Source organism: Leptosomus discolor, chromosome 15 (genome assembly GCF_034619465.1).
Source record: "Leptosomus discolor isolate bLepDis1 chromosome 15, bLepDis1.hap2, whole genome shotgun sequence".
NCBI classification, from domain to species: Eukaryota; Metazoa; Chordata; class Aves; order Leptosomiformes; family Leptosomidae; genus Leptosomus; species Leptosomus discolor.
Window position 1 is genome coordinate 10,482,928 of NC_141405.1, and position 63,765 is coordinate 10,546,692.

Sequence of the window (63,765 nt, forward strand, 5' to 3'; positions counted from 1 at the left end):
ATTGACCTGGTCCATGATGATGTGGAGAAACAGCTCTTTGTGGTAAGTTTGTCAACACAGATCATGTGTTATTTTTACCTAAACTACTCTGAACAGGTTTTGCAGCCCTGTTCCCTCTCTGGCTCCTTAGTGCCTGTGAGGTGCTAAACTCTTCAAACCCCCAAAACCTGCAGGGCCAGGGGACGACGTTCCCCCACGCAGCAGCGTGCCCACACGGTGTGGGTAAGACTTGCCCTGCCAGAGGCAGGAATAGCTGAAAACCAGCTGTGTGTTTGTGTAGCCTATCAGGGTCCTCTGTCCCTCTTCAAGGAGCTTGTGGGACTCTCCTGCCTTTCAGAGCCCTGCCGGCACAGGATCTATAAGTATCTGTCACATACATGTGATATATCTCTATATATCTGTGTCACATACATATATATTACGCACACATGCACACACACAGATATGGAGAAGGCAGTGTCTGCCCGACAGCTTGTCTGGTTTTCCCAACTATGTTACTTGGTCTAATAAAAGATATTACATCTACCCCCAGCTTTGCTTTGCTCAGAGCAGCATGGCCGCAGTAAGACTGTGTGTGCTTAGGCAATGCATTTTATAGCAGTCCTAAAACCGCGCACTCCTGCCTGCCTTTATATAGGCTGCTTTAAATTATGAATAAAAAGCAAACACGATGAGAGCTGGCACAGAAGATGGGATCCTATCGCAGGGTACAACAAAATACAATCACTGCAAAGGCATCGCGAAACTGCAGCCCCTGGGACTGTGAAGCCACTGCTCTGTTAGAAGATTTTTTCTTATGAGTCAGGCCCTAAAAAAATTAAAAGATTAGTTTAAGGGTCATGAGATTTTAAGAAAATAATTGGAGCTGGTTATCTCCATAATGGCATTTTGGATTTTAAGTGTTTCGGACATATTTAGGCCATGCTTTTCAGCTGGCTCCTGCAGACAGGAGGGCTTAAAAATTATGGTTTTGGAGCACTAATCACCTGCCTCCAGTAGCTGGGGCTTCACAAACGCGATAGATTTGTGCTGAAGTCAAGTGAGCTGAGAGCAGCACATGCCTTCCTCCGGTGGAGCTGGATGTTTCTTAGAAATGGCTTAGAAAGTTACACCAAACTCAAGTCCGTCTCCTCTTGTCCCAGATGGATGGGATTTCTCCTGGGGAAGAAAACATTTGGGGAGCAAAAAGGGCAGATGCTGATTGGGGATGGGGATGTGTAGCGCTGCTGGTCCAGAGAACCTCTATGCCTGTTCATATCAGGTCAGGATCTGTCCCTGTCTCCTATAGTGGAACTAATCATCACTTGACATTGATGTCAAGATGAGAAAACACTTGGCAACCCACCCTGAAAGTGAAGTGGGAGGCCATGGCTGTGGCCACAGCACCCTCCCATCCCCTCCTGGTCGCTGCGCCCAGGCTCAGCTGCACAAGTGAGCGCTCTGGGGTTGGGGGGCACTTTCTCCACTCCCTGCCAGTTTGCTTTGTCCTTGCTGTGTGCACGGTTGGAGAGGCCTGAGGGGATGAGTGTGACCAGGACAACTGAGCATGGATACTGATGGGGTCATGTTTTGCCTTTGCCCAGGAAGCCGACGTCATCAGATCCTGCCAGGAGAGGATGCAGCAGTACCTGGATAAGGCGAAAGCCCAGCTCGCGTAAGGAGGAGCTCCTTCTCTCATGCTGCATTTGCAGCTGCGATGTGAAACCCCGGCAGACCCCCACCTCTGCCCACACCCTACAGCCGTAAAACCTGGGCAGGCTCCATGGGAAGCGGGCAGTGGCGCCCACAGGAGCACGTAGCTGCCCAGGTGGGAGGAAACCATTCCACCCATACATCCCCACCCATGGCTCTTGTTTGTGTGTTGAAGGTCCAACAGGGCAGCCCAGCATGAGCTGGAGAGGGACCTGGCCAACAAGCAGACAGCCTACCGCATCGACGACAAGTGCCACCACCTGAGGAACACCTCCGATGGCATCAGCTACTTCCGAGGGGTGGAGCGGGTTGACGCCACGTGAGTGCACGCTGGGCAGCACGAGAGCACCGAGCTGTCCCTGGGATGCGCGGTGCCTCGCCCTGGCAGGGAACGGGTTGTCCCCAGCCCACTGTAAAGGCATGTGTCTCTGCATGGCACATCCATCCTGCCTGGAAACACCCATCTTGGAGGGGCCGTTTCTCCCTGCTCACCATAAAGGGAGAACAACCCTCTGCTTTCAGCTGGATGCTGAACACGCAGTGGGTGAAAGTGAGTCCCACCTAATTACACATTATATCAGGGTTCAGAGATCAGCCTGAAAATGAACTCAGCCCAACACCTCTGCACAGCTCATTAAGTTTATGCGTATTTTCAAAGATGTGTCAGTGCTTGCATGAGCGCTCTTGGTTGACGTGACGTCTGGGGGGTTCACCCCTGCATGGAGAGGGCCTGGCAGGGAGCCGAAATGACACAGAAGATAAAGAAATAGAGAGCATGGTCCTGGGATACGGTTCAGCTGCTTTTGGGTGCCAGGAATTCAGCTTCGGCTCTGCAGTAGATGAATGGTGACCTAAACCAGCACTCGCAGAGATATGCGCTAAGTGGCAAAGGGCTGAGGGAATATATCTGCTGCTCACAAGGACGCGTGCAGTTTATGGAGGGGCATAGATTGATTCAATCTTTCTAATATTTGAATAATTATTCACAGCTCAGACATATTGCAAATGAATTGCAAAGGATTGATGCTAAAATTCAGAGGGGGGCAAAATGTGCCGAGAACCAGCATGTTTTAAATGGGGCTTATGTGGTATTTAAGTCTTTTGTTGACCTTGTTCTGGCCTACTGCACAGGCGTGAACTTCATCGTGAATGCACAGACAGGGAAATGAATATTATCTAATGCTTGTTCAGTTTAGTATGAAACTGAGATAAGTTATGAGCAAAATTAATTGACTGCAATCTGCGCGTCGACGTGAAGCTGGGAATCACTTGGCACTTAGATGGCTCGAACGTGTAAATATGAGGTCTGACTAAAATCTTCATTTTTCTGGGGGAATCTTTGCTTTGTCTGGGCTTTCATAAGTACCACAGTTGTCTTCATGAACATGTCATCATTTCATAAGCATATCGAACAAATGGTGTCCAGGTGTTTTACCTTCATGTGGTCAAATTAAGAGCGTAGCTTTAACCTGCATTTAATCCACACTGCTCCCATGGCATGCCTGGCCATGGCCAGCTTCAGCAGCATGGGCTTACTGGAGGCCTCTCCTTCCTCCTCCCCAGGATCTCGGTGCCAGAGTCGTGGGCCAAGTTCTCGGACGACAACATTCTCCTCTCCCAGAGCGAACGGGCGGCCTCCGCCAAGCTGCGGGACAACCTCGAGAACCTGCTGGTGGTGACGGCCAACGAGATGTGGCGCCAGTTCAACAGGGTGAACGTCGCCTTTGCCAACCGCATCGCTGAGACAGCTGACGCCAAGAGCAAGATTCAGACCCACCTGGCCAAGGTAGCCTGAACCCCTCCCTTTCGGTGTGACACCGTCACTTCCCAGTGACACCACTCTCCACACAGACCTGGCCCAAGAAGAGGAACGGTTGCTACAAGGAGCTGGTTATAGTATCATTATCTGTTTGAAATTCCAAGTACTGGGGACATTCTCCTTGGAGCAGGACAAGTTGGCACTGTAACTTCCTCTCAAGGGATCCTTTATTTCCCTAGTGCCCAGCAGCAAAGGGATTTCAAGCAGAAGGTGGAAATGCTGTTTGCATCTCCTGGTAGTTACTTCAGAAGTGCTGGCTGCCCTGCAGAAAGTCTTTGCTGGGCCTCTACTGGGGTGCCTGCCGGGGGGTTTGCAGGCTCCCTTCTCCTCCAAGGACATGCTTTCAGGCTCAGTGCTCCAGGTTTGCTGCATGGTCAGCCGTGTGTTTCCCGCATGGCTCTGCCAAGCAGGGGAAGTGGAGATCAGTGATGGGCACCTGGCTCGGACTGCTGGGTCTCATGGAAAGCTTCCTGAAAAGAGCTTGACACGGTATCGATTAACTGAGCAGAGACTGGGCTTGCAGCTCTGCAGGCTGATGTCACGTCTTTAATTGAGGATCCATTAGAAACTTTCCCTCTATGAGTTGCTATTGATGGATGATCAATTCCTGCAAGCAGTAATTTTGGGTAGCTGGTAATTCAATAGATCCATCACTGCTCCAAAATCTCCTCCGATGTGACAGCAACAGCAAAGAGAGGCTTTTCCTTGAAAAGAAATCTGCTGGATCTGTGCCTTGGCATGTGTCAGAGCGACAGGGGTCTGAGCCCAGGGTCTGCTTATTCAACTTGTTTTTTTCTGCAGATGGACAGGAGAAAAGGGAAATGATGTGGTCACTTGAGAATATATCATTTAATTTATGAATGCGTTTTTTCATGCCAGACACTGCAGGAAATCTTCCAGATCGAGATGAACATAGAAGCCATCCGAAAAGCCATTAGGGACAATGGGCTAGTGTTAAAAGTGGCTCAGACCCGGCTGGATGAGCGCACGCGGAGACCCAATGTGGAGCTGTGCCGGGACACTGCCCAGCTCCGGTAAGGCAGGACCCAGGGCTGGGAGGGTCCTTGAGGAGTGACTGGTCGTAGCACTCAGGAGCATCACTGGATGACAAAATTAATCTTTTTTTTTTTTTTTTCCCCAAAGAGTCATTCCATAAGTGCACTGGTATAATCAAGAGCAATGATTAGGTATCCCGGCCTCGGGGTGGTAGAAGAGCTCTGCACCCACGAAGGAGGCTGTACGCCATGGCCGGGTACAGCCTGATACCACCCCGTGAAGGGATGGATTTTTCCCACTTGGGTAAACCTCACCTACTCTCCTGCCTGCTTCCCAGCTGTTGGATGGCTTAGTTTTGCAGTATAAGCCCTTTAATCTCTGACAGGCTTGTGTTGAGAGCACTTAGCTGCTTCCTTTTGGGTCACTGCAAGAAAGGATGCACCATGTGGAGAAGCAGTAAGGGCTGTCCTCACCTCCCCTGAGGACACTGGAAATCCTTTCAAGGACATAGTGAGCCCTTTGGGACTGCACCCCAAGGGGCCGTGGAGGAGCAGGCTGCCCTGAGTGCCCAACAGCACCCCATGTGAGGGGTGAGGCACCCCAAACCTCACCCCTCCTCCTAGGAGCCCTCTGGGAATGACTCCACGTGAAGCTTTTTAGAAGCCATATAAACCCAGCCCTTGCATGCCATTGGGTTTTTCCATCCTCCACTTGTTTCACATTCACTTTTAGCCTCTCCCAGCTCCCCCATTTTGCTGTGTGTGCATCCGTGGGTGTGGGGAGGAACGCTGCACAGGGAGATCCGGGTGGGTGAACCAACAAACCCGCAAAACCAAACAGGAACAGGAAACCACAGCTGCTAATCCCTCTTCTCGGTGGCACAAGCTGCTCCAGGAGATGAGGCTGCACATCGCCGAAGCCTTAGAGCAAACTTAACCATGCCTGCCCACGGAGGTCTGGAGGAGCTCTGCCCTCGCCTTTCCCGTGCATCTGCCAGAAATGAGGGGTTGAGTTACTCCGAGCACACTGAAGGGGGAAATCCTGTCCCCAAGGGGCCCATCACCAACGCCGTGCTAGAAACCACCCCCGTGACGGGACTGTTAATGGGCATTTCTTGCTGTTTTCCAGCCTCGTCAATGAGGTCCATGAAATCAATGAGACGATCCAGAGCCTTCAGCAGCGGCTGAGAGACGCCGAGAACATACTGCAAATGCTGGTGCATGCCAAGTCGATCTTGGAGCATGACCTGGCCACCAAAGCCAACTCGCTGTTCATTGACCAGGAGAAGTGCATGGGGATGCGCAAGACCTTTCCCAACACTGCACGGCTGCTGGGTTACTTTTAGACTGGGCTCAGCTGAACCCACGCTATCTGTTGCAGGAGTATTCCCAGTTTTGCTAGGACGCATTCCCAGTTTTGCTAAGATGCTTTGAAAATACATGATTAGACTTTCACTTCCTCATGAAAGCCCTGAGTAGAAATTAAACGATCACTTTGTGTGTTACATGGTCTACCAGGATTTTTTATTCCTTTGGTTTTTCACTTTCCGTTGCTTTTCCACAGTGTGCCAGAAAGTAGCTGAAAATATCCTGTATGTGACTGAGAGTAAATCCACCCACAGCGATTCATTCCTACCCTTTCAGTCTGTGATTTTAGGAGAAAAACTCTCATGTCCTCCTCGCTTTGAGCCTGTCTGATGCGGAAAAAGCACAAGGGGAAGTAAAGCTAGTTGTCAGAGTAATTAGCTGTTGACATCTTTAATGTATTTTTAATGGTTCAGGAGAAGAAACACAAACTATCCAGTAAAGCATTACAGTATGTTCTGTTCCTAAACAGAAAAACTTGCATTTTAAGCTGATGTCTAGTGATCATTTTCTTGCTTTTGAAAAATTTTAAATGTCATCTAAAATGTCAGTGCTGGGGTCTTAAAACAAAGAAGTGCTTTTGGCTAGCTAATTGAAGAAAATGCTGCGGTTTTAATCTTGGTGAGTATGGATTGGTTCCTAATTTAACCTCTTGCAAGTAGTCTGTTGGTGGAAGCACCAAAGCACTTTGAAGATAAAGGAACAAATCAGTCCTTAAGTCAGCCACCTCGACTGCCATAGTACCTGCTCTCTGGCTGTAAATTTTACCAAGTGTTTGAATTTTCAGAGGATAAGTCTTTAATCAATCTGAAGTTCAGTGTGAAAGTCACTTTGCAAATTGTCCCGTCAGACTCACGTGTCAGACACTCTCGACTCTTTTAACCTAAGCAGAGCTGAGCTCAGCCTAAAGCCTGTAGGCACCAAGAATCCTAAAGGAGCAGAAGTTCAAGTCCCTTCTCTTCCCTCGGGAATCCAGGGCATGGACCTCCTGGCCCAGCGTGGGGACTCTCAGGAGCTGAGAGCATCTTCTCTCGTCTCGTACCCCCAGATGACTCCAGCTCACAGCACAGGTCCAGACAGACCTGCCTGCCCTCCCTGCTCTCCCAGGGGCAGCCCCCGAGAGCTGTAACCTGTGCCAAGGTCCTGCCCTGGCCCCAGCATCTTGGCAGGATCTCTCTTCAGAGCTGCAGCCCTAAACAGGAAGCAATTGTCTATTTTTTTTTTTCTTTCTTTTTTACTAGCACTTTTGTCTCACGGAGACTAAAGATAGGTTTCCTCTACTTTGTGTGTATCTTGGAGCCAGAGTCTGTCGGAGACAGCAGCCACCCTTTCTAAAGAGACGATATAACCGCAAGCAAGAAAAACTGTCCAGCTCATCGCACCTTCCCTTTCTGCACTTATCTCCCTCCCCAAAATAAGCCGATGGCATGCTGAACTCATAGGGACTTCCAGTTTTTGTTGGCACCCTCGCTAGCCTTTGTGCTGCTTTGAGCTGTTACTCTCCCTGTGTTCCTTTACCGAAAGCTTTCATAAATCCTGGTGATTTTGGCTGCTCGGCTGTTTTGAAGCCCCGCTCCAGATGGCTGGTTTTCAGGCAGAGCTGCCTGTTTTCTGTTTTGAGAATTGGGTCCCGTGAATTGTCTCGAGCTGAGCGCTGGGAAACGGAGGCACCCCAGTCCCTTTCTGAAAGACTCATGCTTTTAAGTGACTTGAGCGAAATCCTGGCATCAGCGACAGCTTCACATTCATTTCATTTCCACCTTCATTTTTGAGTCACATAAAAAGATACCTGAGCTCTGTTGTACTATGAGGGCACACCAATATCAGCACCCAAACTCTCCTATTTTCTCCAATTTTGCTTTCAGAGTCCCCCATCTTTCCCCCTAGCCCAACTCCTTTAAGGCTTTCTCCTAATTGACAGTGTTTATGTGGTGTTGCAATTATCCAGCTCTAAATTTTATCTTCCCGTCCTACCCTCTTGATGCTTCTTTACACAAGATAGGCTGTGGGAGCGTAGCTCGCTGAAAACAGGCATGGAATGCTAGAGGGCCTGCACAAGGAAAACTCTGTTGAACAGTTTGTCTAAGCTAACATAGTAGGCCTCAAGGACGCTTCGACCTTGAGGGTCAGAATAGAAGAATTAGAAGCTAACATCCGTATGAGGCGAAACGCATTAGTATTAATAGTAAAGTGATAGGTAGAAGCAGATGACTGATGTATGTATAGCACAATTGGAGTTTATGAAAAACTGCAAGTCATGATGACTTTGGAAAATTATCCTATTTAAGAAAGTGCATCTGCACAATAAAAGGAGTTTTCTGATATAACTCATATTGAGTCTTTTGTGGATTCTCCAACTCCCGTCTCCGCAATTGGCAACGCATTTCTTTCCTCCATTTGAGCCATGACCAGAGGAATTTCAGTTGCAGCTTCTCTAATTTCTTTCACAAATACTTTCCCCTTTCCTGCAGCAGATTTCCCAGACATTAGAGAATTCCCAGGTCCCTTTGGGCTTTGATTCTCTCCATGCCAGTTTTCCGTAAGTTGACAATATTGATGTTACTTCTGGTAGCTGACACTCTAAAATCTCCCTCAAGCAATTTAGTCATCTAACCCTATGTGTGCTTCAGTTTGAGTCTGTTTTTTCCCCCTCTCACAGTGTGTCCTATGCCCATCCCATGGCAGGAGCCAGCCCTGCCACAAAACTCCTGTAAAATGGGTCTCTAGGGAGAGGGTTTGGGGTGAAATTCTAACAGACACATGGCTTGTGGCAGGGTCTCCTGCACAGGGATGGATTTTCCTCCCATGACTGAGCTGCTGGTGAGTAAAGCTGCTCGGTTCAGTCACTGCAGGGTTGGTTTTGGGGTTGTAGCCGAGCAGCCTTTATCTTTGACGTACACCAGGTGCATTAAACCACTGTCCTGCCTTCCTGCTTCTGATGCATGAGATGCTTTTGCTTTCGTATCATTAAATGATTTGCTTTCATAGATCACTTCTATATAGCATCCCCGGCTGCCTCAGCTGCCTTTCTGCACTGATGTGATGTTTCCTTTCTTTAAATGCCTTCAGTCCGAAGAACGACGTGCCCGCTTTTATCGCTCTTTATTGCTGCTTTATTGCTGGCTTTATCAGCCAAGTTGCTAGGAAAGTTAGTTTGTGGAAATTCCTTTGCCTCCCACAGCTATATTCCCACCCTCCTGCATCATTCCAACAGACCCTGCAAAGCTGGGCTTGTAAACTAATTGTTTACTGACTGGAGGAAAGAAAATAAATTAATAAAATCAGGACAGCGTTGCTTCATGCAAGGGAAGCTTCATGTTGGTGCAGGACCCAGTTGAACAGTTGAGGCCAGTCCATCAAGAGGCTATTTAGAAAAGAGGCTTGGGTGCGCTGTTGTCCAAGAAGGGAAAAATCATTGAATGTCCTGCAGAATTCTGATAGGAATTTGGGTGAAATGAATGCTTGCCAAAAACCATGTTAACAGTGTATTGCATAACTAATGCAGATTATTATGCTCGAGGGAAACAGACTTCCCAAAACGGCATCAGCAGTCAGAAAAAAAACCAAAACAAACTCATTGCGATTATTAAAAAAAAAAAAAAAAAAAGGAGAGAGAGAAAACTGGCAAAATTCTGAGGAAAATTTTGGCAGTATAGGACCATAGAAATGGCTGTGCTGGCTCAGATCAAAGTCCAGAAAGCTCCAGATTCAGCCTCTGACAGAGCCAACAGGAGACGCTTAGATAAAAGCACCAGAGCAAGGCAAGCACCCTGTGATACTTTCCCAGTCTACTTTCCCAGCTTCCAGCAATTAGTATCTCAAGGACTTCCTGAGCTGACAGGGCTGTCTTTGAATTTAATATCCCCCGATGGATTTGTTTCACAGGGTCTTGTTCCAGTTGTTCTTCGAGCCCGTGCAGACTTGCAGCATCCACTGTGTCCCTCAGTGGGGAGCTGCAGGGGATGGAGTATCATCACCCTCGGGGCATCGGCAGCTGCTTTTGGCACCCTGGAGGAGATTAAAAAAGGGCTCAGGCCTTGGACCGCTGAAGCCAAAAGTGTAAAACTCAATAGCTCGGACAAAAATGTGGCTCAAAGCTGTTTTAGATCTGTGTCCTCTGTAGGTTCAACACAGGAGATCACAGCGGGTTGGCTCCTCTTATATGCTGTCAGCATGCAGGAGATGAGCGCGAATCACAATTTCTGAAAGTATCTGAATATGTTCTGACACAGTCATGTCCCCGCCAGGAAGCTTGGTTGGGATTTTTTTGGTTTTGGAGTCAGTGGGTGAATGTTGGTTTCGTTGAAGCCAGTGGGCTTTTCTCCAGTGCTTTCAGTCTGACTCTATCAGTGACGACAACTGGCTTAGAGTCGAAAGTAAAAAGTTGGATGAAGTCGGGTTTTGGGCATGAACGCAGACAGGACTAAAATATTTTAGAAATTTTTCTTGGTTTGGTGGAAAAGAAATGGCAGGAAAAGTAAGTCAATGTCTCCAAGATGTATTAGACCTCTTGTTTTAGAAGTTTGCTGAAGTTAAATGTCTCCCCTTCTGTTTTTCTTCTGCTTGAAATGGCTTTTCAGATAGCCATTCCACCAGTTTTATCAGAAAAGGTCCAAGACCACTCTTTCAGTGCATTTTGATCCAAACGGCGTTTTACGCTGGAGAAAAGGCCCATTCCTCTCACAGCCCTGCTGCGTGGTAGCCGTGAGGCTCAGTAACCTGCAGCGGCACCCCTTCCTGGGGCATGCGTCTGCCTCCTCCCCGGCCGCCTGGCTGAGACCCAGCCGCGCTCGGTGCACATCCCTCCGTGTGCTGGGGAAAGGGCAAGAGCCTGGCAGCCCTCTGAGCCCTGCTCTCGCTGCCAGCTGGGGGCCAGCTCTCAAAGTGGAGAGCATTCCCCCAGCCCTTCAGCTGGAAATACTTATTTAGTAGTTATTTTCTCTCTGGGTGTGTGTATTTTTATATATTTTTATTTGTTTGTTTGTTTGTTTGGAGGAGCATTATAGGTTCTCCATAAAATGTGAGTCAAACCATATATTGCTCTCCTTACTTCCCTAGTTGCACAGTTGTCTGAAACGAGGATCTTTTTCCCCGTTGTTCTGTCCCCAGCCCCACGTGAGCTGCGGGCTCGCTGATGGCAACGCAGGTTTCTGCCCCTTCCCCTTTGCATTTCAAATCCTCCGTTGCTAGTGGTCTGAATCAACAGGGTAGGGAAGAGGACGGAAATCCCTAAAATTGTGATGACAGAGCAAAGTCTTGGGGTTAAACAAGTTCATCCCCAAGAAAATCTTGTCTTTTTGTGTAGTTTGAAAATGCTTTTTTGAAGAGTGGTTTCATTCACCCGGCCCGGGGAAGGGGATGGTGTAGTGTATGCTGGACCGATGGTGGCAGAGCCCGTGATGGGCTGGTTCAGGTGATGCCGCAGACACAGGTAAATGAGGCTTAGACCCTTCTCAGCAAAGTCATCAAAGTCCACCACTGCCTTATCAGACTAGCATCTGAGCTAAAGCGATATAAACCCCACTTTCCCTCCTGAATTATCATTATTTTATTCTAGAAATTCAAGCTGAAGCATTGTAAGAGTTTTAAGTTATCCCACGGAATAGATTCAAAGTGAGAAATCCACATTTTTTTACCCAGTGTTTACACAACCTGTCAATCTTACAGTATTCTCAGCACAGCCTGTGGCAAATCTTGTTTGTACACAAAATATTTTTCAAATTTATCGTGGCGCCTGCTTTTATTTAGGCGGTGATGACCACTGCCAGCCACACTCGTATGGAGGCTGAGCTGGGGCAGCTGGGCAGCTTTCGAGCCCCTTGATGGGGAGCACTGTGCAATTCCCTGGCCTGTGCCGGGTCGGGCGGCAGTGACGTCTCTCCAGCAAAACCCCAAGGGCTCTGCTGTGGCCATCCTCACTTTCTCCTCTCCTGGCCCGGACAGTCGCCATCCGGCACCTCCTGCTTTCCCTGCAGTGCTCTCACGTGAGCTCCCTGGAGCAGCACGGCCCCCTGTCCCGAGAGCTGCCATGAGAGCACGTGCTCAGCAGATGTTTTTCCAAGGCCCTGCTCTGTTAAGTTGATGCACCTTTCCAAGAAAAGAAGTGTCTGAGGAGCACGGGAGTGATGTGCTCTTCTCCCTGGGTTTCCTCCACAGTTTCTAATCCACAACTCTCAGCCAAAATAGGCTTTGTTACCCGCAGGCTACTCTTTTCCCTGATTTGAGTTTCAGATATTTCTCTGGTGCTTAAAAAGCTGCTTTTGGCACCCTTTTCAGAACTGGAGCCGAGGTGGTTTTGCTCTCCCACCTTCACGGAGGAGCTCGGGTGCAGTTATGTGACCCCCACGCCTCCCGCCTGCCTTTCACCACTGTGCATCTCCCCGCTCTGCTTTTGGGGAACGGGTCAGGTAATTTGTCCAGAGACACAGCAGCCCAGATCACAGACCTACAAACCCGAATCAGAAGATCGCCTCTAACGGCAGGCTAGATCGCAGCCCTTGGGGACAAGACCCTTCTCGCTCTGTGTTTGCACAGCCCAGAGCGTGACGCCATCAGCACTACCAGGGTCCTCCCGTTTCAGTGCCTGTTCTCAGGCTAAAGCCTGAAATAACTGGGGAAGGACCCTCTCCAGGAAACATCCCTGATGTCGCTGCGTGACTGGTGTGTGATGCCCTGATGCTGCATGAGGCTGTGTCATGGTGGAGCTCCTGGGGACACTGTGCATCTTCTCACCTGGGGTGCCAGCGCCTGGTGCACCCACCCGCCCCAGTGGAGCCTCTGCTGGGCCACGGGCTGGCCCAGGAACACCAGTGCAGGCACTGGGTTGCCCATGAGGGCACTACTTTGCCCATCAGGAGCACTGGGTGGCACACGGTTGCCCATGGGTGGCACTAGGATGCCCAACGGCTGTACTGCGTTGCCCGTTGATGGCACCGGGGGTTGTCCAGGGACAGGATCAGGTTGTCCAGCAAAGGCAGTAGGTTGCATAGAGTCTGCACTAAGTTGCCCAGGAGTGGCACTGGGTTGCCCACTGAGGGCAGTGAGTTCATAGGATCATAGAATCACAGAATGGTTTGGGTTGGAAGGGACCTCAAAGATCATCTTGTTCCAACCCCCCTGCCATGGGCAGGGACACCTCCCACCAGACCAGGTTGCTCAAGGCTCCATCCAGCCTGGCCTTGAGCACTGCCAGGGATGGAGGATCATAGAATATCTCAAGTTAGAAGGGACCCATAAGGATCAGCGAGTCCAACTCCCTGCTCCTTGCAGGACTACCTAAAACTAAACCCCATGACTGAGAGCATTGTCCAGCTGCTCAACACTTGCCCAACAGCTGCACCTGCTTGCCCAGGGGCTGCACAAAGCTGCCCAGCGAGAGCGGTAGGTTGCCCAGGGCAGGAACTAGGGTGCCATACGAGGGTATTTTCTTGCCCAGGGCTGGCCCTGGGTTGCCCATCGAGAGCGCTGTGTTGCCCGAGGGCTGCATCAGGTTGCCATGGCAGCTGCAGGGAGTCGGCCCGGGCAACACCCGGTCACCCGCTTCTTATGTCACTGACGGCACCGGGGACGCTGCAGTGCCTGGCAGAGCTGCCACCGAGCCTGGCAGCACAGCAGTGAGCAGCAGCCCCCGGGGCACCCTCAAGCCTCCGCAGTGCACCCCGCATCCAAGCAGCTAAGGGTGAGCAAGGGGAGGACTAAAAAAGCAGAGATATTTCTCCTGATCTTCTGCATTATCTCTTATGTCGCCTAAGTGTACCCCAGCTAGGTGGTTGGGGGCTCCCGTGGTGTGTCTGTGTTCAGGGGTGGCAGAAAGTAGCACCCTGGGATGACTTATCCCAAGAGGGTGCAGGGACATTTATTTCAGCTGGAAATGCAGGGGAAAGTAACCCTGGTCCATTCCCAAGTTCTTAAATATGTGTCTGTCAGTGGCTGAAAGGGAATAATTTATTTGCAGGGGTAGGAGCCAGGGAAGCAGTCTCCCACTCTCGGAATGCTGTTTCTCACGTATAAATAAGTGGCACGGAGTTAAGGAAAGTGCAGTCGCCTGTCCCTAGCAGGGACAAAAGGGCTGAAGTGACTGGTTTGTGGGAACCGACACACACAGTGGTTTTTGTTGGACCTGAGCACAGACGTTTCATCCTCAGCTCTGCCAAACTGGCTCGGAGGGTTGTGTTTGTGAAAGTTTTTCTGCTAAATTTGAGGGTGTGAGTTTCCCGCTGCCTATCCCACAGCCTCTTCAGCCAGGCTGGATCCTGGGGCGAGACTCGGTGCCCACAGCTATGCTGCTCTCAAGTCAGGTACTGGGGCAGCCCATGCCAGCATGGCCAAAATTGCTCAAGGCTTGCAAATACTGTCCTCAAAGTTCAGTGATTTCCCAGCTGCGGGCTGTACACTTTTGCCCTCTGACTCATCCCTATTTTTCTCCGATTTGCCCGAACTGAAGGTCCTGTTATTCTCCTGTATTCGCCGTTCTCTAATTTAATAGCTGCATTCTGAGACATTGTTCATCTGAATGCACCAAACTGCTACAGGCACAGGTGACGCAAGAAGTCTCTTAGGTCACCTGTCCCCATAGCTAGATGTTGGAAAACGTGCAGTTTAATGAGTCAATGGGTCAATGGGCTGCGAGCGTCCGGCATGAAGGAGGGTTACCCTCGGTGTACAGCAACAGCAGCTCCCAGGCAGAGCCTGCCTGTCTCCGTGTGCCTCCCATCCATCGCCTTTTAAGCCTTTAGGAAGGAAAGTAGGAAACTGTGACTCCTTCGTCCTGCCCTTGTGTAGAGAGAGGCATTCTTTGTTGCAGAGGTGACTAAAATGAAAGAAACTCTCTTTCCCAAGGGTTTAATGATTTTAAAAATAAGGCAGTCTCTCTCAGCTCGCCTACACATGCAAAGTGATTAGGGTAGCCCAGGAGGAGCAATTAAACCTCTAGCCACGTGATCGCTTCTGTCGATGCTTTGTTCTAGAATAAAAGTGAGTTTATTTCATGCAAACATCCCATTTTTAAAGGAATAAAGTTGATTTCATGCTGTGACAAATAGGATTTAGCACATGCTTCAGGTCAAACTCCCCTCCCACCCAGGGATCTTGTTGTAGCACACCAGCGTCCCAATCTTTCACTGCGGCTCCGAGCCAGGCTGGGAGCAGTGGGGATGGGATGGTGTTAGGGGAAGGACACATCCCTGCAACACAGCACCTGGCTACAACAGCTATAGGGACTTATTCTGCCCGTGGGTGACACCTGTAACCATACAGAAACTTCACACCGAGCACAGCATACCCTCCTGAGTGTTTGTCCTTAGATGAGGTGTGTCAGGTACATTCGGTGGCCCCTCTGCATTATATTTCTGATAAAATTGACTGATAACCTTAATCTGAAAAAAGCAATGGCACCCACATGCCTTACACAGTTATTGGTAGCAAAATCTTCCTGTGTGACTCTTCCCCTTAGGGTTACTGCAAGGCTGGTGTTTACGAGCTGCTCTGAAAAGACTTTGTGGGATATCTCCTTTCCAAGTGCATTTGTTTTACAGCAGGTGAGCCAGAGATGTTTTTCTTCCTTTGCAAGTCCAGAGATGGCTGTTCTTTTTAGGTTGAAATGGGGGGTGGGGTGGGTGCAGGGGTGGGGTGAAATTTGGATATAGTCCAAATTTAAGCAAAGCTCAGCTCACCTGCGGACACCTCACTCAAGCTTTTACTGCAAGTGAAAATAGAGATGATGAGGATGGATTCCCTCACCCACAAACCGCGCTGGGTTGGTAGCAGCTGTGCATCCAAAGCTATCACGGCTGGTAATGGAACTTTTAAAGAGGAAATTACAGCAGGAATACTATAAGATCAGCAAAAACGCTGGCCAAAAGAAACAAATGAACATCAGAGAATCAGCAACTACAGTTTCATTGGACGGACAGACAAAATGAAGGCACAGTATCTGTCATTCTCCTTAGTAGCCATGATTTGTTTCTCTCTACATTCCAAGACCTGATGAGAGATACTGACAACAAAGTAAAATCCTTATATATAAAAATGCTTGGGATGCTGTCAGAAGGGATTTGCTTTCAAGAGTTTTAGGCCTGTCCAGGCGATGTGTGGGTGCTGTGTGCATCGCTCTTCGTATTTTAAGTTGCGTGTGTCGCTGTAAGAAGTAGCGCAAGTGCAGGAGCTTACTGAGTGAGGTTGTCTTCTTCTGTCTCCTTTGTGCAGGACACATACCTGAATAGCGGCGTTCAAGAATGGAGCTGGTTGGATCTCCCTTAACTGCAACATATGCCCATCCAAGATCAACACCTACCAAGTTTCTGCCTGCCATCAGCACCATGGCTTCAAGCTATAAGAACCGTTTTCCTTACTACCCCTTGCCTCAGAGCTTCAGCCTCCCCCGGATGCCCAGAGCCTACTACAAAGCAGCTGCCATCAACCCAACTTTGGCTCCCTTTTCCAAAAGCTCCCAGGGGTTACCCCCAAGCAAGATGCTTCCTTTTGTTTCCAACAGAACAACCCTCTTCAGCCGGTACACCTCTGACGACTGGTACATGTCCAATCTGACCAACTACAAAGAGTCGGAGACTACCCGGCGCAATGCCGAGTGTCTGAGAGTCGATACCTCCCGTCTGATTCACGATAAATATCAGCAGACAAAGAAGACCCAAGTAGAAAGCACCAAAAACCTGGGAGATCGTGTCCAAGAGATAGAATTTTGGAAGTCAGAGCTCTGCCATGAGCTGGATGAGATGATCGGGGAAACGAACGCACTCACAGACTTGAAGAAAAGACTGGAGAGAGCCTTGGCTGAGACAGAGGCCCCTCTCCAGGTAAGCACCCTGTCCGGTGGGCTGCAAGCTGTAGCCTACTGCTGAAACATCTGCAGCCATTCAGACGCCCAATTAAGTTTCATTGCAGCTCCGTAACGTCTAGAAAGTTTTTATTAAGAGACCATTAGTTAAGTTAGTAATAAACAAATGCCTTGCCATCTGCTGCCTCCCCTATCAGTACGTACTGAGCACACCAGAACAGTATTTGCTTAACCAAATATTTTTATAAGTGGTACATCCAAAATCCTGGTTTGGGAGACAAAAGCCCATGCCCTCCTACGAGGCTCTGGCGAGGTCAGCCTCAAGCCTGACACAGGTCCCTGCCTTCAGCTGTGGCTGCGCCAGGGACACGTGTGCTCCCCCACGTTGATTTAATGCTGATGTTGCAGCTCGGCTGCTCGTTGTCAGCTAAACCAGCTGCCCTGGGCACTTTTTTTCCCGTGCTGTCGTCTCTGTGCCCACCTACAATTTCATTTCTTACATTACTTGACATGGGGACCATCCCTGTAGGGATTTGCAACCAGCAGTGATGGCATGTCCCCAACAGGTCACTCAGGAGTGCTTGCTTCACCGGGAGAAGAGGATGGGCATTGACCTGGTCCATGATGATGTGGAGAAACAGCTCTTTGTGGTAAGTTTGTCAACACAGATCATGTGTTATTTTTACCTAAACTACTCTGAACAGGTTTTGCAGCCCTGTTCCCTCTCTGGCTCCTTAGTGCCTGTGAGGTGCTAAACTCTTCAAACCCCCAAAACCTGCAGGGCCAGGGGACGACGTTCCCCCACGCAGCAGCGTGCCCACACGGTGTGGGTAAGACTTGCCCTGCCAGAGGCAGGAATAGCTGAAAACCAGCTGTGTGTTTGTGTAGCCTATCAGGGTCCTCTGTCCCTCTTCAAGGAGCTTGTGGGACTCTCCTGCCTTTCAGAGCCCTGCCGGCACAGGATCTATAAGTATCTGTCACATACATGTGATATATCTCTATATATCTGTGTCACATACATATATATTACGCACACATGCACACACACAGATATGGAGAAGGCAGTGTCTGCCCGACAGCTTGTCTGGTTTTCCCAACTATGTTACTTGGTCTAATAAAAGATATTACATCTACCCCCAGCTTTGCTTTGCTCAGAGCAGCGTGGCCGCAGTAAGACTGTGTGTGCTTAGGCAATGCATTTTATAGCAGTCCTAAAACCGCGCACTCCTGCCTGCCTTTATATAGGCTGCTTTAAATTATGAATAAAAAGCAAACACGATGAGAGCTGGCACAGAAGATGGGATCCTATCGCAGGGTACAACAAAATACAATCACTGCAAAGGCATCGCGAAACTGGGAAGGAAACTGCAGCCCCTGGGACTGTGAAGCCACTGCTCTGTTAGAAGATTTTTTCTTATGAGTCAGGCCCTAAAAAAATTGAAAGATTAGTTTAAGGGTCATGAGATTTTAAGAAAATAATTGGAGCTGGTTATCTCCATAATGGCATTTTGGATTTTAAGTGTTTCGGACATATTTAGGCCATGCTTTTCAGCTGGCTCCTGCAGACAGGAGGGCTTAAAAATTATGGTTTTGGAGCACTAATCACCTGCCTCCAGTAGCTGGGGCTTCACAAACGCGATAGATTTGTGCTGAAGTCAAGTGAGCTGAGAGCAGCACATGCCTTCCTCCGGTGGAGCTGGATGTTTCTTAGAAATGGCTTAGAAAGTTACACCAAACTCAAGTCCGTCTCCTCTTGTCCCAGATGGATGGGATTTCTCCTGGGGAAGAAAACATTTGGGGAGCAAAAAGGGCAGATGCTGATTGGGGATGGGGATGTGTAGCGCTGCTGGTCCAGAGAACCTCTATGCCTGTTCATATCAGGTCAGGATCTGTCCCTGTCTCCTATAGTGGAACTAATCATCACTTGACATTGATGTCAAGATGAGAAAACACTTGGCAACCCACCCTGAAAGTGAAGTGGGAGGCCATGGCTGTGGCCACAGCACCCTCCCATCCCCTCCTGGTCGCTGCGCCCAGGCTCAGCTGCACAAGTGAGCGCTCTGGGGTTGGGGGGCACTTTCTCCACTCCCTGCCAGTTTGCTTTGTCCTTGCTGTGTGCACGGTTGGAGAGGCCTGAGGGGATGAGTGTGACCAGGACAACTGAGCATGGATACTGATGGGGTCATGTTTTGCCTTTGCCCAGGAAGCCGACGTCATCAGATCCTGCCAGGAGAGGATGCAGCAGTACCTGGATAAGGCGAAAGCCCAGCTCGCGTAAGGAGGAGCTCCTTCTCTCATGCTGCATTTGCAGCTGCGATGTGAAACCCCGGCAGACCCCCACCTCTGCCCACACCCTACAGCCGTAAAACCTGGGCAGGCTCCATGGGAAGCGGGCAGTGGCGCCCACAGGAGCACGTAGCTGCCCAGGTGGGAGGAAACCATTCCACCCATACATCCCCACCCATGGCTCTTGTTTGTGTGTTGAAGGTCCAACAGGGCAGCCCAGCATGAGCTGGAGAGGGACCTGGCCAACAAGCAGACAGCCTACCGCATCGACGACAAGTGCCACCACCTGAGGAACACCTCCGATGGCATCAGCTACTTCCGAGGGGTGGAGCGGGTTGACGCCACGTGAGTGCACGCTGGGCAGCACGAGAGCACCGAGCTGTCCCTGGGATGCGCGGTGCCTCGCCCTGGCAGGGAACGGGTTGTCCCCAGCCCACTGTAAAGGCATGTGTCTCTGCATGGCACATCCATCCTGCCTGGAAACACCCATCTTGGAGGGGCCGTTTCTCCCTGCTCACCATAAAGGGAGAACAACCCTCTGCTTTCAGCTGGATGCTGAACACGCAGTGGGTGAAAGTGAGTCCCACCTAATTACACATTATATCAGGGTTCAGAGATCAGCCTGAAAATGAACTCAGCCCAACACCTCTGCACAGCTCATTAAGTTTATGCGTATTTTCAAAGATGTGTCAGTGCTTGCATGAGCGCTCTTGGTTGACGTGACGTCTGCGGGGTTCACCCCTGCATGGAGAGGGCCTGGCAGGGAGCCGAAATGACACAGAAGATAAAGAAATAGAGAGCATGGTCCTGGGATACGGTTCAGCTGCTTTTGGGTGCCAGGAATTCAGCTTCGGCTCTGCAGTAGATGAATGGTGACCTAAACCAGCACTCGCAGAGATATGCGCTAAGTGGCAAAGGGCTGAGGGAATATATCTGCTGCTCACAAGGACGCGTGCAGTTTATGGAGGGGCATAGATTGATTCAATCTTTCTAATATTTGAATAATTATTCACAGCTCAGACATATTGCAAATGAATTGCAAAGGATTGATGCTAAAATTCAGAGGGGGGCAAAATGTGCCGAGAACCAGCATGTTTTAAATGGGGCTTATGTGGTATTTAAGTCTTTTGTTGACCTTGTTCTGGCCTACTGCACAGGCGTGAACTTCATCGTGAATGCACAGACAGGGAAATGAATATTATCTAATGCTTGTTCAGTTTAGTATGAAACTGAGATAAGTTATGAGCAAAATTAATTGACTGCAATCTGCGCGTCGACGTGAAGCTGGGAATCACTTGGCACTTAGATGGCTCGAACGTGTAAATATGAGGTCTGACTAAAATCTTCATTTTTCTGGGGGAATCTTTGCTTTGTCTGGGCTTTCATAAGTACCACAGTTGTCTTCATGAACATGTCATCATTTCATAAGCATATCGAACAAATGGTGTCCAGGTGTTTTACCTTCATGTGGTCAAATTAAGAGCGTAGCTTTAACCTGCATTTAATCCACACTGCTCCCATGGCATGCCTGGCCATGGCCAGCTTCAGCAGCATGGGCTTACTGGAGGCCTCTCCTTCCTCCTCCCCAGGATCTCGGTGCCAGAGTCGTGGGCCAAGTTCTCGGACGACAACATTCTCCTCTCCCAGAGCGAACGGGCGGCCTCCGCCAAGCTGCGGGACAACCTCGAGAACCTGCTGGTGGTGACGGCCAACGAGATGTGGCGCCAGTTCAACAGGGTGAACGTCGCCTTTGCCAACCGCATCGCTGAGACAGCTGACGCCAAGAGCAAGATTCAGACCCACCTGGCCAAGGTAGCCTGAACCCCTCCCTTTCGGTGTGACACCGTCACTTCCCAGTGACACCACTCTCCACACAGACCTGGCCCAAGAAGAGGAACGGTTGCTACAAGGAGCTGGTTATAGTATCATTATCTGTTTGAAATTCCAAGTACTGGGGACATTCTCCTTGGAGCAGGACAAGTTGGCACTGTAACTTCCTCTCAAGGGATCCTTTATTTCCCTAGTGCCCAGCAGCAAAGGGATTTCAAGCAGAAGGTGGAAATGCTGTTTGCATCTCCTGGTAGTTACTTCAGAAGTGCTGGCTGCCCTGCAGAAAGTCTTTGCTGGGCCTCTACTGGGGTGCCTGCCGGGGGGTTTGCAGGCTCCCTTCTCCTCCAAGGACATGCTTTCAGGCTCAGTGCTCCAGGTTTGCTGCATGGTCAGCCGTGTGTTTCCCGCATGGCTCTGCCAAGCAGGGGAAGTGGAGATCAGTGATGGGCACCTGGCTCGGACTGCTGGGTCTCATGGAAAGCTTCCTGAAAAGAGCTTGACACGGTATCGATTAACTGAGCAGAGACTGGGCTTGCAGCTCTGCAGGCTGATGTCACGTCTTTAATTGAGGATCCATTAGAAACTTTCCCTCTATGAGTTGCTATTGATGGATGATCAATTCCTGCAAGCAGTAATTTTGGGTAGCTGGTAATTCAATAGATCCATCACTGCTCCAAAATCTCCTCCGATGTGACAGCAACAGCAAAGAGAGGCTTTTCCTTGAAAAGAAATCTGCTGGATCTGTGCCTTGGCATGTGTCAGAGCGACAGGGGTCTGAGCCCAGGGTCTGCTTATTCAACTTGTTTTTTTCTGCAGATGGACAGGAGAAAAGGGAAATGATGTGGTCACTTGAGAATATATCATTTAATTTATGAATGCGGTTTTTTCATGCCAGACACTGCAGGAAATCTTCCAGATCGAGATGAACATAGAAGCCATCCGAAAAGCCATTAGGGACAATGGGCTAGTGTTAAAAGTGGCTCAGACCCGGCTGGATGAGCGCACGCGGAGACCCAATGTGGAGCTGTGCCGGGACACTGCCCAGCTCCGGTAAGGCAGGACCCAGGGCTGGGAGGGTCCTTGAGGAGTGACTGGTCGTAGCGCTCAGGAGCATCACTGGATGACAAAATTAATCTTTTTTTTTTTTTTTTCCCCAAAGAGTCATTCCATAAGTGCACTGGTATAATCAAGAGCAATGATTAGGTATCCCGGCCTCGGGGTGGTAGAAGAGCTCTGCACCCACGAAGGAGGCTGTACGCCATGGCCGGGTACAGCCTGATACCACCCCGTGAAGGGATGGATTTTTCCCACTTGGGTAAACCTCACCTACTCTCCTGCCTGCTTCCCAGCTGTTGGATGGCTTAGTTTTGCAGTATAAGCCCTTTAATCTCTGACAGGCTTGTGTTGAGAGCACTTAGCTGCTTCCTTTTGGGTCACTGCAAGAAAGGATGCACCATGTGGAGAAGCAGTAAGGGCTGTCCTCACCTCCCCTGAGGACACTGGAAATCCTTTCAAGGACATAGTGAGCCCTTTGGGACTGCACCCCAAGGGGCCGTGGAGGAGCAGGCTGCCCTGAGTGCCCAACAGCACCCCATGTGAGGGGTGAGGCACCCCAAACCTCACCCCTCCTCCTAGGAGCCCTCTGGGAATGACTCCACGTGAAGCTTTTTAGAAGCCATATAAACCCAGCCCTTGCATGCCATTGGGTTTTTCCATCCTCCACTTGTTTCACATTCACTTTTAGCCTCTCCCAGCTCCCCCATTTTGCTGTGTGTGCATCCGTGGGTGTGGGGAGGAACGCTGCACAGGGAGATCCGGGTGGGTGAACCAACAAACCCGCAAAACCAAACAGGAACAGGAAACCACAGCTGCTCATCCCTCTTCTCGGTGGCACAAGCTGCTCCAGGAGATGAGGCTGCACATCGCCGAAGCCTTAGAGCAAACTTAACCATGCCTGCCCACGGAGGTCTGGAGGAGCTCTGCCCTCGCCTTTCCCGTGCATCTGCCAGAAATGAGGGGTTGAGTTACTCCGAGCACACTGAAGGGGGAAATCCTGTCCCCAAGGGGCCCATCACCAACGCCGTGCTAGAAACCACCCCCGTGACGGGACTGTTAATGGGCATTTCTTGCTGTTTTCCAGCCTCGTCAATGAGGTCCATGAAATCAATGAGACGATCCAGAGCCTTCAGCAGCGGCTGAGAGACGCCGAGAACATACTGCAAATGCTGGTGCATGCCAAGTCGATCTTGGAGCATGACCTGGCCACCAAAGCCAACTCGCTGTTCATTGACCAGGAGAAGTGCATGGGGATGCGCAAGACCTTTCCCAACACTGCACGGCTGCTGGGTTGCTTTTAGGCTGGGCTCAGCTGAACCCACGCTATCTGTTGCAGGAGTATTCCCAGTTTTGCTAGGACGCATTCCCAGTTTTGCTAAGATGCTTTGAAAATACATGATTAGACTTTCACTTCCTCATGAAAGCCCTGAGTAGAAATTAAACGATCACTTTGTGTGTTACATGGTCTACCAGGATTTTTTATTCCTTTGGTTTTTCACTTTCCGTTGCTTTTCCACAGTGTGCCAGAAAGTAGCTGAAAATATCCTGTATGTGACTGAGAGTAAATCCACCCACAGCGATTCATTCCTACCCTTTCAGTCTGTGATTTTAGGAGAAAAACTCTCATGTCCTCCTCGCTTTGAGCCTGTCTGATGCGGAAAAAGCACAAGGGGAAGTAAAGCTAGTTGTCAGAGTAATTAGCTGTTGACATCTTTAATGTATTTTTAATGGTTCAGGAGAAGAAAAACAAACTATCCAGTAAAGCATTACAGTATGTTCTGTTCCTAAACAGAAAAACTTGCATTTTAAGCTGATGTCTAGTGATCATTTTCTTGCTTTTGAAAAATTTTAAATGTCATCTAAAATGTCAGTGCTGGGGTCTTAAAACAAAGAAGTGCTTTTGGCTAGCTAATTGAAGAAAATGCTGCGGTTTTAATCTTGGTGAGTATGGATTGGTTCCTAATTTAACCTCTTGCAAGTAGTCTGTTGGTGGAAGCACCAAAGCACTTTGAAGATAAAGGAACAAATCAGTCCTTAAGTCAGCCACCTCGACTGCCATAGTACCTGCTCTCTGGCTGTAAATTTTACCAAGTGTTTGAATTTTCAGAGGATAAGTCTTTAATCAATCTGAAGTTCAGTGTGACAGTCACTTTGCAAATTGTCCCGTCAGACTCACGTGTCAGACACTCTCGACTCTTTTAACCTAAGCAGAGCTGAGCTCAGCCTAAAGCCTGTAGGCACCAAGAATCCTAAAGGAGCAGAAGTTCAAGTCCCTTCTCTTCCCTCGGGAATCCAGGGCATGGACCTCCTGGCCCAGCGTGGGGACTCTCAGGAGCTGAGAGCATCTTCTCTCGTCTCGTACCCCCAGATGACTCCAGCTCACAGCACAGGTCCAGACAGACCTGCCTGCCCTCCCTGCTCTCCCAGGGGCAGCCCCCGAGAGCTGTAACCTGTGCCAAGGTCCTGCCCTGGCCCCAGCATCTTGGCAGGATCTCTCTTCAGAGCTGCAGCCCTAAACAGGAAGCAATTGTCTATTTTTTTTTTTTCTTTCTTTTTTACTAGCACTTTTGTCTCACAGAGACTAAAGATAGGTTTCCTCTACTTTGTGTGTATCTTGGAGCCAGAGTCTGTCGGAGACAGCAGCCACCCTTTCTAAAGAGACGATATAACTGCAAGCAAGAAAAACTGTCCAGCTCATCGCACCTTCCCTTTCTGCACTTATCTCCCTCCCCAAAATAAGCCGATGGCATGCTGAACTCATAGGGACTTCCAGTTTTTGTTGGCACCCTCGCTAGCCTTTGTGCTGCTTTGAGCTGTTACTCTCCCTGTGTTCCTTTACTGAAAGCTTTCATAAACCCTGGTGATTTTGGCTGCTCGGCTGTTTTGAAGCCCCGCTCCAGATGGCTGGTTTTCAGGCAGAGCTGCCTGTTTTCTGTTTTGAGAATTGGGTCCCGTGAATTGTCTCGAGCTGAGCGCTGGGAAACGGAGGCACCCCAGTCCCTTTCTGAAAGACTCATGCTTTTAAGTGACTTGAGCGAAATCCTGGCATCAGCGACAGCTTCACATTCATTTCATTTCCACCTTCATTTTTGAGTCACATAAAAAGATACCTGAGCTCTGTTGTACTATGAGGGCACACCAATATCAGCACCCAAACTCTCCTATTTTCTCCAATTTTGCTTTCAGAGTCCCCCATCTTTCCCCCTAGCCCAACTCCTTTAAGGCTTTCTCCTAATTGACAGTGTTTATGTGGTGTTGCAATTATCCAGCTCTAAATTTTATCTTCCCGTCCTACCCTCTTGATGCTTCTTTACACAAGATAGGCTGTGGGAGCGTAGCTCGCTGAAAACAGGCATGGAATGCTAGAGGGCCTGCACAAGGAAAACTCTGTTGAACAGTTTGTCTAAGCTAACATAGTAGGCCTCAAGGACGCTTCGACCTTGAGGGTCAGAATAGAAGAATTAGAAGCTAACATCCGTATGAGGCGAAACGCATTAGTATTAATAGTAAAGTGATAGGTAGAAGCAGATGACTGATGTATATATAGCACAATTGGAGTTTATGAAAAACTGCAAGTCATGATGACTTTGGAAAATTATCCTATTTAAGAAAGTGCATCTGCACAATAAAAGGAGTTTTCTGATATAACTCATATTGAGTCTTTTGTGGATTCTCCAACTCCCGTCTCCGCAATTGGCAACGCATTTCTTTCCTCCATTTGAGCCATGACCAGAGGAATTTCAGTTGCAGCTTCTCTAATTTCTTTCACAAATACTTTCCCCTTTCCTGCAGCAGATTTCCCAGACATTAGAGAATTCCCAGGTCCCTTTGGGCTTTGATTCTCTCCATGCCAGTTTTCCGTAAGTTGACAATATTGATGTTACTTCTGGTAGCTGACACTCTAAAATCTCCCTCAAGCAATTTAGTCATCTAACCCTATGTGTGCTTCAGTTTGAGTCTGTTTTTTCCCCCTCTCACAGTGTGTCCTATGCCCATCCCATGGCAGGAGCCAGCCCTGCCACAAAACTCCTGTAAAATGGGTCTCTAGGGAGAGGGTTTGGGGTGAAATTCTAACAGACACATGGCTTGTGGCAGGGTCTCCTGCACAGGGATGGATTTTCCTCCCATGACTGAGCTGCTGGTGAGTAAAGCTGCTCGGTTCAGTCACTGCAGGGTTGGTTTTGGGGTTGTAGCCGAGCAGCCTTTATCTTTGACGTACACCAGGTGCATTAAACCACTGTCCTGCCTTCCTTCTTCTGATGCATGAGATGCTTTTGCTTTCGTATCATTAAATGATTTGCTTTCATAGATCACTTCTATATAGCATCCCCGGCTGCCTCAGCTGCCTTTCTGCACTGATGTGATGTTTCCTTTCTTTAAATGCCTTCAGTCCGAAGAACGACGTGCCCGCTTTTATCGCTCTTTATTGCTGCTTTATTGCTGGCTTTATCAGCCAAGTTGCTAGGAAAGTTAGTTTGTGGAAATTCCTTTGCCTCCCACAGCTATATTCCCACCCTTCTGCATCATTCCAACAGACCCTGCAAAGCTGGGCTTGTAAACTAATTGTTTACTGACTGGAGGAAAGAAAATAAATTAATAAAATCAGGACAGCGTTGCTTCATGCAAGGGAAGCTTCATGTTGGTGCAGGACCCAGTTGAACAGTTGAGGCCAGTCCATCAAGAGGCTATTTAGAAAAGAGGCTTGGGTGCGCTGTTGTCCAAGAAGGGAAAAATCATTGAATGTCCTGCAGAATTCTGATAGGAATTTGGGTGAAATGAATGCTTGCCAAAAACCATGTTAACAGTGTATTGCATAACTAATGCAGATTATTATGCTCGAGGGAAACAGACTTCCCAAAATGGCATCAGCAGTCAGAAAAAAAACCAAAACAAACTCATTGTGATTATTAAAAAAAAAAAAAAAAAAAAGGAGAGAGAGAAAACTGGCAAAATTCTGAGGAAAATTTTGGCAGTATAGGACCATAGAAATGGCTGTGCTGGCTCAGATCAAAGTCCAGAAAGCTCCAGATTCAGCCTCTGACAGAGCCAACAGGAGACGCTTAGATAAAAGCACCAGAGCAAGGCAAGCACCCTGTGATACTTTCCCAGTCTACTTTCCCAGCTTCCAGCAATTAGTATCTCAAGGACTTCCTGAGCTGACAGGGCTGTCTTTGAATTTAATATCCCCCGATGGATTTGTTTCACAGGGTCTTGTTCCAGTTGTTCTTCGAGCCCGTGCAGACTTGCAGCATCCACTGTGTCCCTCAGTGGGGAGCTGCAGGGGATGGAGTATCATCACCCTCGGGGCATCGGCAGCCGCTTTTGGCACCCTGGAGGAGATTAAAAAAGGGCTCAGGCCTTGGACCGCTGAAGCCAAAAGTGTAAAACTCAATAGCTCGGACAAAAATGTAGCTCAAAGCTGTTTTAGATCTGTGTCCTCTGTAGGTTCAACACAGGAGATCACAGCGGGTTGGCTCCTCTTATATGCTGTCAGCATGCAGGAGATGAGCGCGAATCACAATTTCTGAAAGTATCTGAATATGTTCTGACACAGTCATGTCCCCGCCAGGAAGCTTGGTTGGGATTTTTTTGGTTTTGGAGTCAGTGGGTGAATGTTGGTTTCGTTGAAGCCAGTGGGCTTTTCTCCAGTGCTTTCAGTCTGACTCTATCAGTGACGACAACTGGCTTAGAGTCGAAAGTAAAAAGTTGGATGAAGTCGGGTTTTGGGCATGAACGCAGACAGGACTAAAATATTTTAGAAATTTTTCTTGGTTTGGTGGAAAAGAAATGGCAGGAAAAGTAAGTCAATGTCTCCAAGATGTATTAGACCTCTTGTTTTAGAAGTTTGCTGAAGTTAAATGTCTCCCCTTCTGTTTTTCTTCTGCTTGAAATGGCTTTTCAGATAGCCATTCCACCAGTTTTATCAGAAAAGGTCCAAGACCACTCTTTCAGTGCATTTTGATCCAAACGGCATTTTACGCTGGAGAAAAGGCCCATTCCTCTCACAGCCCTGCTGCGTGGTAGCCGTGAGGCTCAGTAACCTGCAGCGGCACCCCTTCCTGGGGCATGCGTCTGCCTCCTCCCCGGCCGCCTGGCTGAGACCCAGCCGCGCTCGGTGCACATCCCTCCGTGTGCTGGGGAAAGGGCAAGAGCCTGGCAGCCCTCTGAGCCCTGCTCTCGCTGCCAGCTGGGGGCCAGCTCTCAAAGTGGAGAGCATTCCCCCAGCCCTTCAGCTGGAAATACTTATTTAGTAGTTATTTTCTCTCTGGGTGTGTGTATTTTTATATATTTTTATTTGTTTGTTTGTTTGTTTGGAGGAGCATTATAGGTTCTCCATAAAATGTGAGTCAAACCATATATTGCTCTCCTTACTTCCCTAGTCGCACAGTTGTCTGAAACGAGGATTTTTTTCCCCGTTGTTCTGTCCCCAGCCCCACGTGAGCTGCGGGCTCGCTGATGGCAATGCAGGTTTCTGCCCCTTCCCCTTTGCATTTCAAATCCTCCGTTGCTAGTGGTCTGAATCAACAGGGTAGGGAAGAGGACGGAAATCCCTAAAATTGTGATGACAGAGCAAAGTCTTGGGGTTAAACAAGTTCATCCCCAAGAAAATCTTGTCTTTTTGTGTAGTTTGAAAATGCTTTTTTGAAGAGTGGTTTCATTCACCCGGCCCGGGGAAGGGGATGGTGTAGTGTATGCTGGACCGATGGTGGCAGAGCCCGTGATGGGCTGGTTCAGGTGATGCCGCAGACACAGGTAAATGAGGCTTAGACCCTTCTCAGCAAAGTCATCAAAGTCCACCACTGCCTTGTCAGACTAGCATCTGAGCTAAAGCGATATAAACCCCACTTTCCCTCCTGAATTATCATTATTTTATTCTAGAAATTCAAGCTGAAGCATTGTAAGAGTTTTAAGTTATCCCACGGAATAGATTCAAAGTGAGAAATCCACATTTTTTTACCCAGTGTTTACACAACCTGTCAATCTTACAGTATTCTCAGCACAGCCTGTGGCAAATCTTGTTTGTACACAAAATATTTTTCAAATTTATCGTGGCGCCTGCTTTTATTTAGGCGGTGATGACCACTGCCAGCCACACTCGTATGGAGGCTGAGCTGGGGCAGCTGGGCAGCTTTCGAGCCCCTTGATGGGGAGCACTGTGCAATTCCCTGGCCTGTGCCGGGTCGGGCGGCAGTGACGTCTCTCCAGCAAAACCCCAAGGGCTCTGCTGTGGCCATCCTCACTTTCTCCTCTCCTGGCCCGGACAGTCGCCATCCGGCACCTCCTGCTTTCCCTGCAGTGCTCTCACGTGAGCTCCCTGGAGCAGCACGGCCCCCTGTCCCGAGAGCTGCCATGAGACCACGTGCTCAGCAGATGTTTTTCCAAGGCCCTGCTCTATTAAGTTGATGCACCTTTCCAAGAAAAGAAGTGTCTGAGGAGCACGGGAGTGATGTGCTCTTCTCCCTGGATTTCCTCCACAGTTTCTAATCCACAACTCTCAGCCAAAATAGGCTTTGTTACCCGCAGGCTACTCTTTTCCCTGATTTGAGTTTCAGATATTTCTCTGGTGCTTAAAAAGCTGCTTTTGGCACCCTTTTCAGAACTGGAGCCGAGGTGGTTTTGCTCTCCCACCTTCACGGAGGAGCTCGGGTGCAGTTATGTGACCCCCACGCCTCCCGCCTGCCTTTCACCACTGTGCATCTCCCCGCTCTGCTTTTGGGGAACGGGTCAGATAATTTGTCCAGAGACACAGCAGCCCAGATCACAGACCTACAAACCCGAATCAGAAGATCGCCTCTAACGGCAGGCTAGATCGCAGCCCTTGGGGACAAGACCCTTCTCGCTCTGTTTTTGCACAGCCCAGAGCGTGGTGCCATCAGCACTACCAGGGTCCTCCCGTTTCAGTGCCTGTTCTCAGGCTAAAGCCTGAAATAACTGGGGAAGGACCCTCTCCAGGAAACATCCCTGATGTCGCTGCGTGACTGGTGTGTGATGCCCTGATGCTGCATGAGGCTGTGTCATGGTGGAGCTCCTGGGGACACTGTGCATCTTCTCACCTGGGGTGCCAGCGCCTGGTGCACCCACCCGCCCCAGTGGAGCCTCTGCTGGGCCACGGGCTGGCCCAGGAACACCAGTGCAGGCACTAGGTTGCCCATGAGGGCACTACTTTGCCCATCAGGAGCACTGGGTGGCACACGGTTGCCCATGGGTGGCACTAGGATGCCCAACGGCTGTACTGGGTTGCCCGTTGATGGCACCGGGGGTTGTCCAGGGACAGGATCAGGTTGTCCAGCAAAGGCAGTAGGTTGCACAGAGTCTGCACTAAGTTGCCCAGGAGTGGCACTGGGTTGCCCACTGAGGGCAGTGAGTTCATAGGATCATAGAATCACAGAATGGTTTGGGTTGGAAGGGACCTCAAAGATCATCTTGTTCCAACCCCCCTGCCATGGGCAGGGACACCTCCCACCAGACCAGGTTGCTCAAGGCTCCATCCAGCCTGGCCTTGAGCACTGCCAGGGATGGAGGATCATAGAATATCTCAAGTTAGAAGGGACCCATAAGGATCAGCGAGTCCAACTCCCTGCTCCTTGCAGGACTACCTAAAACTAAACCCCATGACTGAGAGCATTGTCCAGCTGCTCAACACTTGCCCAACAGCTGCACCTGCTTGCCCAGGGGCTGCACAAAGCTGCCCAGCGAGAGCGGTAGGTTGCCCAGGGCAGGAACTAGGGTGCCATACGAGGGTATTTTCTTGCCCAGGGCTGGCCCTGGGTTGCCCATCGAGAGCGCTGTGTTGCCCGAGGGCTGCATCAGGTTGCCATGGCAGCTGCAGGGAGTCGGCCCGGGCAACACCCGGTCACCCGCTTCTTATGTCACTGACGGCACCCGGGACGCTGCAGTGCCTGGCAGAGCTGCCACCGAGCCTGGCAGCACAGCAGTGAGCAGCAGCCCCCGGGGCACCCTCAAGCCTCCGCAGTGCACCCCGCATCCAAGCAGCTAAGGGTGAGCAAGGGGAGGACTAAAAAAGCAGAGATATTTCTCCTGATCTTCTGCATTATCTCTTATGTCGCCTAAGTGTACCCCAGCTAGGTGGTTGGGGGCTCCCGTGGTGTGTCTGTGTTCAGGGGTGGCAGAAAGTAGCACCCTGGGATGACTTATCCCAAGAGGGTGCAGGGACATTTATTTCAGCTGGAAATGCAGGGGAAAGTAACCCTGGTCCATTCCCAAGTTCTTAAATATGTGTCTGTCAGTGGCTGAAAGGGAATAATTTATTTGCAGGGGTAGGAGCCAGGGAAGCAGTCTCCCACTCTCGGAATGCTGTTTCTCACGTATAAATAAGTGGCACGGAGTTAAGGAAAGTGCAGTCGCCTGTCCCTAGCAGGGACAAAAGGGCTGAAGTGACTGGTTTGTGGGAACCGACACACACAGTGGTTTTTGTTGGACCTGAGCACAGACGTTTCATCCTCAGCTCTGCCAAACTGGCTCGGAGGGTTGTGTTTGTGAAAGTTTTTCTGCTAAATTTGAGGGTGTGAGTTTCCCGCTGCCTATCCCACAGCCTCTTCAGCCAGGCTGGATCCTGGGGCGAGACTCGGTGCCCACAGCTATGCTGCTCTCAAGTCAGGTACTGGGGCAGCCCATGCCAGCATGGCCAAAATTGCTCAAGGCTTGCAAATACTGTCCTCAAAGTTCAGTGATTTCCCAGCTGCGGGCTGTACACTTTTGCCCTCTGACTCATCCCTATTTTTCTCCGATTTGCCCGAACTGAAGGTCCTGTTATTCTCCTGTATTCGCCGTTCTCTAATTTAATAGCTGCATTCTGAGACATTGTTCATCTGAATGCACCAAACTGCTACAGGCACAGGTGACGCAAGAAGTCTCTTAGGTCACCTGTCCCCATAGCTAGATGTTGGAAAACGTGCAGTTTAATGAGTCAATGGGCTGCGAGCGTCCGGCATGAAGGAGGGTTACCCTCGGTGTACAGCAACAGCAGCTCCCAGGCAGAGCCTGCCTGTCTCCGTGTGCCTCCCATCCATCGCCTTTTAAGCCTTTAGGAAGGAAAGTAGGAAACTGTGACTCCTTCGTCCTGCCCTTGTGTAGAGAGAGGCATTCTTTGTTGCAGAGGTGACTAAAATGAAAGAAACTCTCTTTCCCAAGGGTTTAATGATTTTAAAAATAAGGCAGTCTCTCTCAGCTCGCCTACACATGCAAAGTGATTAGGGTAGCCCAGGAGGAGCAATTAAACCTCTAGCCACGTGATCGCTTCTGTCGATGCTTTGTTCTAGAATAAAAGTGAGTTTATTTCATGCAAACATCCCATTTTTAAAGGAATAAAGTTGATTTCATGCTGTGACAAATAGGATTTAGCACATGCTTCAGGTCAATCTCCCCTCCCACCCAGGGATCTTGTTGTAGCACACCAGCGTCCCAATCTTTCACTGCGGCTCCGAGCCAGGCTGGGAGCAGTGGGGATGGGATGGTGTTAGGGGAAGGACACATCCCTGCAACACAGCACCTGGCTACAACAGCTATAGGGACTTATTCTGCCCGTGGGTGACACCTGTAACCATACAGAAACTTCACACCGAGCACAGCATACCCTCCTGAGTGTTTGTCCTTAGATGAGGTGTGTCAGGTACATTCGGTGGCCCCTCTGCATTATATTTCTGATAAAATTGACTGATAACCTTAATCTGAAAAGAGCAATGGCACCCACATGCCTTACACAGTTATTGGTAGCAAAATCTTCCTGTGTGACTCTTCCCCTTAGGGTTACTGCAAGGCTGGTGTTTACGAGCTGCTCTGAAAAGACTTTGTGGGATATCTCCTTTCCAAGTGCATTTGTTTTACAGCAGGTGAGCCAGAGATGTTTTTCTTCCTTTGCAAGTCCAGAGATGGCTGTTCTTTTTAGGTTGAAATGGGGGGGGGTGGGGTGGGGTGGGTGCAGGGGTGGGGTGAAATTTGGATATAGTCCAAATTTAAGCAAAGCTCAGCTCACCTGCGGACACCTCACTCAAGCTTTTACTGCAAGTGAAAATAGAGATGATGAGGATGGATTCCCTCACCCACAAACCACGCTGGGTTGGTAGCAGCTGTGCATCCAAAGCTATCACGGCTGGTAATGGAACTTTTAAAGAGGAAATTACAGCAGGAATACTATAAGATCAGCAAAAACGCTGGCCAAAAGAAACAAATGAACATCAGAGAATCAGCAACTACAGTTTCATTGGACGGACAGACAAAATGAAGGCACAGTATCTGTCATTCTCCTTAGTAGCCATGATTTGTTTCTCTCTACATTCCAAGACCTGATGAGAGATACTGACAACAAAGTAAAATCCTTATATATAAAAATGCTTGGGATGCTGTCAGAAGGGATTTGCTTTCAAGAGTTTTAGGCCTGTCCAGGCGATGTGTGGGTGCTGTGTGCATCGCTCTTCGTATTTTAAGTTGCGTGTGTCGCTGTAAGAAGTAGCGCAAGTGCAGGAGCTTACTGAGTGAGGTTGTCTTCTTCTGTCTCCTTTGTGCAGGACACATACCTGAATAGCGGCGTTCAAGAATGGAGCTGGTTGGATCTCCCTTAACTGCAACATATGCCCATCCAAGATCAACACCTACCAAGTTTCTGCCTGCCATCAGCACCATGGCTTCAAGCTATAAGAACCGTTTTCCTTACTACCCCTTGCCTCAGAGCTTCAGCCTCCCCCGGATGCCCAGAGCCTACTACAAAGCAGCTGCCATCAACCCAACTTTGGCTCCCTTTTCCAAAAGCTCCCAGGGGTTACCCCCAAGCAAGATGCTTCCTTTTGTTTCCAACAGAACAACCCTCTTCAGCCGGTACACCTCTGACGACTGGTACATGTCCAATCTGACCAACTACAAAGAGTCGGAGACTACCCGGCGCAATGCCGAGTGTCTGAGAGTCGATACCTCCCGTCTGATTCACGATAAATATCAGCAGACAAAGAAGACCCAAGTAGAAAGCACCAAAAACCTGGGAGATCGTGTCCAAGAGATAGAATTTTGGAAGTCAGAGCTCTGCCATGAGCTGGATGAGATGATCGGGGAAACGAACGCACTCACAGACTTGAAGAAAAGACTGGAGAGAGCCTTGGCTGAGACAGAGGCCCCTCTCCAGGTAAGCACCCTGTCCGGTGGGCTGCAAGCTGTAGCCTACTGCTGAAACATCTGCAGCCATTCAGACGCCCAATTAAGTTTCATTGCAGCTCCGTAACGTCTAGAAAGTTTTTATTAAGAGACCATTAGTTAAGTTAGTAATAAACAAATGCCTTGCCATCTGCTGCCTCCCCTATCAGTACGTACTGAGCACACCAGAACAGTATTTGCTTAACCAAATATTTTTATAAGTGGTACATCCAAAATCCTGGTTTGGGAGACAAAAGCCCATGCCCTCCTACGAGGCTCTGGCGAGGTCAGCCTCAAGCCTGACACAGGTCCCTGCCTTCAGCTGTGGCTGCGCCAGGGACACGTGTGCTCCCCCACGTTGATTTAATGCTGATGTTGCAGCTCGGCTGCTCGTTGTCAGCTAAACCAGCTGCCCTGGGCACTTTTTTTCCCGTGCTGTCGTCTCTGTGCCCACCTACAATTTCATTTCTTACATTACTTGACATGGGGACCATCCCTGTAGGGATTTGCAACCAGCAGTGATGGCATGTCCCCAACAGGTCACTCAGGAGTGCTTGCTTCACCGGGAGAAGAGGATGGGCATTGACCTGGTCCATGATGATGTGGAGAAACAGCTCTTTGTGGTAAGTTTGTCAACACAGATCATGTGTTATTTTTACCTAAACTACTCTGAACAGGTTTTGCAGCCCTGTTCCCTCTCTGGCTCCTTAGTGCCTGTGAGGTGCTAAACTCTTCAAACCCCCAAAACCTGCAGGGCCAGGGGACGACGTTCCCCCACGCAGCAGCGTGCCCACACGGTGTGGGTAAGACTTGCCCTGCCAGAGGCAGGAATAGCTGAAAACCAGCTGTGTGTTTGTGTAGCCTATCAGGGTCCTCTGTCCCTCTTCAAGGAGCTTGTGGGACTCTCCTGCCTTTCAGAGCCCTGCCGGCACAGGATCTATAAGTATCTGTCACATACATGTGATATATCTCTATATATCTGTGTCACATACATATATATTACGCACACATGCACACACACAGATATGGAGAAGGCAGTGTCTGCCCGACAGCTTGTCTGGTTTTCCCAACTATGTTACTTGGTCTAATAAAAGATATTACATCTACCCCCAGCTTTGCTTTGCTCAGAGCAGCGTGGCCGCAGTAAGACTGTGTGTGCTTAGGCAATGCATTTTATAGCAGTCCTAAAACCGCGCACTCCTGCCTGCCTTTATATAGGCTGCTTTAAATTATGAATAAAAAGCAAACACGATGAGAGCTGGCACAGAAGATGGGATCCTATCGCAGGGTACAACAAAATACAATCACTGCAAAGGCATCGCGAAACTGGGAAGGAAACTGCAGCCCCTGGGACTGTGAAGCCACTGCTCTGTTAGAAGATTTTTTCTTATGAGTCAGGCCCTAAAAAAATTGAAAGATTAGTTTAAGGGTCATGAGATTTTAAGAAAATAATTGGAGCTGGTTATCTCCATAATGGCATTTTGGATTTTAAGTGTTTCGGACATATTTAGGCCATGCTTTTCAGCTGGCTCCTGCAGACAGGAGGGCTTAAAAATTATGGTTTTGGAGCACTAATCACCTGCCTCCAGTAGCTGGGGCTTCACAAACGCGATAGATTTGTGCTGAAGTCAAGTGAGCTGAGAGCAGCACATGCCTTCCTCCGGTGGAGCTGGATGTTTCTTAGAAATGGCTTAGAAAGTTACACCAAACTCAAGTCCGTCTCCTCTTGTCCCAGATGGATGGGATTTCTCCTGGGGAAGAAAACATTTGGGGAGCAAAAAGGGCAGATGCTGATTGGGGATGGGGATGTGTAGCGCTGCTGGTCCAGAGAACCTCTATGCCTGTTCATATCAGGTCAGGATCTGTCCCTGTCTCCTATAGTGGAACTAATCATCACTTGACATTGATGTCAAGATGAGAAAACACTTGGCAACCCACCCTGAAAGTGAAGTGGGAGGCCATGGCTGTGGCCACAGCACCCTCCCATCCCCTCCTGGTCGCTGCGCCCAGGCTCAGCTGCACAAGTGAGCGCTCTGGGGTTGGGGGGCACTTTCTCCACTCCCTGCCAGTTTGCTTTGTCCTTGCTGTGTGCACGGTTGGAGAGGCCTGAGGGGATGAGTGTGACCAGGACAACTGAGCATGGATACTGATGGGGTCATGTTTTGCCTTTGCCCAGGAAGCCGACGTCATCAGATCCTGCCAGGAGAGGATGCAGCAGTACCTGGATAAGGCGAAAGCCCAGCTCGCGTAAGGAGGAGCTCCTTCTCTCATGCTGCATTTGCAGCTGCGATGTGAAACCCCGGCAGACCCCCACCTCTGCCCACACCCTACAGCCGTAAAACCTGGGCAGGCTCCATGGGAAGCGGGCAGTGGCGCCCACAGGAGCACGTAGCTGCCCAGGTGGGAGGAAACCATTCCACCCATACATCCCCACCCATGGCTCTTGTTTGTGTGTTGAAGGTCCAACAGGGCAGCCCAGCATGAGCTGGAGAGGGACCTGGCCAACAAGCAGACAGCCTACCGCATCGACGACAAGTGCCACCACCTGAGGAACACCTCCGATGGCATCAGCTACTTCCGAGGGGTGGAGCGGGTTGACGCCACGTGAGTGCACGCTGGGCAGCACGAGAGCACCGAGCTGTCCCTGGGATGCGCGGTGCCTCGCCCTGGCAGGGAACGGGTTGTCCCCAGCCCACTGTAAAGGCATGTGTCTCTGCATGGCACATCCATCCTGCCTGGAAACACCCATCTTGGAGGGGCCGTTTCTCCCTGCTCACCATAAAGGGAGAACAACCCTCTGCTTTCAGCTGGATGCTGAACACGCAGTGGGTGAAAGCGAGTCCCACCTAATTACACATTATATCAGGGTTCAGAGATCAGCCTGAAAATGAACTCAGCCCAACACCTCTGCACAGCTCATTAAGTTTATGCGTATTTTCAAAGATGTGTCAGTGCTTGCATGAGCGCTCTTGGTTGACGTGACGTCTGCGGGGTTCACCCCTGCATGGAGAGGGCCTGGCAGGGAGCCGAAATGACACAGAAGATAAAGAAATAGAGAGCATGGTCCTGGGATACGGTTCAGCTGCTTTTGGGTGCCAGGAATTCAGCTTCGGCTCTGCAGTAGATGAATGGTGACCTAAACCAGCACTCGCAGAGATATGCGCTAAGTGGCAAAGGGCTGAGGGAATATATCTGCTGCTCACAAGGACGCGTGCAGTTTATGGAGGGGCATAGATTGATTCAATCTTTCTAATATTTGAATAATTATTCACAGCTCAGACATATTGCAAATGAATTGCAAAGGATTGATGCTAAAATTCAGAGGGGGGCAAAATGTGCCGAGAACCAGCATGTTTTAAATGGGGCTTATGTGGTATTTAAGTCTTTTGTTGACCTTGTTCTGGCCTACTGCACAGGCGTGAACTTCATCGTGAATGCACAGACAGGGAAATGAATATTATCTAATGCTTGTTCAGTTTAGTATGAAACTGAGATAAGTTATGAGCAAAATTAATTGACTGCAATCTGCGCGTCGACGTGAAGCTGGGAATCACTTGGCACTTAGATGGCTCGAACGTGTAAATATGAGGTCTGACTAAAATCTTCATTTTTCTGGGGGAATCTTTGCTTTGTCTGGGCTTTCATAAGTACCACAGTTGTCTTCATGAACATGTCATCATTTCATAAGCATATCGAACAAATGGTGTCCAGGTGTTTTACCTTCATGTGGTCAAATTAAGAGCGTAGCTTTAACCTGCATTTAATCCACACTGCTCCCATGGCATGCCTGGCCATGGCCAGCTTCAGCAGCATGGGCTTACTGGAGGCCTCTCCTTCCTCCTCCCCAGGATCTCGGTGCCAGAGTCGTGGGCCAAGTTCTCGGACGACAACATTCTCCTCTCCCAGAGCGAACGGGCGGCCTCCTCCAAGCTGCGGGACAACCTCGAGAACCTGCTGGTGGTGACGGCCAACGAGATGTGGCGCCAGTTCAACAGGGTGAACGTCGCCTTTGCCAACCGCATCGCTGAGACAGCTGACGCCAAGAGCAAGATTCAGACTCACCTGGCCAAGGTAGCCTGAACCCCTCCCTTTCGGTGTGACACCGTCACTTCCCAGTGACACACAGACCTGGCCCAAGAAGAGGAACGGTTGCCACAAGGAGCTGGTTATAGTATCATTATCTGTTTGAAATTCCAAGTACTGGGGACATTCTCCTTGGAGCAGGACAAGTTGGCACTGTAACTTCCTCTCAAGGGATCCTTTATTTCCCTAGTGCCCAGCAGCAAAGGGATTTCAAGCAGTAGGTGGAAATGCTGTTTGCATCTCCTGGTAGTTACTTCAGAAGTGCTGGCTGCCCTGCAGAAAGTCTTTGCTGGGCCTCTACTGGGGTGCCTGCCGGGGGGTTTGCAGGCTCCCTTCTCCTCCAAGGACATGCTTTCAGGCTCAGTGCTCCAGGTTTGCTGCATGGTCAGCCGTGTGTTTCCCGCATGGCTCTGCCAAGCAGGGGAAGTGGAGATCAGTGATGGGCACCTGGCTCGGACTGCTGGGTCTCATGGAAAGCTTCCTGAAAAGAGCTTGACACGGTATCGATTAACTGAGCAGAGACTGGGCTTGCAGCTCTGCAGGCTGATGTCACGTCTTTAAATGAGGATCCATTAAAAACTTTCCCTCTATGAGTTGCTATTGATGGATGATCAATTCCTGCAAGCAGTAATTTTGGGTAGCTGGTAATTCAATAGATCCATCACTGCTCCAAAATCTCCTCCGATGTGACAGCAACAGCAAAGAGAGGCTTTTCCTTGAAAAGAAATCTGCTGGATCTGTGCCTTGGCATGTGTCAGAGCGACAGGGGTCTGAGCCCAGGGTCTGCTTATTCAACTTGTTTTTTTCTGCAGATGGACAGGAGAAAAGGGAAATGATGTGGTCACTTGAGAATATATCATTTAATTTATGAATGCGGTTTTTTCATGCCAGACACTGCAGGAAATCTTCCAGATCGAGATGAACATAGAAGCCATCCGAAAAGCCATTAGGGACAATGGGCTAGTGTTAAAAGTGGCTCAGACCCGGCTGGATGAGCGCACGCGGAGACCCAATGTGGAGCTGTGCCGGGACACTGCCCAGCTCCGGTAAGGCAGGACCCAGGGCTGGGAGGGTCCTTGAGGAGTGACTGGTCGTAGCGCTCAGGAGCATCACTGGATGACAAAATTAATCTTTTTTTTTTTTTTTTCCCCAAAGAGTCATTCCATAAGTGCACTGGTATAATCAAGAGCAATGATTAGGTATCCCGGCCTCGGGGTGGTAGAAGAGCTCTGCACCCACGAAAGAGGCTGTACCCATGGCCGGGTACAGCCTGATACCACCCCGTGAAGGGATGGATTTTTCCCACTTGGGTAAACCTCACCTACTCTCCTGCCTGCTTCCCAGCTGTTGGATGGCTTAGTTTTGCAGTATAAGCCCTTTAATCTCTGACAGGCTTGTGTTGAGAGCACTTAGCTGCTTCCTTTTGGGTCACTGCAAGAAAGGATGCACCATGTGGAGAAGCAGTAAGGGCTGTCCTCACCTCCCCTGAGGACACTGGAAATCCTTTCAAGGACATAGTGAGCCCTTTGGGACTGCACCCCAAGGGGCCGTGGAGGAGCAGGCTGCCCTGAGTGCCCAACAGCACCCCATGTGAGGGGTGAGGCACCCCAAACCTCACCCCTCCTCCTAGGAGCCCTCTGGGAATGACTCCACGTGAAGCTTTTTAGAAGCCATATAAACCCAGCCCTTGCATGCCATTGGGTTTTTCCATCCTCCACTTGTTTCACATTCACTTTTAGCCTCTCCCAGCTCCCCCATTTTGCTGTGTGTGCATCCGTGGGTGTGGGGAGGAACGCTGCACAGGGAGATCCGGGTGGGTGAACCAACAAACCCGCAAAACCAAACAGGAACAGGAAACCACAGCTGCTCATCCCTCTTCTCGGTGGCACAAGCTGCTCCAGGAGATGAGGCTGCACATCGCCGAAGCCTTAGAGCAAACTTAACCATGCCTGCCCACGGAGGTCTGGAGGAGCTCTGCCCTCGCCTTTCCCGTGCATCTGCCAGAAATGAGGGGTTGAGTTACTCCGAGCACACTGAAGGGGGAAATCCTGTCCCCAAGGGGCCCATCACCAACGCCGTGCTAGAAACCACCCCCGTGACGGGACTGTTAATGGGCATTTCTTGCTGTTTTCCAGCCTCGTCAATGAGGTCCATGAAATCAATGAGACGATCCAGAGCCTTCAGCAGCGGCTGAGAGACGCCGAGAACATACTGCAAATGCTGGTGCATGCCAAGTCGATCTTGGAGCATGACCTGGCCACCAAAGCCAACTCGCTGTTCATTGACCAGGAGAAGTGCATGGGGATGCGCAAGACCTTTCCCAACACTGCACGGCTGCTGGGTTACTTTTAGGCTGGGCTCAGCTGAACCCACGCTATCTGTTGCAGGAGTATTCCCAGTTTTGCTAGGACGCATTCCCAGTTTTGCTAAGATGCTTTGAAAATACATGATTAGACTTTCACTTCCTCATGAAAGCCCTGAGTAGAAATTAAACGATCACTTTGTGTGTTACATGGTCTACCAGGATTTTTTATTCCTTTGGTTTTTCACTTTCCGTTGCTTTTCCACGGTGTGCCAGAAAGTAGCTGAAAATATCCTGTGTGTGACTAAGAGTAAATCCACCCACAGCGATACATTCCTACCCTTTCAGTCTGTGATTTTAGGAGAAAAACTCTCATGTCCTCCTCGCTTTGAGCCTGTCTGATGCGGAAAAAGCACAAGGGGAAGTAAAGCTAGTTGTCAGAGTAATTAGCTGTTGACATCTTTAATGTATTTTTAATGGTTCAGGAGAAGAAACACAAACTATCTAGTAAAGCATTACAGTATGTTCTGTTCCTAAACAGAAAAACTTGCATTTTAAGCTGATGTCTAGTGATCATTTTCTTGCTTTTGAAAAATTTTAAATGTCATCTAAAATGTCAGTGCTGGGGTCTTAAAACAAAGAAGTGCTTTTGGCTAGCTAATTGAAGAAAATGCTGCGGTTTTAATCTTGGTGAGTATGGATTGGTTCCTAATTTAACCTCTTGCAAGTAGTTTGTTGGTGGAAGCACCAAAGCACTTTGAAGATAAAGGAACAAATCAGTCCTTAAGTCAGCCACCTCGACTGCCATAGTACCTGCTCTCTGGCTGTAAATTTTACCAAGTGTTTGAATTTTCAGAGGATAAGTCTTTAATCAATCTGAAGTTCAGTGTGACAGTCACTTTGCAAATTGTCCCGTCAGACTCACGTGTCAGACACTCTCGACTCTTTTAACCTAAGCAGAGCTGAGCTCAGCCTAAAGCCTGTAGGCACCAAGAATCCTAAAGGAGCAGAAGTTCAAGTCCCTTCTCTTCCCTCGGGAATCCAGGGCATGGACCTCCTGGCCCAGCGTGGGGACTCTCAGGAGCTGAGAGCATCTTCTCTCGTCTCGTACCCCCTGATGACTCCAGCTCACAGCACAGGTCCAGACAGACCTGCCTGCCCTCCCTGCTCTCCCAGGGGCAGCCCCCGAGAGCTGTAACCTGTGCCAAGGTCCTGCCCTGGCCCCAGCATCTTGGCAGGATCTCTCTTCAGAGCTGCAGCCCTAAACAGGAAGCAATTGTCTATTTTTTTTTTTTTCTTTCTTTTTTACTAGCACTTTTGTCTCACAGAGACTAAAGATAGGTTTCCTCTACTTTGTGTGTATCTTGGAGCCAGAGTCTGTCGGAGACAGCAGCCACCCTTTCTAAAGAGACGATATAACCGCAAGCAAGAAAAACTGTCCAGCTCATCGCACCTTCCCTTTCTGCACTTATCTCCCTCCCCAAAATAAGCCGATGGCATGCTGAACTCATAGGGACTTCCAGTTTTTGTTGGCACCCTCGCTAGCCTTTGTGCTGCTTTGAGCTGTTACTCTCCCTGTGTTCCTTTACTGAAAGCTTTCATAAACCCTGGTGATTTTGGCTGCTCGGCTGTTTTGAAGCCCCGCTCCAGATGGCTGGTTTTCAGGCAGAGCTGCCTGTTTTCTGTTTTGAGAATTGGGTCCCGTGAATTGTCTCGAGCTGAGCGCTGGGAAACGGAGGCACCCCAGTCCCTTTCTGAAAGACTCATGCTTTTAAGTGACTTGAGCGAAATCCTGGCATCAGCGACAGCTTCACATTCATTTCATTTCCACCTTCATTTTTGAGTCACATAAAAAGATACCTGAGCTCTGTTGTACTATGAGGGCACACCAATATCAGCACCCAAACTCTCCTATTTTCTCCAATTTTGCTTTCAGAGTCCCCCATCTTTCCCCCTAGCCCAACTCCTTTAAGGCTTTCTCCTAATTGACAGTGTTTATGTGGTGTTGCAATTATCCAGCTCTAAATTTTATCTTCCCGTCCTACCCTCTTGATGCTTCTTTACACAAGATAGGCTGTGGGAGCGTAGCTCGCTGAAAACAGGCATGGAATGCTAGAGGGCCTGCACAAGGAAAACTCTGTTGAACAGTTTGTCTAAGCTAACATAGTAGGCCTCAAGGACGCTTCGACCTTGAGGGTCAGAATAGAAGAATTAGAAGCTAACATCCGTATGAGGCGAAACGCATTAGTATTAATAGTAAAGTGATAGGTAGAAGCAGATGACTGATGTATGTATAGCACAATTGGAGTTTATGAAAAACTGCAAGTCATGATGACTTTGGAAAATTATCCTATTTAAGAAAGTGCATCTGCACAATAAAAGGAGTTTCCTGATATAACTCATATTGAGTCTTTTGTGGATTCTCCAACTCCCGTCTCCGCAATTGGCAACGCATTTCTTTCCTCCATTTGAGCCATGACCAGAGGAATTTCAGTTGCAGCTTCTCTAATTTCTTTCACAAATACTTTCCCCTTTCCTGCAGCAGATTTCCCAGACATTAGAGAATTCCCAGGTCCCTTTGGGCTTTGATTCTCTCCATGCCAGTTTTCCGTAAGTTGACAATATTGATGTTACTTCTGGTAGCTGACACTCTAAAATCTCCCTCAAGCAATTTAGTCATCTAACCCTATGTGTGCTTCAGTTTGAGTCTGTTTTTTCCCCCTCTCACAGTGTGTCCTATGCCCATCCCATGGCAGGAGCCAGCCCTGCCACAAAACTCCTGTAAAATGGGTCTCTAGGGAGAGGGTTTGGGGTGAAATTCTAACAGACACATGGCTTGTGGCAGGGTCTCCTGCACAGGGATGGATTTTCCTCCCATGACTGAGCTGCTGGTGAGTAAAGCTGCTCGGTTCAGTCACTGCAGGGTTGGTTTTGGGGTTGTAGCCGAGCAGCCTTTATCTTTGACGTACACCAGGTGCATTAAACCACTGTCCTGCCTTCCTGCTTCTGATGCATGAGATGCTTTTGCTTTCGTATCATTAAATGATTTGCTTTCATAGATCACTTCTATATAGCATCCCCGGCTGCCTCAGCTGCCTTTCTGCACTGATGTGATGTTTCCTTTCTTTAAATGCCTTCAGTCCGAAGAACGACGTGCCCGCTTTTATCGCTCTTTATTGCTGCTTTATTGCTGGCTTTATCAGCCAAGTTGCTAGGAAAGTTAGTTTGTGGAAATTCCTTTGCCTCCCACAGCTATATTCCCACCCTTCTGCATCATTCCAACAGACCCTGCAAAGCTGGGCTTGTAAACTAATTGTTTACTGACTGGAGGAAAGAAAATAAATTAATAAAATCAGGACAGCGTTGCTTCATGCAAGGGAAGCTTCATGTTGGTGCAGGACCCAGTTGAACAGTTGAGGCCAGTCCATCAAGAGGCTATTTAGAAAAGAGGCTTGGGTGCTCTGTTGTCCAAGAAGGGAAAAATCATTGAATGTCCTGCAGAATTCTGATAGAAATTTGGGTGAAATGAATGCTTGCCAAAAACCATGTTAACAGTGTATTGCATAACTAATGCAGATTATTATGCTCGAGGGAAAGAGACTTCTCAAAACGGCATCAGCAGTCAGAAAAAAAACCAAAACAAACTCATTGCGATTATTAAAAAAAAAAAAAAAAAAAAAGGAGAGAGAGAAAACTGGCAAAATTCTGAGGAAAATTTTGGCAGTATAGGACCATAGAAATGGCTGTGCTGGCTCAGATCAAAGTCCAGAAAGCTCCAGATTCAGCCTCTGACAGAGCCAACAGGAGACGCTTAGATAAAAGCACCAGAGCAAGGCAAGCACCCTGTGATACTTTCCCAGTCTACTTTCCCAGCTTCCAGCAATTAGTATCTCAAGGACTTCCTGAGCTGACAGGGCTGTCTTTGAATTTAATATCCCCCGATGGATTTGTTTCACAGGGTCTTGTTCCAGTTGTTCTTCGAGCCCGTGCAGACTTGCAGCATCCACTGTGTCCCTCAGGACCGGGATGGATGCTGCAGGGGATGGAGTATCATCACCCTTGGGGCATCGGCAGCCGCTTTTGGCACCCTGGAGGAGATTAAAAAAGGGCTCAGGCCTTGGACCGCTGAAGCCAAAAGTGTAAAACTCAATAGCTCGGACAAAAATGTGGCTCAAAGCTGTTTTAGATCTGTGTCCTCTGTAGGTTCAACACAGGAGATCACAGCGGGTTGGCTCCTCTTATATGCTGTCAGCATGCAGGAGATGAGCGCGAATCACAATTTCTGAAAGTATCTGAATATGTTCTGACACAGTCATGTCCCCGCCAGGAAGCTTGGTTGGGATTTTTTTGGTTTTGGAGTCAGTGGGTGAATGTTGGTTTCGTTGAAGCCAGTGGGCTTTTCTCCAGTGCTTTCAGTCTGACTCTATCAGTGACGACAACTGGCTTAGAGTCGAAAGTAAAAAGTTGGATGAAGTCGGGTTTTGGGCATGAACGCAGACAGGACTAAAATATTTTAGAAATTTTTCTTGGTTTGGTGGAAAAGAAATGGCAGGAAAAGTAAGTCAATGTCTCCAAGATGTATTAGACCTCTTGTTTTAGAAGTTTGCTGAAGTTAAATGTCTCCCCTTCTGTTTTTCTTCTGCTTGAAATGGCTTTTCAGATAGCCATTCCACCAGTTTTATCAGAAAAGGTACAAGACCACTCTTTCAGTGCATTTTGATCCAAACGGCGTTTTACGCTGGAGAAAAGGCCCATTCCTCTCACAGCCCTGCTGCGTGGTAGCCGTGAGGCTCAGTAACCCGCAGCGGCACCCCTTCCTGGGGCATGCGTCTGCCTCCTCCCCGGCCGCCTGGCTGAGACCCAGCCGCGCTCGGTGCACATCCCTCCGTGTGCTGGGGAAAGGGCAAGAGCCTGGCAGCCCTCTGAGCCCTGCTCTCGCTGCCAGCTGGGGGCCAGCTCTCAAAGTGGAGAGCATTCCCCCAGCCCTTCAGCTGGAAATACTTATTTAGTAGTTATTTTCTCTCTGGGTGTGTGTATTTTTATATATTTTTATTTGTTTGTTTGTTTGTTTGGAGGAGCATTATAGGTTCTCCATAAAATGTGAGTCAAACCATATATTGCTCTCCTTACTTCCCTAGTCGCACAGTTGTCTGAAACGAGGATTTTTTTCCCCGTTGTTCTGTCCCCAGCCCCACGTGAGCTGCGGGCTCGCTGATGGCAATGCAGGTTTCTGCCCCTTCCCCTTTGCATTTCAAATCCTCCGTTGCTAGTGGTCTGAATCAACAGGGTAGGGAAGAGGACGGAAATCCCTAAAATTGTGATGACAGAGCAAAGTCTTGGGGTTAAACAAGTTCATCCCCAAGAAAATCTTGTCTTTTTGTGTAGTTTGAAAATGCTTTTTTGAAGAGTGGTTTCATTCACCCGGCCCGGGGAAGGGGATGGTGTAGTGTATGCTGGACCGATGGTGGCAGAGCCCGTGATGGGCTGGTTCAGGTGATGCCGCAGACACAGGTAAATGAGGCTTAGACCCTTCTCAGCAAAGTCATCAAAGTCCACCACTGCCTTGTCAGACTAGCATCTGAGCTAAAGTGATATAAACCCCACTTTCCCTCCTGAATTATCATTATTTTATTCTAGAAATTCAAGCTGAAGCATTGTAAGAGTTTTAAGTTATCCCACGGAATAGATTCAAAGTGAGAAATCCACATTTTTTTACCCAGTGTTTACACAACCTGTCAATCTTACAGTATTCTCAGCACAGCCTGTGGCAAATCTTGTTTGTACACAAAACATTTTTCAAATTTATCGTGGCGCCTGCTTTTATTTAGGCGGTGATGACCACTGCCAGCCACACTCGTATGGAGGCTGAGCTGGGGCAGCTGGGCAGCTTTCGAGCCCCTTGATGGGGAGCACTGTGCAATTCCCTGGCCTGTGCCGGGTCGGGCGGCAGTGACGTCTCTCCAGCAAAACCCCAAGGGCTCTGCTGTGGCCATCCTCACTTTCTCCTCTCCTGGCCCGGACAGTCGCCATCCGGCACCTCCTGCTTTCCCTGCAGTGCTCTCACGTGAGCTCCCTGGAGCAGCACGGCCCCCTGTCCCGAGAGCTGCCATGAGAGCACGTGCTCAGCAGATGTTTTTCCAAGGCCCTGCTCTGTTAAGTTGATGCACCTTTCCAAGAAAAGAAGTGTCTGAGGAGCACGGGAGTGATGTGCTCTTCTCCCTGGATTTCCTCCACAGTTTCTAATCCACAACTCTCAGCCAAAATAGGCTTTGTTACCCGCAGGCTACTCTTTTCCCTGATTTGAGTTTCAGATATTTCTCTGGTGCTTAAAAAGCTGCTTTTGGCACCCTTTTCAGAACTGGAGCCGAGGTGGTTTTGCTCTCCCACCTTCACGGAGGAGCTCGGGTGCAGTTATGTGACCCCCACGCCTCCCGCCTGCCTTTCACCACTGTGCATCTCCCCGCTCTGCTTTTGGGGAACGGGTCAGATAATTTGTCCAGAGACACAGCAGCCCAGATCACAGACCTACAAACCCGAATCAGAAGATCGCCTCTAACGGCAGGCTAGATCGCAGCCCTTGGGGACAAGACCCTTCTCGCTCTGTGTTTGCACAGCCCAGAGCGTGGTGCCATCAGCACTACCAGGGTCCTCCCGTTTCAGTGCCTGTTCTCAGGCTAAAGCCTGAAATAACTGGGGAAGGACCCTCTCCAGGAAACATCCCTGATGTCGCTGCGTGACTGGTGTGTGATGCCCTGATGCTGCATGAGGCTGTGTCATGGTGGAGCTCCTGGGGACACTGTGCATCTTCTCACCTGGGGTGCCAGCGCCTGGTGCACCCACCCGCCCCAGTGGAGCCTCTGCTGGGCCACGGGCTGGCCCAGGAACACCAGTGCAGGCACTGGGTTGCCCATGAGGGCACTACTTTGCCCATCAGGAGCACTGGGTGGCACACGGTTGCCCATGGGTGGCACTAGGATGCCCAACGGCTGTACTGGGTTGCCCGTTGATGGCACCGGGGGTTGTCCAGGGACAGGATCAGGTTGTCCAGCAAAGGCAGTAGGTTGCACAGAGTCTGCACTAAGTTGCCCAGGAGTGGCACTGGGTTGCCCACTGAGGGCAGTGAGTTCATAGGATCATAGAATCACAGAATGGTTTGGGTTGGAAGGGACCTCAAAGATCATCTTGTTCCAACCCCCCTGCCATGGGCAGGGACACCTCCCACCAGACCAGGTTGCTCAAGGCTCCATCCAGCCTGGCCTTGAGCACTGCCAGGGATGGAGGATCATAGAATATCTCAAGTTAGAAGGGACCCATAAGGATCAGCGAGTCCAACTCCCTGCTCCTTGCAGGACTACCTAAAACTAAACCCCATGACTGAGAGCATTGTCCAGCTGCTCAACACTTGCCCAACAGCTGCACCTGCTTGCCCAGGGGCTGCACAAAGCTGCCCAGCGAGAGCGGTAGGTTGCCCAGGGCAGGAACTAGGGTGCCATACGAGGGTATTTTCTTGCCCAGGGCTGGCCCTGGGTTGCCCATCGAGAGCGCTGTGTTGCCCGAGGGCTGCATCAGGTTGCCATGGCAGCTGCAGGGAGTCGGCCCGGGCAACACCCGGTCACCCGCTTCTTATGTCACTGACGGCACCGGGGACGCTGCAGTGCCTGGCAGAGCTGCCACCGAGCCTGGCAGCACAGCAGTGAGCAGCAGCCCCCGGGGCACCCTCAAGCCTCCGCAGTGCACCCCGCATCCAAGCAGCTAAGGGTGAGCAAGGGGAGGACTAAAAAAGCAGAGATATTTCTCCTGATCTTCTGCATTATCTCTTATGTCGCCTAAGTGTACCCCAGCTAGGTGGTTGGGGGCTCCCGTGGTGTGTCTGTGTTCAGGGGTGGCAGAAAGTAGCACCCTGGGATGACTTATCCCAAGAGGGTGCAGGGACATTTATTTCAGCTGGAAATGCAGGGGAAAGTAACCCTGGTCCATTCCCAAGTTCTTAAATATGTGTCTGTCAGTGGCTGAAAGGGAATAATTTATTTGCAGGGGTAGGAGCCAGGGAAGCAGTCTCCCACTCTCGGAATGCTGTTTCTCACGTATAAATAAGTGGCACGGAGTTAAGGAAAGTGCAGTCGCCTGTCCCTAGCAGGGACAAAAGGGCTGAAGTGACTGGTTTGTGGGAACCGACACACACAGTGGTTTTTGTTGGACCTGAGCACAGACGTTTCATCCTCAGCTCTGCCAAACTGGCTCGGAGGGTTGTGTTTGTGAAAGTTTTTCTGCTAAATTTGAGGGTGTGAGTTTCCCGCTGCCTATCCCACAGCCTCTTCAGCCAGGCTGGATCCTGGGGCGAGACTCGGTGCCCACAGCTATGCTGCTCTCAAGTCAGGTACTGGGGCAGCCCATGCCAGCATGGCCAAAATTGCTCAAGGCTTGCAAATACTGTCCTCAAAGTTCAGTGATTTCCCAGCTGCGGGCTGTACACTTTTGCCCTCTGACTCATCCCTATTTTTCTCCGATTTGCCCGAACTGAAGGTCCTGTTATTCTCCTGTATTCGCCGTTCTCTAATTTAATAGCTGCATTCTGAGACATTGTTCATCTGAATGCACCAAACTGCTACAGGCACAGGTGACGCAAGAAGTCTCTTAGGTCACCTGTCCCCATAGCTAGATGTTGGAAAACGTGCAGTTTAATGAGTCAATGGGCTGCGAGCGTCCGGCATGAAGGAGGGTTACCCTCGGTGTACAGCAACAGCAGCTCCCAGGCAGAGCCTGCCTGTCTCCGTGTGCCTCCCATCCATCGCCTTTTAAGCCTTCCCGTAGGAAACTGTGACTCCTTCGTCCTGCCCTTGTGTAGAGAGAGGCATTCTTTGTTGCAGAGGTGACTAAAATGAAAGAAACTCTCTTTCCCAAGGGTTTAATGATTTTAAAAATAAGGCAGTCTCTCTCAGCTCGCCTACACATGCAAAGTGATTAGGGTAGCCCAGGAGGAGCAATTAAACCTCTAGCCACGTGATCGCTTCTGTCGATGCTTTGTTCTAGAATAAAAGTGAGTTTATTTCATGCAAACATCCCATTTTTAAAGGAATAAAGTTGATTTCATGCTGTGACAAATAGGATTTAGCACATGCTTCAGGTCAATCTCCCCTCCCACCCAGGGATCTTGTTGTAGCACACCAGCGTCCCAATCTTTCACTGCGGCTCCGAGCCAGGCTGGGAGCAGTGGGGATGGGATGGTGTTAGGGGAAGGACACATCCCTGCAACACAGCACCTGGCTACAACAGCTATAGGGACTTATTCTGCCCGTGGGTGACACCTGTAACCATACAGAAACTTCACACCGAGCACAGCATACCCTCCTGAGTGTTTGTCCTTAGATGAGGTGTGTCAGGTACATTCGGTGGCCCCTCTGCATTATATTTCTGATAAAATTGACTGATAACCTTAATCTGAAAAGAGCAATGGCACCCACATGCCTTACACAGTTATTGGTAGCAAAATCTTCCTGTGTGACTCTTCCCCTTAGGGTTACTGCAAGGCTGGTGTTTACGAGCTGCTCTGAAAAGACTTTGTGGGATATCTCCTTTCCAAGTGCATTTGTTTTACAGCAGGTGAGCCAGAGATGTTTTTCTTCCTTTGCAAGTCCAGAGATGGCTGTTCTTTTTAGGTTGAAATGGGGGGGGGTGGGGGGGGGTGGGTGCAGGGGTGGGGTGAAATTTGGATATAGTCCAAATTTAAGCAAAGCTCAGCTCACCTGCGGACACCTCACTCAAGCTTTTACTGCAAGTGAAAATAGAGATGATGAGGATGGATTCCCTCACCCACAAACCACGCTGGGTTGGTAGCAGCTGTGCATCCAAAGCTATCACGGCTGGTAATGGAACTTTTAAAGAGGAAATTACAGCAGGAATACTATAAGATCAGCAAAAACGCTGGCCAAAAGAAACAAATGAACATCAGAGAATCAGCAACTACAGTTTCATTGGACGGACAGACAAAATGAAGGCACAGTATCTGTCATTCTCCTTAGTAGCCATGATTTGTTTCTCTCTACATTCCAAGACCTGATGAGAGATACTGACAACAAAGTAAAATCCTTATATATAAAAATGCTTGGGATGCTGTCAGAAGGGATTTGCTTTCAAGAGTTTTAGGCCTGTCCAGGCGATGTGTGGGTGCTGTGTGCATCGCTCTTCGTATTTTAAGTTGCGTGTGTCGCTGTAAGAAGTAGCGCAAGTGCAGGAGCTTACTGAGTGAGGTTGTCTTCTTCTGTCTCCTTTGTGCAGGACACATACCTGAATAGCGGCGTTCAAGAATGGAGCTGGTTGGATCTCCCTTAACTGCAACATATGCCCATCCAAGATCAACACCTACCAAGTTTCTGCCTGCCATCAGCACCATGGCTTCAAGCTATAAGAACCGTTTTCCTTACTACCCCTTGCCTCAGAGCTTCAGCCTCCCCCGGATGCCCAGAGCCTACTACAAAGCAGCTGCCATCAACCCAACTTTGGCTCCCTTTTCCAAAAGCTCCCAGGGGTTACCCCCAAGCAAGATGCTTCCTTTTGTTTCCAACAGAACAACCCTCTTCAGCCGGTACACCTCTGACGACTGGTACATGTCCAATCTGACCAACTACAAAGAGTCGGAGACTACCCGGCGCAATGCCGAGTGTCTGAGAGTCGATACCTCCCGTCTGATTCACGATAAATATCAGCAGACAAAGAAGACCCAAGTAGAAAGCACCAAAAACCTGGGAGATCGTGTCCAAGAGATAGAATTTTGGAAGTCAGAGCTCTGCCATGAGCTGGATGAGATGATCGGGGAAACGAACGCACTCACAGACTTGAAGAAAAGACTGGAGAGAGCCTTGGCTGAGACAGAGGCCCCTCTCCAGGTAAGCACCCTGTCCGGTGGGCTGCAAGCTGTAGCCTACTGCTGAAACATCTGCAGCCATTCAGACGCCCAATTAAGTTTCATTGCAGCTCCGTAACGTCTAGAAAGTTTTTATTAAGAGACCATTAGTTAAGTTAGTAATAAACAAATGCCTTGCCATCTGCTGCCTCCCCTATCAGTACGTACTGAGCACACCAGAACAGTATTTGCTTAACCAAATATTTTTATAAGTGGTACATCCAAAATCCTGGTTTGGGAGACAAAAGCCCATGTCCTCCTACGAGGCTCTGGCGAGGTCAGCCTCAAGCCTGACACAGGTCCCTGCCTTCAGCTGTGGCTGCGCCAGGGACACGTGTGCTCCCCCACGTTGATTTAATGCTGATGTTGCAGCTCGGCTGCTCGTTGTCAGCTAAACCAGCTGCCCTGGGCACTTTTTTTCCCGTGCTGTCGTCTCTGTGCCCACCTACAATTTCATTTCTTACATTACTTGACATGGGGACCATCCCTGTAGGGATTTGCAACCAGCAGTGATGGCATGTCCCCAACAGGTCACTCAGGAGTGCTTGCTTCACCGGGAGAAGAGGATGGGCATTGACCTGGTCCATGATGATGTGGAGAAACAGCTCTTTGTGGTAAGTTTGTCAACACAGATCATGTGTTATTTTTACCTAAACTACTCTGAACAGGTTTTGCAGCCCTGTTCCCTCTCTGGCTCCTTAGTGCCTGTGAGGTGCTAAACTCTTCAAACCCCCAAAACCTGCAGGGCCAGGGGACGACGTTCCCCCACGCAGCAGCGTGCCCACACGGTGTGGGTAAGACTTGCCCTGCCAGAGGCAGGAATAGCTGAAAACCAGCTGTGTGTTTGTGTAGCCTATCAGGGTCCTCTGTCCCTCTTCAAGGAGCTTGTGGGACTCTCCTGCCTTTCAGAGCCCTGCCGGCACAGGATCTATAAGTATCTGTCACATACATGTGATATATCTCTATATATCTGTGTCACATACATATATATTACGCACACATGCACACACACAGATATGGAGAAGGCAGTGTCTGCCCGACAGCTTGTCTGGTTTTCCCAACTATGTTACTTGGTCTAATAAAAGATATTACATCTACCCCCAGCTTTGCTTTGCTCAGAGCAGCGTGGCCGCAGTAAGACTGTGTGTGCTTAGGCAATGCATTTTATAGCAGTCCTAAAACCGCGCACTCCTGCCTGCCTTTATATAGGCTGCTTTAAATTATGAATAAAAAGCAAACACGATGAGAGCTGGCACAGAAGATGGGATCCTATCGCAGGGTACAACAAAATACAATCACTGCAAAGGCATCGCGAAACTGGGAAGGAAACTGCAGCCCCTGGGACTGTGAAGCCACTGCTCTGTTAGAAGATTTTTTCTTATGAGTCAGGCCCTAAAAAAATTGAAAGATTAGTTTAAGGGTCATGAGATTTTAAGAAAATAATTGGAGCTGGTTATCTCCATAATGGCATTTTGGATTTTAAGTGTTTCGGACATATTTAGGCCATGCTTTTCAGCTGGCTCCTGCAGACAGGAGGGCTTAAAAATTATGGTTTTGGAGCACTAATCACCTGCCTCCAGTAGCTGGGGCTTCACAAACGCGATAGATTTGTGCTGAAGTCAAGTGAGCTGAGAGCAGCACATGCCTTCCTCCGGTGGAGCTGGATGTTTCTTAGAAATGGCTTAGAAAGTTACACCAAACTCAAGTCCGTCTCCTCTTGTCCCAGATGGATGGGATTTCTCCTGGGGAAGAAAACATTTGGGGAGCAAAAAGGGCAGATGCTGATTGGGGATGGGGATGTGTAGCGCTGCTGGTCCAGAGAACCTCTATGCCTGTTCATATCAGGTCAGGATCTGTCCCTGTCTCCTATAGTGGAACTAATCATCACTTGACATTGATGTCAAGATGAGAAAACACTTGGCAACCCACCCTGAAAGTGAAGTGGGAGGCCATGGCTGTGGCCACAGCACCCTCCCATCCCCTCCTGGTCGCTGCGCCCAGGCTCAGCTGCACAAGTGAGCGCTCTGGGGTTGGGGGGCACTTTCTCCACTCCCTGCCAGTTTGCTTTGTCCTTGCTGTGTGCACGGTTGGAGAGGCCTGAGGGGATGAGTGTGACCAGGACAACTGAGCATGGATACTGATGGGGTCATGTTTTGCCTTTGCCCAGGAAGCCGACATCATCAGATCCTGCCAGGAGAGGATGCAGCAGTACCTGGATAAGGCGAAAGCCCAGCTCGCGTAAGGAGGAGCTCCTTCTCTCATGCTGCATTTGCAGCTGCGATGTGAAACCCCGGCAGACCCCCACCTCTGCCCACACCCTACAGCCGTAAAACCTGGGCAGGCTCCATGGGAAGCGGGCAGTGGCGCCCACAGGAGCACGTAGCTGCCCAGGTGGGAGGAAACCATTCCACCCATACATCCCCACCCATGGCTCTTGTTTGTGTGTTGAAGGTCCAACAGGGCAGCCCAGCATGAGCTGGAGAGGGACCTGGCCAACAAGCAGACAGCCTACCGCATCGACGACAAGTGCCACCACCTGAGGAACACCTCCGATGGCATCAGCTACTTCCGAGGGGTGGAGCGGGTTGACGCCACGTGAGTGCACGCTGGGCAGCACGAGAGCACCGAGCTGTCCCTGGGATGCGCGGTGCCTCGCCCTGGCAGGGAACGGGTTGTCCCCAGCCCACTGTAAAGGCATGTGTCTCTGCATGGCACATCCATCCTGCCTGGAAACACCCATCTTGGAGGGGCCGTTTCTCCCTGCTCACCATAAAGGGAGAACAACCCTCTGCTTTCAGCTGGATGCTGAACACGCAGTGGGTGAAAGCGAGTCCCACCTAATTACACATTATATCAGGGTTCAGAGATCAGCCTGAAAATGAACTCAGCCCAACACCTCTGCACAGCTCATTAAGTTTATGCGTATTTTCAAAGATGTGTCAGTGCTTGCATGAGCGCTCTTGGTTGACGTGACGTCTGCGGGGTTCACCCCTGCATGGAGAGGGCCTGGCAGGGAGCCGAAATGACACAGAAGATAAAGAAATAGAGAGCATGGTCCTGGGATACGGTTCAGCTGCTTTTGGGTGCCAGGAATTCAGCTTCGGCTCTGCAGTAGATGAATGGTGACCTAAACCAGCACTCGCAGAGATATGCGCTAAGTGGCAAAGGGCTGAGGGAATATATCTGCTGCTCACAAGGACGCGTGCAGTTTATGGAGGGGCATAGATTGATTCAATCTTTCTAATATTTGAATAATTATTCACAGCTCAGACATATTGCAAATGAATTGCAAAGGATTGATGCTAAAATTCAGAGGGGGGCAAAATGTGCCGAGAACCAGCATGTTTTAAATGGGGCTTATGTGGTATTTAAGTCTTTTGTTGACCTTGTTCTGGCCTACTGCACAGGCGTGAACTTCATCGTGAATGCACAGACAGGGAAATGAATATTATCTAATGCTTGTTCAGTTTAGTATGAAACTGAGATAAGTTATGAGCAAAATTAATTGACTGCAATCTGCGCGTCGACGTGAAGCTGGGAATCACTTGGCACTTAGATGGCTCGAACGTGTAAATATGAGGTCTGACTAAAATCTTCATTTTTCTGGGGGAATCTTTGCTTTGTCTGGGCTTTCATAAGTACCACAGTTGTCTTCATGAACATGTCATCATTTCATAAGCATATCGAACAAATGGTGTCCAGGTGTTTTACCTTCATGTGGTCAAATTAAGAGCGTAGCTTTAACCTGCATTTAATCCACACTGCTCCCATGGCATGCCTGGCCATGGCCAGCTTCAGCAGCATGGGCTTACTGGAGGCCTCTCCTTCCTCCTCCCCAGGATCTCGGTGCCAGAGTCGTGGGCCAAGTTCTCGGACGACAACATTCTCCTCTCCCAGAGCGAACGGGCGGCCTCCGCCAAGCTGCGGGACAACCTCGAGAACCTGCTGGTGGTGACGGCCAACGAGATGTGGCGCCAGTTCAACAGGGTGAACGTCGCCTTTGCCAACCGCATCGCTGAGACAGCTGACGCCAAGAGCAAGATTCAGACCCACCTGGCCAAGGTAGCCTGAACCCCTCCCTTTCGGTGTGACACCGTCACTTCCCAGTGACACCACTCTCCACACAGACCTGGCCCAAGAAGAGGAACGGTTGCTACAAGGAGCTGGTTATAGTATCATTATCTGTTTGAAATTCCAAGTACTGGGGACATTCTCCTTGGAGCAGGACAAGTTGGCACTGTAACTTCCTCTCAAGGGATCCTTTATTTCCCTAGTGCCCAGCAGCAAAGGGATTTCAAGCAGAAGGTGGAAATGCTGTTTGCATCTCCTGGTAGTTACTTCAGAAGTGCTGGCTGCCCTGCAGAAAGTCTTTGCTGGGCCTCTACTGGGGTGCCTGCCGGGGGGTTTGCAGGCTCCCTTCTCCTCCAAGGACATGCTTTCAGGCTCAGTGCTCCAGGTTTGCTGCATGGTCAGCCGTGTGTTTCCCGCATGGCTCTGCCAAGCAGGGGAAGTGGAGATCAGTGATGGGCACCTGGCTCGGACTGCTGGGTCTCATGGAAAGCTTCCTGAAAAGAGCTTGACACGGTATCGATTAACTGAGCAGAGACTGGGCTTGCAGCTCTGCAGGCTGATGTCACGTCTTTAATTGAGGATCCATTAAAAACTTTCCCTCTATGAGTTGCTATTGATGGATGATCAATTCCTGCAAGCAGTAATTTTGGGTAGCTGGTAATTCAATAGATCCATCACTGCTCCAAAATCTCCTCTGATGTGACAGCAACAGCAAAGAGAGGCTTTTCCTTGAAAAGAAATCTGCTGGATCTGTGCCTTGGCATGTGTCAGAGCGACAGGGGTCTGAGCCCAGGGTCTGCTTATTCATCTTGTTTTTTTCTGCAGATGGACAGGAGAAAAGGGAAATGATGTGGTCACTTGAGAATATATCATTTAATTTATGAATGCGTTTTTTTCATGCCAGACACTGCAGGAAATCTTCCAGATCGAGATGAACATAGAAGCCATCCGAAAAGCCATTAGGGACAATGGGCTAGTGTTAAAAGTGGCTCAGACCCGGCTGGATGAGCGCACGCGGAGACCCAATGTGGAGCTGTGCCGGGACACTGCCCAGCTCCGGTAAGGCAGGACCCAGGGCTGGGAGGGTCCTTGAGGAGTGACTGGTCGTAGCGCTCAGGAGCATCACTGGATGACAAAATTAATCTTTTTTTTTTTTTTTTCCCCAAAGAGTCATTCCATAAGTGCACTGGTATAATCAAGAGCAATGATTAGGTATCCCAGCCTCGGGGTGGTAGAAGAGCTCTGCACCCACGAAGGAGGCTGTACGCCATGGCCGGGTACAGCCTGATACCACCCCGTGAAGGGATGGATTTTTCCCACTTGGGTAAACCTCACCTACTCTCCTGCCTGCTTCCCAGCTGTTGGATGGCTTAGTTTTGCAGTATAAGCCCTTTAATCTCTGACAGGCTTGTGTTGAGAGCACTTAGCTGCTTCCTTTTGGGTCACTGCAAGAAAGGATGCACCATGTGGAGAAGCAGTAAGGGCTGTCCTCACCTCCCCTGAGGACACTGGAAATCCTTTCAAGGACATAGTGAGCCCTTTGGGACTGCACCCCAAGGGGCCGTGGAGGAGCAGGCTGCCCTGAGTGCCCAACAGCACCCCATGTGAGGGGTGAGGCACCCCAAACCTCACCCCTCCTCCTAGGAGCCCTCTGGGAATGACTCCACGTGAAGCTTTTTAGAAGCCATATAAACCCAGCCCTTGCATGCCATTGGGTTTTTCCATCCTCCACTTGTTTCACATTCACTTTTAGCCTCTCCCAGCTCCCCCATTTTGCTGTGTGTGCATCCGTGGGTGTGGGGAGGAACGCTGCACAGGGAGATCCGGGTGGGTGAACCAACAAACCCGCAAAACCAAACAGGAACAGGAAACCACAGCTGCTCATCCCTCTTCTCGGTGGCACAAGCTGCTCCAGGAGATGAGGCTGCACATCGCCGAAGCCTTAGAGCAAACTTAACCATGCCTGCCCACGGAGGTCTGGAGGAGCTCTGCCCTCGCCTTTCCCGTGCATCTGCCAGAAATGAGGGGTTGAGTTACTCCGAGCACACTGAAGGGGGAAATCCTGTCCCCAAGGGGCCCATCACCAACGCCGTGCTAGAAACCACCCCCGTGACGGGACTGTTAATGGGCATTTCTTGCTGTTTTCCAGCCTCGTCAATGAGGTCCATGAAATCAATGAGACGATCCAGAGCCTTCAGCAGCGGCTGAGAGACGCCGAGAACATACTGCAAATGCTGGTGCATGCCAAGTCGATCTTGGAGCATGACCTGGCCACCAAAGCCAACTCGCTGTTCATTGACCAGGAGAAGTGCATGGGGATGCGCAAGACCTTTCCCAACACTGCACGGCTGCTGGGTTGCTTTTAGGCTGGGCTCAGCTGAACCCACGCTATCTGTTGCAGGAGTATTCCCAGTTTTGCTAGGACGCATTCCCAGTTTTGCTAAGATGCTTTGAAAATACATGATTAGACTTTCACTTCCTCATGAAAGCCCTGAGTAGAAATTAAACGATCACTTTGTGTGTTACATGGTCTACCAGGATTTTTTATTCCTTTGGTTTTTCACTTTCCGTTGCTTTTCCACGGTGTGCCAGAAAGTAGCTGAAAATATCCTGTGTGTGACTAAGAGTAAATCCACCCACAGCGATACATTCCTACCCTTTCAGTCTGTGATTTTAGGAGAAAAACTCTCATGTCCTCCTCGCTTTGAGCCTGTCTGATGCGGAAAAAGCACAAGGGGAAGTAAAGCTAGTTGTCAGAGTAATTAGCTGTTGACATCTTTAATGTATTTTTAATGGTTCAGGAGAAGAAACACAAACTATCTAGTAAAGCATTACAGTATGTTCTGTTCCTAAACAGAAAAACTTGCATTTTAAGCTGATGTCTAGTGATCATTTTCTTGCTTTTGAAAAATTTTAAATGTCATCTAAAATGTCAGTGCTGGGGTCTTAAAACAAAGAAGTGCTTTTGGCTAGCTAATTGAAGAAAATGCTGCGGTTTTAATCTTGGTGAGTATGGATTGGTTCCTAATTTAACCTCTTGCAAGTAGTTTGTTGGTGGAAGCACCAAAGCACTTTGAAGATAAAGGAACAAATCAGTCCTTAAGTCAGCCACCTCGACTGCCATAGTACCTGCTCTCTGGCTGTAAATTTTACCAAGTGTTTGAATTTTCAGAGGATAAGTCTTTAATCAATCTGAAGTTCAGTGTGACAGTCACTTTGCAAATTGTCCCGTCAGACTCACGTGTCAGACACTCTCGACTCTTTTAACCTAAGCAGAGCTGAGCTCAGCCTAAAGCCTGTAGGCACCAAGAATCCCAAAGGAGCAGAAGCTCAAGTCCCTTCTCTTCCCTTGAGAATCCAGGGCATGGACCTCCTGGCCCAGCGTGGGGACTCTCAGGAGCTGAGAGCATCTTCTCTCATCTCGTACCCCCAGATGACTCCAGCTCACAGCACAGGTCCAGACAGACCTGCCTGCCCTCCCTGCTCTCCCAGGGGCAGCCCCCGAGAGCTGTAACCTGTGCCAAGGTCCTGCCCTGGCCCCAGCATCTTGGCAGGATCTCTCTTCAGAGCTGCAGCCCTAAACAGGAAGCAATTGTCTATTTTTTTTTTTTTCTTTCTTTTTTACTAGCACTTTTGTCTCACGGAGACTAAAGATAGGTTTCCTCTACTTTGTGTGTATCTTGGAGCCAGAGTCTGTCGGAGACAGCAGCCACCCTTTCTAAAGAGACGATATAACCGCAAGCAAGAAAAACTGTCCAGCTCATCGCACCTTCCCTTTCTGCACTTATCTCCCTCCCCAAAATAAGCCGATGGCATGCTGAACTCATAGGGACTTCCAGTTTTTGTTGGCACCCTCGCTAGCCTTTGTGCTGCTTTGAGCTGTTACTCTCCCTGTGTTCCTTTACTGAAAGCTTTCATAAACCCTGGTGATTTTGGCTGCTCGGCTGTTTTGAAGCCCCGCTCCAGATGGCTGGTTTTCAGGCAGAGCTGCCTGTTTTCTGTTTTGAGAATTGGGTCCCGTGAATTGTCTCGAGCTGAGCGCTGGGAAACGGAGGCACCCCAGTCCCTTTCTGAAAGACTCATGCTTTTAAGTGACTTGAGCGAAATCCTGGCATCAGCGACAGCTTCACATTCATTTCATTTCCACCTTCATTTTTGAGTCACATAAAAAGATACCTGAGCTCTGTTGTACTATGAGGGCACACCAATATCAGCACCCAAACTTTCCTATTTTCTCCAATTTTGCTTTCAGAGTCCCCCATCTTTCCCCCTAGCCCAACTCCTTTAAGGCTTTCTCCTAATTGACAGTGTTTATGTGGTGTTGCAATTATCCAGCTCTAAATTTTATCTTCCCGTCCTACCCTCTTGATGCTTCTTTACACAAGATAGGCTGTGGGAGCGTAGCTCGCTGAAAACAGGCATGGAATGCTAGAGGGCCTGCACAAGGAAAACTCTGTTGAACAGTTTGTCTAAGCTAACATGGTAGGCCTCAAGGACGCTTCGACCTTGAGGGTCAGAATAGAAGAATTAGAAGCTAACATCCGTATGAGGCGAAACGCATTAGTATTAATAGTAAAGTGATAGGTAGAAGCAGATGACTGATGTATGTATAGCACAATTGGAGTTTATGAAAAACTGCAAGTCATGATGACTTTGGAAAATTATCCTATTTAAGAAAGTGCATCTGCACACAAAAAGGAGTTTCCTGATATAACTCATATTGAGTCTTTTGTGGATTCTCCAACTCCCGTCTCCGCAACTCTCAGCCAGTCGCACACTTGATCTATACTCCTCTATGTGTACATGACAGCCCTTGTAACGACCTTCCCTTTGTATCGCCATACCTCTACATTAGGGGGGGGGGGGGGGGGGGGGGGGAAGCTTTCCAAACTACTAGCTATTAACTGGAGCTATTTAAGATGACCCAGCCAAATCAAGGAAAAAAGGTTTACCATAGGGAGCCATTCTGAAGTCATCCCACTTCATGGGGAGAATTATGTAGGTCACCAAAAAGCCTTTCATTCCTGACCTGCTGGTGCAGCAGTGGCACAGCGAGTACAGAGTAAAGGAAAAGTAACAGCAGTCACCAGTGAAGGCTGAAATCCCAGCACTCGCACAACTCCAATTCCAGGCACTTCAGTGGAACAGATTTCACTCACATGCATCTCAGCTGAGAAGGTAAAAAAGGGACAGCAGACTCAATACTGCAAGTTTGTGACTCAGAGATAAAAAGGGAAACGAAATGCTACCGTCGGAGCCTGCCTGCTGCTCCCAGCCACACCTGCTGAGGCATAAAAAAGCAAACAAAAAGCTTACCACGCCTCCAGCACCAAGAGTCCAACCACAACACCTGCTTTAGAAATTCTTTGTGCCATATGTCCCTCCGTCCCAAGGATGACGTGAACAACCTTTCACATCAGTTAATTGCAGTGCTCGTGCAGTAGGTAACACTTTTATGGCTTTTTATTTCCAACATCCTGCAGCTGTGGTCCGATAGCGCTCACGGTACCAGATCCCTAAATAGCAGCAGCCAAAAAATCCCAGGAACCTGCTTTCACAGCTGAATTGCAAAGTCTTTTCTTAACAGGACAGACACCAGAGCACACACCTCAGCCACTCTGACACTGAATTAGTCTGCTTTTCACCCTGCCACAGGCAGGACTCTGCCCCCCCCCGCCCGCCCTTTTCTTGCCTGCTGGACAGAGAAAGCAATGCTCTGCCCCATTCCAGCTCTCCAGTTCTACGCCAACCACACTGCGAGACGTACAGAATAAACCCAGATATTCAACAAATCCAACGCAGGGTCAGAGAAGCAGCTTTCAGAGACTTTGCTGCTTTCAGCCAAGTTATCATCAGAATGAGACTGAGCTCCTCTAAGCCTACAAACTTAAAGGAGGCTTCTACAGAAGAAGCAGCAAGCCCTGAGCTGTCCTGGTCTCAACATTTCTACTCTTTTCTCATGAAAGATCTTTCATTTTTATTACTTCCTATGCAGAGTGGCAATTAAGAACATAATACCTTTGCACGACAAGCTCCCAGCCTGAGAACTGAAAAGCGGGGCAGACCTCAGAGAGGAAGAAGCAGAGTTATTTTACAGAGCGTCAGCAACACAGCGAGCAAAATATCCCATGTAATCCCTGCCCTGGAGCACCTGAAGGCCATACATAAGCAATTGCTGGGGGTCCCGACCATCCACCTTCAGGTCTCTGCTGATAACAGCAAAGGAAGAGGTAGATACTGGGGCAATTTGAGAGAGGACCCCCTCCCCAAAAGTAAGGCAATCCTAAGCACACCCCAAGCTTTAGGGAGCCAGCCCAGAACAGCAGGAAATAAAGTTAAAATGAACTATCTTGCATTCCGCCAGCCCCCAGCCGGCAGCACACCAACCGCCTCGGGGCTCCGGTGGGAAGGGAAGACAAAGAGCGAGATAAAAGAAAATGGATGCATCCCCGGGGTGCTGGGCAGCGTCCCGGGGGCCTCGTCCCCGCAGCTCCCCCCACCCGGACTCCAGCCCTCGGCGCCGATACCCGCTGCCCCGCACCAGGGCTGGCGCAGCCAGGGCGGCCGGGACACCGTGGGCCTCCCCGGGCCCGGCGGGCTGAGGTAGTGTGGGCCGAGCGCCCCCCCCACAGTCCTCCCCATCTCCACGAGCTGAGGTGGTGTGGCCCGCGTTCCCCCCCCCCCCCCCCGCCTCCCCACGGGCTGAGGTGTTGCGGCCCGGAGCGCTCACGTGACCGGGTGTTGATGTGTCGCCTGGCAACGGGAACATGGCGCAGACAGCAGCGGGTGACTGTGGGGCTGGGCCGCGGCCGGGCCTTGAACCGCCCGGCCCTCGGCCGCCCGGCCTCCCCGGCCCCGCGGGTGCCCGTGCCCAGCCCTGCGGCGGCCTGCAGCTGGCGGGCCCCGGGGAGCTGGGCTGGTTCTCACTCTTCCCTCCGCTCTGGTTGCAGGCACAGGCCATCCCCAGCCCAGCAATATGGAGGAGGCCGCCGGTGCCGCAGCAGAGGGCTCTGGGGTGGAATCCGGCTCCGCTACGCGGGATATCGGCCGAGTTCTGTCGTATCTTGCTATGGAGGTGATTTCCTTCAGAACGTTCGCGGGGCACCATGGTGTTCCTACGCTCTCCTTGCAGAGTGATGGCTTCGTGAAAGCAGTTTCAATAGCGAGAAGTAAAACAAGGGAGCGGTTGTTGAAGTCTTGCCCTGCCTATTAAAAAAACAAAGTTAAATGTCGTTGTAGTTCTGTGTGTCAGCAGCGTCCTGAAGCATGTGCTTCTCACTCAGCTCCCAGATGGCTGTAGGCATGTTAAACGGGAGCTTGCCCCCATCTCACAGACACACGTACGGGGGCTGTGTTCGAGGTTGGTGGTGATAAGTTTTTTCTGTCTGTTCGTACTCACGATATTTGAATTTGGCAAATGATGGCACGGGATAAAACAGTGTCTCTTTAAAAAGAAGATAATAGTTTGGCTACCTGTAGCACCAGCTGGAGGACTACAATCCCTAAGGGCATTTTTTTAAAAAATAGACGTGAGCCAGAAACACATCTGAAATTAAAAGTGGTGTGTAGAATTTTTGTCAGGATCTTTACCGTCTTCATGCTGCCTGGGTGACTTTTTTTGTGAACGAGATTAAATTTCAGAATTAAACTCCCATGACAAAAAGCAGTTGTTACAGCACCGTAGCATGAGCATTAAATAAAATGCACAACCTGCTGTAACGCTGCTATTCTGCTTTTTGCCTGTGTGTGTGCTAGGCAGTAGAGGAGGAGAATGGGAGCGACAATGAAGAAGCAGGGTCCGTTCCTCCGCAGGACCAAAAAGAGACATTGCCACCAGCAGAAAGAGGAGCTACAGAGCTGTTTGTTAGTTCTGCAGAGGTGAGACACTAATAACACACACAATCTTATGCACAGAAGGCATGGCCGGTATTTGTAACTTCAAATTCTCCTGGGGCGGTTTTGTTGCTGCCAACACAAACCCGACCAGAACTGAACAGAGAGAAGCTAACTGGTCAGGCACAAAGTCTACAAAAGCTGTGACAGAGCTGGAGAGGTTCCTCTGTTGTGCTGCATGTGGGTAAAGGTGGCTTTTGAATCGGCAGAGGCACAGCTTTGCCAGTGTATCTGTGGGCTGAGTTTAGAACAAGGCCCTCTTGCCGATTCTGTGTCTGCATCGTTCTTGTCTCGTGATGACAGAAATAAGCAGATTGTCAGGGCAGACTGAAAAGCTGTTTCAGGTGGTGGATTTTACGTTTCAGAAAAAATCCCCTGAGACTTTCTTGGACAAAGTCAAATTAGACAGTTGTCCTCCTGCGTTGGGTGACATGGAGAAGCCAGTAACTGAGAGAGAAAACCCTCCCCTTCCTTCAGGAGCTCCTCAGCAGGTGTCTGCGTGGTCAGCCTTTATCTTTGACGTACACCAGGTGCATTAAA

At 49.6% G+C, this 63,765-nt stretch overlaps 3 protein-coding genes and 1 pseudogene across 3 annotated transcripts in view; all 4 read left to right on the top strand.

Moving 5' to 3' along the window:
* The window catches only part of LOC147414407 (tektin-3-like), a 7,020-nt gene extending 1,168 nt beyond the window's left edge, over nucleotides 1–5,852 (top strand). Inside the window, exons 2-7 of the mRNA XM_086473514.1 lie at nucleotides 1–42; nucleotides 1,584–1,654; nucleotides 1,868–2,011; nucleotides 3,256–3,478; nucleotides 4,391–4,545; nucleotides 5,636–5,852. The exon at nucleotides 1–42 is cut by the window's left edge and continues 42 nt beyond it. Coding sequence (XP_086329640.1) covers nucleotides 1–42; nucleotides 1,584–1,654; nucleotides 1,868–2,011; nucleotides 3,256–3,478; nucleotides 4,391–4,545; nucleotides 5,636–5,852 — 852 coding nt within the window. The remainder of the gene's footprint in view (nucleotides 43–1,583; nucleotides 1,655–1,867; nucleotides 2,012–3,255; nucleotides 3,479–4,390; nucleotides 4,546–5,635) is intronic.
* Nucleotides 5,853–16,103: 10,251 nt separating this feature from the next.
* LOC147414408 (tektin-3-like) lies at nucleotides 16,104–23,136 on the top strand. The gene is made up of 7 exons (XM_086473516.1): nucleotides 16,104–16,682; nucleotides 17,230–17,313; nucleotides 18,867–18,937; nucleotides 19,151–19,294; nucleotides 20,539–20,761; nucleotides 21,675–21,829; nucleotides 22,920–23,136. Exons 1-7 carry the CDS (start codon nucleotides 16,104–16,106, stop codon nucleotides 23,134–23,136), a joined length of 1,473 nt encoding a protein of 490 aa, XP_086329642.1.
* A 10,253-nt stretch (nucleotides 23,137–33,389) lies between these two features.
* Nucleotides 33,390–40,426, top strand: LOC147414409 (tektin-3-like; annotated as a pseudogene).
* Nucleotides 40,427–50,665: 10,239 nt separating this feature from the next.
* Nucleotides 50,666–57,698, top strand: LOC147414410 (tektin-3-like). Its single transcript, XM_086473517.1, has 7 exons — nucleotides 50,666–51,244; nucleotides 51,792–51,875; nucleotides 53,429–53,499; nucleotides 53,713–53,856; nucleotides 55,101–55,323; nucleotides 56,237–56,391; nucleotides 57,482–57,698. Exons 1-7 carry the CDS (start codon nucleotides 50,666–50,668, stop codon nucleotides 57,696–57,698), a joined length of 1,473 nt encoding a protein of 490 aa, XP_086329643.1.
* The last annotated feature ends 6,067 nt before the right edge of the window (nucleotides 57,699–63,765 follow it).

What these genes read in the sequence shown, in the direction of transcription:
- LOC147414408 (XM_086473516.1), top strand. Translation starts at nt 16,104, where the DNA reads ATGGAGCTGGTTGGATCTCCCTTAACTGCAACATATGCCCATCCAAGA. An exon ending in AAGGCGAAAGCCCAGCTCGC is followed by an intron (nt 18,938 to 19,150) that starts GTAAGGAGGAGC and finishes TGTGTGTTGAAG; the next exon opens with GTCCAACAGGGCAGCCCAGC. An exon ending in CGGGACACTGCCCAGCTCCG is followed by an intron (nt 21,830 to 22,919) that starts GTAAGGCAGGAC and finishes GCTGTTTTCCAG; the next exon opens with CCTCGTCAATGAGGTCCATG.
- LOC147414410 (XM_086473517.1), top strand. Translation starts at nt 50,666, where the DNA reads ATGGAGCTGGTTGGATCTCCCTTAACTGCAACATATGCCCATCCAAGA. An exon ending in TGGAGAAACAGCTCTTTGTG is followed by an intron (nt 51,876 to 53,428) that starts GTAAGTTTGTCA and finishes GCCTTTGCCCAG; the next exon opens with GAAGCCGACATCATCAGATC. An exon ending in TTCAGACCCACCTGGCCAAG is followed by an intron (nt 55,324 to 56,236) that starts GTAGCCTGAACC and finishes TTTTCATGCCAG; the next exon opens with ACACTGCAGGAAATCTTCCA.